This window comes from Ambystoma mexicanum, chromosome 4q, assembly GCF_040938575.1.
Source record: "Ambystoma mexicanum isolate Mex_15411 chromosome 4q, UKY_AmexF1_1, whole genome shotgun sequence".
Classification (NCBI taxonomy): Eukaryota; Metazoa; Chordata; class Amphibia; order Caudata; family Ambystomatidae; genus Ambystoma; species Ambystoma mexicanum.
The window spans coordinates 906,957,868-907,029,956 of NC_090928.1; positions in this window are offsets into that span (position 1 = coordinate 906,957,868).

Sequence of the window (72,089 nt, forward strand, 5' to 3'; positions counted from 1 at the left end):
TTAGGGGTTCTTCCAAAGCCCCTAGCATGCCCTTGAGAGTTTTATTAAATCTCTCAACCAGACCATTGGTCTGGGGGTGGTAAGAGGTGGAGAACTTGTAGGTTACCCCGCACTCTTTCCACATGGTTTTCATGTAACTAGACATGAAGTTGGATCCTCTGTCAGAGACAAAATCCTCGGGGAATCCAACACGGGTGAAAATGCCCAGGAGAGCCTTGGCAACCACCTTGGCAGTAACAGTCCGAAGGGGTATTGCCTCAGGGTACCTGGTGGCATGATCTACCAAGACCAGGATAAACCGATGTCCACCTGAAGTGGGAGGGTCAAGGGGACCGACGATGTCGATGCCCACCCTCTCAAATGGTCTGCCAACCACTGGCAATGGCTGCAGTGGGGCAATGACACTGCCTCCAGTCTTGCCAGACAACTGACAAGTTGGGCAGGTCCTGCAGTGGGACTCCACCTCTACTCCCATCCGTGGCCAGTAGAAATGGGCAGAGAGCCTCTGCTTAGTCTTCTTGGTCCCAAGATGACCAGCCAAGGGCACCTCATGTGCCAACTGCAGTAGGAAGGGCCTGTAAACCTGGGGTACCACCAACCTCTTGAGGGCAGCAGGTTCAGGCTTAGTGGGCTCACTAACAAGGAGCTCACCCTCCCAATAAATCCGGAATGTCCTAGGCACTTCTCCTTGTGCCTGGGACAGGGCCTGTTTCCTCAGTCCCTCGAGAGAGTGGCACTCTCTCTGTCCCTTACAGAAGTCTGCCCGGAGGGTCCCCCTTCAGCTAACAAGCATTGAAGGTCAGGATGATCCTCCGGGTTGAGAACCTCTCCCACAGGAGAGTCTTCTGTCTCTTCTCCCACAGGAGTTGAGTTTGGGTTTTCCACTGGACCCAGCCCGTCCGGAGCATGGATCCCAATGGGTGCTGTCGGAACAGCAGGAAGAGAAGGTGTTCCCTCCACAGAGGTGGCCTTCTTGGTCTTCCTTCTTCTTGCCTTAGGCCTCGCCTTTGGCTCGGGTACCTGGCTCACAGCCAGACCCGGTGTCACCTGTGACCTAGTGACTGCAGCAGCAGTCATGGGAAGACCATCCGAGATCAACCCCAACTCTACTAGATCATTTCCTAACAGAATGTTAGCCGGGACATTGTCCTGAACCAGGAAAGGAAGCTTTGCTGTCTTGTCTCCAATCATGAGTGTGACTAAGGCTACAGGGGATACTTTGGGAGGCCCACCAGCTAACCTGGTGGTTCTCAGAGGAGCACCTACATAGTCCTCTGGCTTGAGCAGGGTCCTGTCCACCACTGTCATGCTTGCCCCAGTGTCTCTCAAACCAGTAGAAGGCTGGCCATTCAAGAGGGCACTTCTCAAAAACCTACGGGTGTTCTGTGGGATAGTCGCCAGTACTTCTGCATACTGGTCCCAGGCCCCAAGGGACACTAAGGAAATCTCTACCGGAGCACCAAATGTGATCCCGGTAGAGGAGGGGAGGACAGTGGCCTCCACCTCAGACACGGGGTAAGGGTAGGTCAGGCTGACAGCCTGTACTCCAGGTGCCTTACCTTTACACTTGGAGTCACCCCTTCTGTGATCCAGAGCCCCACAGTCCCAACAAGCGCCAGGAGTGCGGGGTACGGTACTGGAACCACTGGGAGCCTGCTTTGCAGCAGGTGGACCACTACTCTTATTCCCACCCACAGATGACTTATCCCCACTAGATTTTTGGGTCTTGGGAGAGGAAGGTTTAGGTTTACCCGACTGTGACTGCTTGTGGGACTCCTCAGCTTTCTGAGAGGCCCCCTTTTCTTTGTCCTTGTCCTTCCCACTGGAGTCCTTAGGGGACACCCGGTGGGAGACCCACTTGTCAGCCAACCTAGCCAGCTTAAAGGGGTCCAAAATGTTCTGGTCAGCCACATACTAACGCAGCTCTGGTGAACAGGCTTCAGAAAAATGCTCAAAAAACAAGAGTTGGGACAATTCAACAAAAGTCTTAACCTTGTATCCATCGATCCACCCCATCATGTTCATGTGCGCAGCACTCACCCAGTCAACCCAAGATACATTCTCTCTTTTCTTAAAATCCCTGAACCTTCTAAGGTATTGAGTAGGTGTCATGCCAAACTTGGCAATCAAAGCAGACTTCATACACTCATACTGACCCCTTTCTTCCACACTCAGCTTCAGAATACAGTCATATCCAGTTTGAGGCACTCTGCTTAACAAACACTTAGCCCAATCTCTTTTATCAACATCATGAATCGCACAAGCCATTTCAAACGCTTAAATCCATTGGAGGATATCTGAACCCTCCACAAATACACCAACCAAATCTTTCATAAACTTGGTGGCTGGGGACCTGACACTCTCACTGGTTTTAGCTGAAGTCTCCACTCTAGCTTTCTCTAGCTGGATTCTCTGACATTCAGTGTCCTGGCTCTTGAGTTCAATGTCCTTATTTCTGAGTTCAAGACCCCTATTCTTGAGCTCCACTTGTTGAGCCAACTCCTCTTTCTTAAGTTCAGCATCTATTTCCAACTTGCGGTATTCAAAGGCCAATTTCATCCTTAATAACTCAAGCTCCAAGGAATTGCTGGGGTTTGGAACAGAGGCAGCAGGAATGGTGGCATTCCCAGAAACAGATTCAGCAGAAACCCCAGGGGCAGAGTCCTCATTGGTTGCATTCCCCCCCTCATCAAGAGTTTCACCATCAGTCTGGTAGTCCACCAGGGCAGCTATCAGCTCAGCCCTAGACTTATCCACAAAGTCTAACTCCCTGGCTTCACAAGCACTCTGGAGAGCCTCCAAGCTCATCCGAGTCAATTTGCCATTTGCAATAGACTCCATTGTTTGTAATGCAGTTATCTTGTACACAACTAAACCTTAATTTAATAAAGTGCAGATATTTTGTAAGTGGCACGGTTATACACTGATTCTTAAAACCATAAGCATCCCACCCCTGCCACCAGCTGTAAAGGACCGGTGGGGGGTGTCTGTACTTCTGCTCTCTATATGGTAGAAGAGAGGCACAGAAGACCCCAGCCAAGATTCTCTATTACGGTAGCAATGGACCAGCAATCAAGGCCTAGCTTCTCACGAGGTGATGCAGGCTGGTTCTTAAGTACAGTGTAGTCCCCAAGCCCCCACAAAGGAATGTCCACACACTGTATTGGTTAGAACACAGTCTTTATATAATCAATATTCAAGGTTATGTACACTTATCATAATAACTCACTTTGTACTAGGAACTCGGCGTTCGGTGTCGGGGAATCGACAGCCTTTCTTGAATGCCTTCCCTTTCAAGCGGGAGACACGGGGTGTCGAACGTCCGACAACAAACAGGGTAGAACGGCGTCGATGAGGCGGCAGCTTCGTCCGAGCGGTGCTCGTCGGCGTCGGAGCGTCGGCGTCCTGCAAGGCAGAGGCGTGCGGGGCACCTCAGTGACAATAGTTCTGGACCGCAAAGATTGTGGAGACGGAGGCCCAGCAAGGGCGTCGAGTCGTTCGAGTCTTTGTGGTCTTCGGGTGGCGGGAAACCCACCGGTAGGTTTCTCCTCGGCGCGTTGGTCGACCTCGACTTTCTCCGGCAGGATAAAGCGGTCGACGGTGCGGACGTAGGAGTCCTTCGATTCAAATGTTCTTAGGCAAGGAGCGGACGGCTCCGGTCGTCGGCGGCACGGCGTCAAGTGGTTCCCACGGCTGGGCAACACGACTTCGACGGGCCTCCAGAGGTTACACAAACCTCTGATCCCTGGTCGATGGCAATGGACTTCGACGGCGGCGATGTCCAGGTGCTTCACTTCGATCTCCTCGGCGGTCCCGTCTCGGGTCGGCAGCCTTTCGAGGGTCTGACTTCCAGGGCGCTTCGGCGAAGATGGAGCGGTGCTCGATGGTCCCTCGGAGCACGGGAAGAGGGCGCCTTACCAGGTCCTCCCTCGGGTCAGTCTTCGACGATTTCGGCAGCCTTCGGAGCGGCCGAAGCAAATGCAACAGCAAGTCTTCTTCTTCCAGCTGGACGTCGAGGATCAGCAGTTCCAGTTACTCTTAGAGTGGAGACTCAACTCCAGAACGCTTCTGAACGCTTCTGAACAATTACCAGTGGTGAGAGGTCCCCAGATATACTATTCTGTCTCTCATCCACACTGCTGGCACACACTCAGCAGCCAATCATACAGAAGGGCATTCATGCAGTCAGTCAGCCAATCAGGCACACAGTGCATTCAGGCCACACTCCTCCCTTTCAGACACTCACAACAAGGAATGTGGATTGGGACAAGTACCCAGCCATTCAACACTACACACTGCATTCAGGCCAGTTTTGGGCAGGGCTGCCTCAGTCTTTGTCTCTCATGCCAGAAACCAGACAACCACAACAAGGAGTGTATATTGGTCACACACTCCATTCACCCAGGTCCCACCCACAGGAGGTACCCACAACATACAGTCACTGGGAAGGCTCCAGTCAGTCTAGCTGGGCCTTCACAACAACACCATATATGGAACTTCCACCCAACAGCCAGTCAGGGGGAAGGGACAGAGTCAGGGCTTCCCAGGACTTTGGGAAAACAAGGTAACAGGCAATAGAAAGTAAGAGGCCACAGGGGCCATCTTGTTTCCTATCAGGAATCAACTGATCCCAATGGCAGGGCCTGGGTATCCCAAAATGGAGGACACCCAGAGCACCTGTCAAAATTCAGCATGGAGCTGCCACCAGCCCATACCCTGCTCTGTGGGCCACCCACAGGTGCCCAAAAACATACACTAGGGGTACAGGGTTGTACCCCTACCCATGGGTGCCATAAGGGTATCCCATGGGTCTGTTCACCAAACCAAAAGAGAGAGCTGCACTTCAAGGAGTCCCACATGGACTCCTGGGCAGAAAACACGACAGAACACACGATAAAAAGCAGTAAAGGACAAGGATTCAGAGGCCCTGTCCCTCTGATGCATTTCCAGCAGACAAATCGAACACAACAAAAGTATCTAGCACATAAATAAAATACAACATTGCACCTATCTCATACTCCCCACCCTCCCCAAACACTCTTACACACCAACACACTCCACTAAATACAATTTTTAATCCAAGTTTCACTGCGCTGTCCGCGGTCGTCCGCGAATGCAAAATGGCAGGCGCCACAGAAAATCTGACGCACTTCACACACCACGCCGTCCAATCAGCGAATACGTCGGGTGTCCCCGGACATCGCGCAAGCATCTCGGCCAATCAGGGCACTGTCCGCGGAGCGAACAGGGAAGTCCGTCCGCAAAGCGAATGGAGATATCACTAATTTTTTTGCCTTACATTTTGGTAATTTAAAAAAACACTACTGGACGGATTTACACCAAATTTGCAAAAGCATGCTTTCGGGACCAAGCCCCCGCTCCTGCCTCGAATTTGGTGTAAATCCGTCCAGCGGTTTGGGCTGTAGGCGTGCGCAAAGTTTTTTCCCATTATGTCTATGGGAAAAAACAAACATTTTGGGACCCCCTCTATAACTTTGCCCCCCCTGGACCAAACCTCTCCAAACTTTGCACAACAGTTCAGAGTGGGCCATATAATTATTTTACAAAGTTTGGTGAGGATTCGGCTAGAGGGAGAGAAGTTATAAGCCACCCAAAAAATGCTCTTCCTATGGAAACACCAACTTAACCATAACTACATGGACGCTACCGCGTCCTTCCATCTGTAGCAAAAGAAAACATAATTAGTTAAAGAACACATATACTTGAAGAAACACAATTTAATACACATGTGTTTATGACCCTCATATCTTGTATGCAGTTCATCACATGCACTATATAAGATACAATGTTTGAGCATACAACACTGTTGTTCTCTTTGCACATACATCATTGTTTCATTGGGAAAAAAATGCAACTTGGATTAAAAAAACATACAATAATATAAAAAAGTATAATAACGACCACTCCAATAAACAAACAGGGATATATAAACTGGGTCAGAATAAACAAAGTATCTTACACTGGGTGGTTGCAGGACAGGATAGGGAAGGTTAAGTAAACTTGGAGAAAAAAAGAGAATAGGTTGGGACAAGTAAACTTGGAGAACATGGGATAGAAAACAATCAAACAGGTAGAAACACGTGTACTTTTAAAAAGAAATTGTTTTTCATATTTTGTGGAAAAAAGAAATGGAGAAAGTCCAATGCACCTTGTGCGAAAAGATACTAAGACGTGGGCCTTCAAATGTTTCTAGATAGTCTGTCCGGTACTAGGCTGCAGCCTTTTTTGACTTAGAAGTGGTCTTCCCTCTTCACTGGAGCTGTGAGCAGTGGTTGTGCAGAATCAACCTCCACACATTAAATGTGCTACCACCAACAGCCATAGTCTTGAAACACTTGCAGCCCTGGAGCACTCCATTTGAAAATTTATCCAAAATGCTAGAGAGGTTCACAAAGGAGGCTTTTTGTGAACTGTCTAAAGATGTGCTGCTCCCACCTCCAGCAGTACCACTATGTTTTGAATATGGGTTGGCCTTCCACAGGAGTTAACTGTACAACATCTGGTGCACATCCATTGAGGTGATGAGAATGATGCAGCTACAAGAAAATTAAAAATAAATAAAACATGACTAAAATGAACTTGCAAAACACCATCAATTGTACTACTTCACAGAAAACTCAAAACAGCCAAGAGTACTGCATAGCTGAAAATGAATTACATTTACAACAAATACAATCAAATAAACCTTCAGCCTCACTACATGATTACAAAAACGAAATGCATGCATATAAATGCCATAGATTGACAAATCTAATTGTATAGGTCCATGTTAGTGAAAGTTAAACAATACATAAAAAAATACTTGCCATACAAGAAGACCAGATGAAAACAATGATAATGAACACCACCTGATAACAGTGGTTAATATAACTAACACACTCAACACTGCAGATAAACCTTCAAATATGTACATATTTATTAACACCTACTTTCACATCAGCCACACTCCTGCCATGTGCAAAGTGAGAGTTCTGGAACCAAAACCATAACACTGCAGAAAATTGTGGTTTTTAGACTTTCCAAAATGAATACCAACAAAAGAGGACTACATACTAATAAAACTACTAAAAATGATGACACATTTTCACAACCTATCACAAAGAACTACAAAAATAGAACAGTAACAACAACCAATAACAAACAATCAAACTCACAGGAATCTTTTTTTTCCCCACACAGCATCTTCCATAGCCGCGGCTACTTGACAGGGCTGTGAACCTTGCTTTGCAGCCGTGGCTACAGGTAAATTATTTTGTAAACTCAAAAACAAACTAAGCCAACCTTCAAAACTTCAAATAAAACAAGGGAACACCAACGCACATGGAATAACACACACAAATGAAATTATGTGCTGTATCATTCACATAACAATATGATTATTGCACATACAATGTAAGGTTTAATGGACTTGGCTATAACCATAGCCGCGCCTACAGGCAAAACTAAACACCTAATTAAATGATGAAAAGTGTCACACACACTTTAAGAAACACAATTGAATTCTCAACTTTTTATGACCCTATTTCTCCTAATATGCTATAACAGCCAATAAACCCCAAAACAATCCTAATAAGGAATACTTTGTAGAACATGTAGAAACACAATTAAATAAAACCATTAATTTTTTTAATTGACAAATTACATAACCGCAGCTGTAACCCTGGTTACACTGAAAGGACCCGACCATAGCCGCGGGTACAGGTAAATTTTTCCATACATTGAAAAACAGATATTGCAAATGTTTCAGATTTAAATCATACATGCCTTGAGGTGAGAACATCCAAACAGAAAGACATGTACAATTCTGTGTGAAAACATCCATAAAATAATTTGATCACTGCACTAAAATACAAACAGTTGTAACCGCGGGTAGAGCAGGCAGGCTCATACCTGCGCTACACCAGCCCGCCAAAATGAATGACATCCGATTGGAGCGCTGATAGCCGTGAGTCTGGACAACTGCTGGATGCGTCTACCAGTAACATTTTTATAGATTCAAAAGGACATTTTAACAGGGTGTAAAAATTCAAACAACACAACGGTACACATGTGGGCATAAAATAAGAAACACATTTAAAATTGTGTAGTGTAAAATTGATGAAATATCATGATCAATGCCCATGAATTGGTATCAAAATACCTGCGGCTAGAGGGATAGCTATAGCCGTGGCTGCACCTGCCCAAAAAATACTTGACATCCCATTGGCTTAGTGTTACACACGGCTATAACGCATCTGACATGGCACAACGTTTCAATGGCTGCTGTCGTAACCACAGCTATTTTAAAAAATGCATCAAAGGTATTTTCCTTTTCCCAATATACTTAACAGGTTCTCTGGGTGGTTCTTAAACGCGCCTTTGGGTTCATGAACCAATATATGTATATATATAACAATATATATAGGAAAACTCTTCATATAATCACACAATGTAGACTACAGTTTTATTGGCACATATAAACCTCACTCATAAAAAGTACATTCTGAGGTACTTGACATCCTATTGGCAGCTACCCACCACACAAACAATAAACAACCAATCAGAAAGTAAATATAAGAAATTCCACCTTTTCTCCTCGTGTAATATCTTCCTTCATTTCTAATTCTAGTATCTGAGATGACAGGCAGTATTTATTTCTATCACAGTACAATGGAAAACTACATGGAATGGCTGGAGGAAAACTGTCATACAAGAGGAAGAAATTAAAACAGAAGATGCTCAAGAAAGGAAACCAGAGGATAATACAGAACATTCAGTATTTTGTAAGTCCATTATTTATATTTATGTAAACTGAGACAAAAAATAACATATTATTGAACAAATTTCAGTCATCAAACATATATAGTTTATCTGATTACTTTTAAATATCTATGCAACCAACACAAATATGTTTTAAGTGTATTAGATCTTCAATTGTTTACAAATATTTAAAATATTTTCATACAGGTGAAGAAGTCATTCAAGTATCACTAAGAATTAAAAAGGGAGCACCACAAGAACTACCCACGAACATAATCATGGATTTGTTAACAGAATTAAAACAACTATTAAGTAATGTTCAAAAAGAAGTACAATCAATAAAAAAGGACATTCATGGACAGTAGGAATGCAGACAATTGGGCTAGAGAAGAAGATGCATCATGTCATCAAACTAAAAGAAAAAGAAAGCCCACAGCCACATCCCCCCTCCAAATAAACCTGTTTTAAAAACACTTGATTTGTAAATGTATTTACATTTTTAAATTATGTACACTTATATGTATTATTAATTAATAAAAAGTATTAACAATGTTACAATAACTGTTTAAAAATACTACACTGAATACATCATAAAAGATCTTTCCAAAATGACTACCTACACACGTGTATATTTCTTTTCAATAAACGTTTATGGCCGTGGCTACACAATGCACGATGCGCTGGCGGCAGCTTCCTGGTCGCAGCTGCACAGTATACACCCCAGTCGTTGCTGTTGCTAGGCTAGACGAAAGAGATATTCGTAATACAATAGAAGTTAAAAGATCAATATAGTAAAAGACTGCTAAGGTAGTTTTGCAAGGTAGATGAAGATAAAGAACGCACAGTATACATGAGAGTAAACTTGGTGGGGGATACAATTATTGGATACAATTGCACAAGATATAATAGCATGTTTTAGAATACACAAGCTAAAATACAGTGGATTGGGCATCAAAAACTAGAGTGGGTGGCTCCTTTTTGTAATGATGTTTTTAAACAATGTTCTTTTTTTCTCCACAGTCTCACATGTAAGAAAGTCTGAAAACACACTGTCAAAATAGCTAAGACTCCCAAATACCTAGCGTGTCACTGACCATGGCCTTAGGCCATGGCCAATGGTTTTTCACCCCAGACATCACTATACCTATAAAAATATATTTTAAAAAGAAATAAACAGAGACACCCCAAAATGTATAGCCGGGGCACAGAACCACTCTTACCCGTGGCTATCCGTAGTCGTTTGCAACCTTGAATATATTCACGAATATCGGAAAAATGGCCAGAAAATAAATGCTTTCCTGCCCACATAGACCCTCACCACTCTCTCTCTTCATTTCAGCTCCATGATGCCCTCGGGTGAACGAGCACTTTACCTTAACATAACATAACATAACATAACATAATATAACATAACACTAAGTGCCCCCATCATCTGTGCTAGCTCCCCCTACTCCCCAGATGGCCCCCTTGCCTCCCTTTCCCCAACACAAGCTGTTTCTGAGACGCTGTTTGATTTGAGATGTCAGCTATTGTGTTGCAAACCTCATTCCCTAGGCCCCCTTCAACTCCCATATTTCACTTTGTGCCCTCTAGTCACCCGCACCTCTAGCCTGATGGCATTTGCATATTTTTTAACCTGCAAATAGTTTTTTTCTGGTGTCTCAATTTCCCATATCCTCGGCTATAACCTTGAATATCTCTCACATCAAGAGAAAAACAAGATTGCGCCTTTTTCATTTCTGAAAACTATGATCCTGCAATACAGCATGGGAGATATAACTATCCATTTTTGAGAAGGGGCACCCCCCTCTCTGTCAAATATTGAAATAACTACTGCACAGAATAATCCCTAACCAAGCATGGATCGCAAGTCATTTGTGCCCAGTTGTTTCAGACCTGGTCTAAATCTGTCCAGTGGTTTGTGCTGTGTGCTTTGGCAGAGAAATTACCTGTTTGTCTATGGGAAAATGAATGAGAAGAAGGCCGCAACTTTGGGAAAACATTTATTTTTGTCTTCTTAATAACTTTCTTCTTTTTTAAAGTATCTTTACAAAGCTTTGCTGTCTGGGGGAGCTGTGGGGTGGGGCTAAGGTCCCTAATCACTTTCGAAATTTTTGTCAAATTTGTTACTCGAACCAATAGAATTTGGAGGGGTTCCTATGGGAGTCCGACTCACCTTCACTGGTGGCTATCGCTGCCCTATAAGATATATATTATATAAACATTTCATAGATAATAAGTACCACATAACACCATGGCACTATTCATAGTTGGAGACTTCAATGCAAACATTCCAACCATATTCTCTGTTACTGGGATAACAGAGAGAGAGAGATTCAATACTTAATATTCCTAACTTAAAACTCAAACAAAATATGAGCAATCTCAAAGGGCAACACTGGGGAGATTTCTTGAATAACTATTGAATGATAATGCTGAAGGTACTCTACTGAAGTAAGGGTGTGGAGGGTGGAGACTGACATGCAGGTGGCATGACTGTTATCAAAGACATCTAATAAATAAATGAGGTTTGGGGAAACACCTTGCTGGCCCTAATACTGAGAGGGTTTTTCCTGCCTCAAAAGAATATTCTAAGGAATCTTTCAGGATAGTGCAAAGAATTAAGTCCACCGTTGTGTCAAAGATCCTTATTTTCAGCCCTCACGCTAAGAACTCAAACTAATGTGAAAAGGGAATCTTTTTCAGTCACAAAGTTCGTTTCCAGCTTTCAAAACAATATTCCAAAATGGTGCAACAAATAAACTTCAAAAGGAAGGACAACCTTACTCCTTAGGTTGTCACACCCTCTGAATGTCCAATGAGGCTCTTCCTTCTTTCAGTGTTCCAAAAGTGTCTACAAAACAGCAAGCAGGCTTTGATTCCCTTCCGCTTGGTTTTCTCTCCTGCCTCATCCAAATGTTGAAGGAATATCTCCCTTTTCTTGCCGCATTACCGCTCTGCCCAATCCTGAGTTTGGGGGAAGGTCGGAACACTCACCACCAGCTTTGAGTTGGGGGTGAATGCGCCAGTTTCTGCCAATTTTCGGTGCATTTACTTTGGCCATAATGCGCCGATAATTCCCTATAGAGTCCTATAGACTCCGTAAGAAATGGGGATTAACAGCATTGCTGCAACTTGGGATCCGGCGCTAATAGCGCCGGACCAAGTTGCGGTAACGCTATTTGCAATGGGTGGTATCCCAGCAATTTTCCACCTGCATACTGCCCACCCATGATGAGGCCCTTTGTCTTGTATGTACAAATTACTAGAGAGGATGCTTCCCTTCCCCTAGTTTCTTCCCAGTCCAGTTTACAGTCAACCTGGATCTTGTTTCTTCCAGATATTGTGACTATGAAGTTTCCTCTTGTCTTCTCCTTGGTTACACAGCCAAACTGGTATACCGTCCTGCCAGGTACTGTGATTATGAAGAGTGCTTTGGCTCTCTCTTTATATGTGAGTGAGTACCATGCTTTTGCCTTTTCTGCACTTAATTGTGGCCTTCTTGCTTCTCTACTACTTCAATGGTCACCGCCAACCGGGTAGACTATCCTGCAAGGTACTCGGACTATGAAGATTGCTTTGGCTCCCTCTTCAGACTCTCTTCAGACTTGGCTTTTGTGTATTTTTAATTGTTCTTCTTCTAGCTTTATTACTACTATTTATTGGATATTTGTAAGGCGCCTATACAACAAATGGTGTTTCAAGTCTACCTCTACTTCGTTGGTCACAACCAGCCAGGTAGACTATCCTGCCAGGTACTGTGACTATGAAGATTGCATTTGGAGTTCTTGATCGGGTTAATGGGTGCAGGTCTCAGACACTGCTTTGTGATTTAACCTTCTTTTAGCCATCCCAGCAACCCTACCATTCACCCCGACCTCTTCGGAGAGCTTACAGGTCATCTTCAGTTGTTTTTGGGGTGCTTCGGGCATTCTCTGCGGCTTCCAGGTACTGCAGCGGCTTTGCGCTGACTCCCAGCCTCTGAGCTGTGCATCTCGGCTTCCTGTCTGGCTGGTGCCCTAGGCTTCTGCTCCTCTTGGATGTTCACACCTCTACCAGCGGGTAAGCATGCCGCTCCTAGTACTGTCAGCATTTCATCTCCTCTACTGTTGCCAGGATTCAAATCTCCTGCTTCCTCCTGGGAGGGATTCTCTCATCATCAAGTCCTTCTTCGATGTTTATGTTCCATTCTGATTTGCTTGACACAAATTGACTAGGGCATTTGGAGTGGTTCAGTGGTTTATTCTGCATTCTCTGCACTACTTCCTCATCACAGTACTCAATGTTCTTCTTCGTCTCAGTGTTTCTTGGGGAAGCAGCATTGTCTATTCTGCAGACATACATGGAAGTGTGTGTGGAAGTGTGTGGGGTGTTATGTCCTGTGCAGGGTAACAGGGTGAGGGAGGATGGGGTATAAGGGAATCATACTGCGTTTCTCCCAATCTGTCATCCCTCGTCCCATAGGCTGTTTCCCTCCCTGTGATGTGATACGATGTGACAGGTTATTTATAACACGCTTAATACCCAGGGGTTTCTAAGTGCGGACCCGGGGATCGAACCTGTGTTGCTCCATGTCAACTTGCTTCCAAGGCGAGCACGTTGCCTCCTGAGCTATCATCCTGAGACAAATGACACATGAGATCCAGCAGCTGAGTACCACGGCCAGGAGGAGTATCAGGTAGCAGCCTCGCCTCCCTGGCCTCATGGGAAAGGGCTTTCCCATGGAAGCAGTGATGACATCCTGGGATAAGTCACAGTACGGAATATAACGCCATTACAGAATTTGAAATTGGACCAAGTGTAGATAGGGATCATTACTCCTTGACGACAAACTGGGAGGTTTCTAGACACACCACCTTAGAGAAAGACAACGCTGGTAGACTTGAAATCGCAAAAGGGGCTTACAGAATATCTCAGAATGCACCCAATTTAGGCAAAGCTAATGCTCTGGTGAAGGAACTTAGTGATGATCTACCTAGTAACAGAGAGCAACTATATTATCAATCACACAGGTATAATGAGGAATATTCCTCAGATTCTGGCTACACCACCAAATATGCAGAATTGGTACAGCATGTTGGTACAGCATGTCAATTGAATTAAGAATAAGGAAATTAAAGGGAAATATTGGGATTCGAGAAGGGATTAGATCGCATAATTAGGCAATAGCTACTGCATAGAAAACCCTCAGCAAAGAAAAGAAAACAAGTGAAAAAAATGACTATATTACAGCAAATTGAGGAGATCAAGTATAGGAAAATCACATACAGAAAAAGGTTAAAAACCCATATGAAAATGAGATAAATACAAAAATAGCAAGAAATTATGGAAGCAATTAAAAATGAACAAACTAAAACATGTTGGGATATGGTTAATGGTCATGAAATAAAACCCAGTTCCAAAGTATGGGCCTCCAAAAAAGATTGGGAGGAATATACTGCTATCAGTATTGGTGCATTGTCCCTTAGTGTTGAGCACATGGATATATCAAGAGGAAAATGGCAATACTAAACCTTTCAGCCATCACCTCGTTTGTTTTGCTTTAATCACTCTGTGTTGAATGGTATGCCTAAATTGGGACTCCGTGCCTGCAGGTCTTAAAGACCCAAGCAACTCCTCACCGATGGCACCCAATGAGGCCGAACGATGTCTGAAATGCTTGTGATCTTGTGCAGAAAGGATGTGATCTAGCAATTTGTGTTGGGCTGCCCCTTTTGGGCTGGGACCCAGCCTAATTTTCCCTTCTCTGTAATGGCTTGGCAGGTGAAGAACAATGGCCAATGCCAAAGGGTAAGAATAATTCTAGACCTTCCAGGCATCACCTCTTTTGTTTTGCAATGCACTTGAAGTGACAGGGATATTCATAATATTATTTGCAGTATCAACTGCTCCAGAGTTCCTGGTCTTCATGGTATGTACAATGCTCTATTACGCTCTAAACCTCAGTTACGGGCAGACATTCTGCATGAACTGTTCCTCAATATCAATCATATAGGAAAATTGCCAGCCAGTATAATCGTACAAGTATATAAACATGGACCCATAGCTAACCCTAACTAAACCCTAACATTTACAGAATATTGGCTATGTTGTACACCGCCTCCAAGGAATTTGGAAAATAATTCTGCAAGAATTCCAAGACTGTATTGAGATGGCCAACATATTGCCCTATAATCAGATTGCGTTCTGCAAGGGCTCCTCTACATTAATTAACATATTGGTTATTGTTACAATTTTCAAACAAGCTTGCTGCACATACAACAAGAAAATATATGTTGCATTCCTAGATTTCAGTGCAGCTTTTGGTTCTGTCCTGGGGAACAGATTATGTAAAATGCTGACTGCCTGTGGAAACCCCTCTTGGCTAGTAAGTATGATTATGAAATTACACCAAAAACCACAAAATGAGAATAACTCTAGAGGGGAATTTGACTGATTACATGCTCCCTAATATTGGACTAAAACAAGGATGTGTCCTTGCTCAACACATTTTAATATTTATTTGGCAGACATAGGTAATGAACTGAAGTCAATAGCAGTGTACCATCCCAAAATTGTGGACACCAAGATTTATTGGCTTGGGTATGCTGATGATTTGGTTATATTGGACACCACCCTCCATTGTTTGCAGAGACAATTAATGTTAGCAAGCTATGCAAGATGAAAACAATCTTAAAATAAATACCAATAACACCAACATTATCGTGGTCAATAATAGCAAACACTGTAAATAGAGGAACACAAGCAAATGGAATATTGCCGAAAAGACTATTGAGGGGGTGCCCACCTACTAATATTATGGGTGGATATTGACCAGAGCTAATCTGGAACATGCAAATTAAAATATAGGAGAAAAGCACAGCCATCCATGGGGACACTCAGGAAATTGGCCCAGCATAATGCAGGATAAGGATACTCACTGCAGGCAGCGACTGATGTATATAAGATGAAAATGCGGTCTGAGGTGATCTATGGGGCAGAGATCTGGGGCATAAAAGAAATGAAGAGTGCCATTGCTTAAGACAACTGCTAGGCCTCCTTAGAAATCGGCCAGTGGATTATTTAAGGGCTGACCTTGGCATAACATCTGTGGAATGCTGCAATAATTACGCAGGTCAGAGGTTTAATTGTGCTCTGTCAACAGAACATAAATGAAGACTGTCAGGGACCACTGTTGAAACCATAAGACAATAAGGGAAAAAGTGGCTAAAAGATATGGCCATTGAATGTTAAATACACATGTTGCATCCCAGAAAATATTAATACAAAAATGTCTACTGGAGGTAGATAGAGAACAAAACAAAATGAACCTTACTAGCAAAGCACATAGCTATGAATATCTGTCGCAAAAGTCCATGAATGAGGGAAAACCACGTCACTTAAATTAATTTCAGAGTACCAGGTTAAAACATAGTTACATTTAACATAATACCCACAGCAGAAGTTATGGGAGCAACAGAGAACATAAAACGAGAACTTAGGATCTGCTGTTTCTGTGAAAATAAGATCATTGGAACTTCTAAGCATTTGAAGATATACTTCATTAGTGCCCGGCGAGGGCGCAATCAGAATGAAAGAGCCATTCTGATTGGCCCTTGCTGAGTCGTTACCAGGCCAGGAATCCCTCCGTCGGGATTCCACGGCCTTTGTCCCCGGCGAGGATGCTCGAAGCGGGGCCATCCCCGCTCCGAGCCTCCCCAAGGATGAGAGGCTACCTTTGGCCCCCGCTGGGGACAGAGGTAAGGCTTTTTTTTTTCTTCCCTTCCCTCCCTCCTCCCATCCCCCTGCCCTCCCCACCCCACTTACCTTCTATGCCTTGGTCCCCGCCGGGGACCCAGATACGTTTTTTTAATTTTATTTTTCCCTTTCCCCTCCCTTCTGCCCTCCCAACCCAAATTACCCTTTTTTTCGGGAGCGGACACGCTGGAAATGCTTCTGTTACCAGCACGTTTGCTCCCGTTGGCCGCCATGGAAAGGGAAAAACGGACTCCGTTTTCCCTTTCCATGGTGGCCGTTTTCTTGGACGTTTATTTTTTAAAATAAAGCTTTTAATGCCCCGGTCACGCAGTTTTTGCGGTCGGGGTACTAATAGCTATATGCCCCGCGCGGCGGGGGCATTACTGACTCTGGGCTTCGCTCGGGGCCTATAACTATGAGCCCCAGGGCATTAGGTTTGACAACTGGCACCATGTATATTTTAGCAGATATGGGGAAAATCACTGATTAGAGGTTGAATATAGCGTATTGTGCAATGCATATCTGCAAAGGAATGATATTAATGTAATCTATCATATGAGTTCTCTGCTCCATGATCGAAACGATAATAGAAATTACAATAATACATTTGGCATGCACATCTGGGGTGTAGTGTGCAAATGAGGAATCCCATCTGAAGAGAACAGGAAATGTGATAAATTACCATAGGATCTTATTTTGGTGTATGAACGAATTAGTAACAGAAGAGATGTAATCATTTTGAATTTCTTCATTTTTTAATTTTATATTTATTGATTAGTTCAATGTATTAAATAGTTACTCTTACTTATTAATAGAATTGGAACTGTGATAAAATAATCTTAACTTATGTTTATAAAGCCCTATAAAAGCTGTATTATTATAATTAATCAAATACATATATAATTATATATATGTATATTTTTGTGTTCATTCACTCGACGTTTTTATAACCTAGGGTCACTATTCATAATTAGTACCCAGCGAGGGGGGATGGTGGCCTCCAATCCAATGAGGAGGCTTGCAACAGGGTCCTTACCACACAGGGTAAGACTCTGCTCCAAGCATCCTTGGAGCTGGATGCCACCCTCTTCCCGTGTCAGGAATCAGCTAAGTGCACTCCCTGTGCCCCCTTCCCCGACTCCACCCCATATTTAGGGTCCCCCTCCCCATTTATCATCTGCAGCGTTGTCCTTCTCTGATGTTAGGAACAAACTGATCCTGGCGCATTTCCGGCATGCGATTAGACTCCATGGAAAGGGGAAGGGACTACATATAGTCCCTTCCCCTTTCATTGGCAGCCATTTTGTTTGTTACATTTTTTACATTGGCCACCATGGAAAGTGAGAAGGGATTGCACGAAGTCCCTTCTCTTCTTTCCATGACAGCCATATTTTTTGGTTATTTTTTTTATTACTTTCAATGTCCGCCATGGAAAGGGAGAAGGGACTACGTGTTGTCCCGTTAGCCCGAGCCCTGGCAGCCATTTAATTTGCTTTTTTTTGTGTTGAGAAATGGTTTCGATGCAGTTTCTCTAGTCGAGTAAAACATTCTATTAGTAGCCCCTTCGCTCAGGCTTGTAACTGATGCCCCAGGGCATTACCAGACCGGTAATGCCCCCCTCCTCGGGATCTATTGCTTAAATGGTGTTATGTTCTTACTTTGGACCTGTAGTCTAAACTAAACTGACACTGAGAGCTATACATTTCAATAATTTTACTACATGTACACTTCTGTCCAAACATCAAAAGTCCTGGGTGATAAAAGCTTTGATGCTTGCAAAACAGGGAATTTTGAAGTCTTGGAGATCCAATGCCAGTCTACAAGCTGAGAATTGGCCTACAGACACTGTTTACCAGGCGACCAATTGTAGTCGATCCTTCAAAAACATCAAAAGCGAATTGTATGAGATCTTGAGTGACTTAATTTCCCTGTATGATGACTGACTTTATGCAATGCGGTATGACGTGCCATCTCTTGAACTCTCTTCCGTTATTTCTCTTTCTACCAAAATCCCCTGAACCCAAATTATATTACGCTTGCCCCTCTGTCTAATTTTTTCATTATTGATATATTTGTTGTGCTCTTGCAATGTTCTTTGATGATATTATGTTGCTGCTCTACGACTCAACGTTAATGCAATTCTGAACTATCAGGCACGATTAAAATTATGATTTTTTTAAACATACACAGCCAATTGTCTCGTTATCTATATGAGTTTGATTAGATTTGATAAAGATAATTGCACTTTATCCCACTCTTCCCCACCTCCCACACTTCCCCTCCTGACTTTTTCTCTTTTAAAACCATTTTACGAATATGAGTTGCAATATTTTTTGGTGCCGATACTAATTGTTGCATTTTGATGTTCTCCTTTTTTTTATTTACTACAGCAACAGTTTATAGGGCATTTATGTTTTAAATGTAGAACTTGTTTTGGTTTGTGACTTTTTCTGTGCTTTTTTGATATGGAATAAAAGAAAATAAAACAGAAAAATAATAACCTGTTGGGGAAAGGATTACAACAACAAAAACAAGTAGTAAGAGGATAGGAGAAAGAGAATAGAAGACAACCTGCCAAAATAAGTCCCATTTTGGTGGCCTTAGTGAAAAAGGTGTTTTAAGAAAATAAGTTATGCCATTTTACCTTGACAGTTTCTTGTTTTTACACACCCAGATGTTCAGAAGTCAAATCCCATCAAATACTTGAAAGTGCTTTTTTTAACTCCGTTTTTTGCGTAATACTGTTTACAGAGACTTTCATCAATGATAAACATGGGCTGTGGAATAAGGCGCAGGTCTGGGTATGAATTCTAGTTTCTAAAGAGAACTGGGGTAGACGTTGAATCCCATGAAACACAAAGAACGCGTGTGGTTTATCTTCCAAGGTGGCATCAGTACCAGCGTTATATATTCCACTTAAACAAAGCAGCATCTTTGACCTTTTCCAGACAGTGGTGGAAAGGGAAAGAAATTGGTGGGATCCCACAAGGGCCGGGGTGGGGGCAGAGTTTGGGGGGGGCGGTGCCCGAGGAGGCGGGGTTTAGGGCAGCGGAGCTGGCAGTTGACCTCCGGTCAAAGGAAATGTAAAAAATAATAGTTTAAAACAGCACTATTTCTTTCATGCGGCTCTTTTCCAAACTATGCATCAATTCTGCGTTAAACCACTTCCATGGCACTGGTGATGAGTTACTTCACTATGCGGATAATAGTTTTGACCAGTGTTTCTGAGTAAATATTCTTTAAAATGCACAATTTGCATTCCATTTTTATTTTATTTTTAAACTCTCCCTTGGGTACTATTCAAACAGGGTCTGTTCGCCCTAAGCAACGTTTTCTTTTACTTGAACCCCACCCGGCACAGCTCCCCTCTGAAAGCAGTTGGGTGACTGCATTGTGTGGGATGTTAATAGGGCTATTTATTTATCATGCAATGTTTGTCGGATACCTGCATATGTATTTATTTGTGCAATGTTTGTCGGATATCCGACAAACATTGCATAAATAAATAAATAATCCGGGTCCATGTATCCGACAAACATTGCATAAATAAATAAATAAACCGGGTCGTGATTGAGGACTGTAACTTCATCTGGTGACCCCTTGGATGGGGTCACCAGAGGAAGTTACAGTTTGCTGGGGGGGGGGCTTTCTTTTTTTGTTTTTTTCTTCCCAGCGCTGACTCTGGCCGGATCCCGCGATCTGGTTGCACATCTGGTGCCGGCTCTCAGAACCGGCGAGAGCTGGCGCAGTCGTCAGCGCTGTTTCCAGCTGAATAACAATCCCCCCAGTGAAGAGCAATTTGAAAGCCCCCAACAAATGGCATCTGCAGAAACTCACGACATTTTCTTCAGGTCGAATATATTTGCAAAATACCTTTTCAAAGTTCTCTTTTCAAATGTTACTCTTGTCAAAATTAAACATGTCTTTGTTGTTTCATGGCATCCTCATACTCGGAAAAATGATTTATTCCATTCTTGGGACGCTCGGTCAAGCATGGTTTTAGCTTTGCATTCTGGGAATTGTAGTCACTTATCATTATAAAGATAGAATACAAGTCCCAGAATGCAAAGTTAAAAACAGGAACGGACAATGCTGGCATATCTGCATCTTTGATACATGTGGAGATTGTAAAGAACGGATTATGAGGCAAATTTAGTAACGTGTGCACGCATTTCGAGAACAGGGTGGCCTTCATCGAGTTTCAGTCAGAAAAGCGTGATTGATGTTTCCTGCAAATATGCCAATGTGTGTTCATTCAATATCGTGAGGTATCAAGCCTTAATGGAAGACCATGTCAAATTACAAAATCAATCAAATATCCGATATTCAGTCCACATACCTCACCAAGCATGCAGTTACAAACAATAAATCTAAAACAATTGGGTAAACGGTTACACAGTTCACTGTTAAAACGTGAATTCAAAAGTCAAAGTCATAAACCTAAAGAAAACAATTGCGTGAAACATGGAAACCGAAATCGCCCGCGTACGTATCTTGGTTAATTAGAGCAAGTATAGAAGCAGTACCCAGCAGAAACGGCTCTGTTTAACGCTTTCCATGTGAATTGCGAGCCCACTAGGCCTGTCTTTTATATTGTAGACATCGACGTGTGGTCCTTAGGGCTGTAGCTTCTGTCTCTCGCCTAGTCTTTTCGAAATAGAACGTGCGTGATATACAGCAGCCATTTTATGTTTCAGACTTAGGTGCGTAATGATGGCGCAGGCCGCTAACGACCCAGGCCTCCGTTTGCTTGACGGACAAACGACTGATCCTCAATAAGGTGTTACGTGAAATCAAGGTCCCAAGAGGCCTGGCAGACGGGATGTGTTTGGCAGATAGCGCTCATATGGTGTCAGTAAAAACTAATGAGGTGTAAAACTACAAGGACTGCGCCAAAATCTTTCTCTGTAAAACAAAAGGCAGGGTTCGTGGCAGGGGGTAAGAAGCGGTGACAGGATGCAGGCGGGTCCTACAGACTGCAGATGATGGATGAACTCTGCAAGATGAAAACAAACAGCGGGTCAACGAAAGGACAGAGGCAAAAGATACTGCACGTCTGATTCATCGGTATCACACGGTCTTCCAAGCAAAGCAAGAGATTGACATTGTTTGACTGGTTTTTATTCCAGTTTGCAGCACTGTGCCTTTTGCGTTGAGCAATGACTTAGTGTAGGGAGCTCGTTAACACGCCTCGGACCTGCTACTTTGCTCCACTGACCAAGGTTCTCTATATATTTCGTATTGTAAAAACTAAAGGCTTATTTTAAGTGAAATGCAAAAGTCACTACTATTTACTCGGTCCATAGTTGTGCATTATTATGACTGCCCTTTGAAGTGGGAGGAAACTGGTCTGGAGCAGGAGGCACCTGGGAGGTATCTGGCATGACGTGCTACTCACAAATCTCAAGTTATTAGTCAATCCCCTAAAAGCGCCCTGTTATTTGGAAGGCATAATCCTTCAACAGAGTTAGGTCGTGGCCTGCAGACGATCCACAGTGCAGAGAAGCTAGACCTATTTCAAGGAGATATTTAAGATGATTTAGATGGAAAAGCACACAGATAATGTAACCAATGTCTCTCAGAATATAGTAGCAATCTTGCAATGACAGGTTTTGCAACACATGAGCCGCTAGGTCGGTCCCCATTTCTTCATTGCATTCACTTAAAGGTCACTTATTTGGATGCTTTGTTTAGGTTTTGTTCTGCTTTGTCTTGTATGTAACACATTAATAAGCCCTTAATGTATCAATAATACCCACAGTTATAGGCTGGAGCGGCCTGTAACGGCCCAGGTCCCAAGTTACAGGCCTGAGCAAAGTGAGGGTTTGAACTCCAAGCTCCAGAGTTGTTACCGGATGATCCAGCCCACCAATGAAGGTATTATTACTATTAGCACCCCGGGGACGGATTCTGAGGGGTTAATAGGGTTTTCTTTTAAAAAAAAAGACATACTCCCTGTTTGTGTGCAGGTCAAAGGGGAAATGGTCACAGAAATGGTAAACAAACTCAAGTCAGAGCCTGTCTTCCATTTCTGTGAAGCAAGTGGCAAGACTTGCAAATCAGGAGCAGAGGCAGTGGAACGGTTAATTGTGTGATAGGTGATGAGTAAGTGGAAGGGGATCTTGTGGGAGTCAGAGCAGGAGGTGGCAGGTGGTGGGGAAGGGTGCTGGGCAGGCAGAACATGGCGGATTTAGGGAAAGGTGTTGCCGTCTTAGGATGGAACGTAAGCTTACAGCATTAGATTCAGTCTGCATTTCTGACACCTCATTGACTAGCTCCTTCTTACTGGGTGGTAATCAGGGATTTATTCTTTTATTTTGTATTGTTTAAAGCGTGTACCTGGCCATAGAGCAGCAGAGAACTGTATAGGGCGTTTTAAGACAGCATTTGGACGGTCATCTTTTAACAGTAGGCATTGCAGTGAGTTGCCGTCTATGCAACTTTCTGGGCGTCCCTGGTCTGATGTTATTGAAAAAGGCATGTTTTGAGACATCTGTGAAATTGGAAAATTGTGTGGGCATTCTGCGCTGATACCATGATCAAGTTCCACAGAATGGGTGCGTGACATGAGAAGCATTGTTTGCGGATCCTCTCTTGGCCGACGAGTTGTGATTTTAGCCAGTTGGTTGATTTGTTGCACAGGGTGCATGTTCCAACAGATATGTGGAGCTTAGCCACGGTATGCTTCTTATGACAGCCTTGTAAATGATGCATGGTGTCTATAACAGGATGCTGGCCTGGAGAGGAAGCCAGTGTAATTTGCGTGGGATGGAGGTGATTCAGTCAAACCTCCATGCATCCGCAAAAGATGTTTAGCTGCCTGGTGCACTGCTTTTAGGGGATCCAAGTGAGTGGCTGGTATTCCATTAGGAGGGCATTTCCCCCATCAAAGTGCAAGATCACAAGGGCATGTACTATGGTCCGGATATCCTGGGGCGGGATCAAGGGTTTGTTTTTGAGCAGGGTAGATCCAGGCCATTTGGGATTTCTTGGCTATGTTTTTTGGAAGGGTGATGAAGCTTACGAATTTTGCAGAATATGAAAGGTCTGGATCAAATAGATAAACATTTGCATTTTCATTTCAGTGCATTTGTAAAGGTAAACAGACATCTTTTAAGCAGGAGGTACCTGTCTTCTCCTTAGTCCCTTCCCCTTGGCCACCATCATAGTGTGATGACAGACGAAGAGCAATGGTGGGGAACCCATGCCTGAATCCTTTCAAAATTCCTGCACCACGTTGAGTGTATGAGAGATTATATGCACTCAGACATCCCTTCAGAGTGCATCCGCAAGCTGACCTAGTGGAGGAAAGTTGCCAAGAGGTGTTGAAATGCAGCCATGAACAGGATTGATGAGCATTAAACTAATGTCTGATGACACCAAAAGAATGTCATAAAGAAGATATAAGAGCCTTTGCTGAAACAATATGAAAACACAAAAGAATGATGATGTAACTGAAGCACTAAGAGAAACATGTACTCCATGATACAGTAATAATGAACACAGAAGAATTAAGTGACTCACTGGTCAATAAGTGTGAATACGCTGAAACGCAAGGTAGAAAGAATACATAGAAGTTTAGGATGATCATTAGAAGAAAATGGATGATGGCTGATGCCAATCAACACAGCTACCTAAAAATATGAGCCCAGGGTCTTAAATTGAAAAGATGATGAAGAAGTTGTTTTGCATTGCAAAATAGATGAGTACATTGGCTTGGAACCAAATATTCTATTTTGAGAGATGGAGGAAAAGTACAAAGGGAGTCTAATGAGCAGACCATGTGCGAGGACATATTTCCGAAAGATTAGGAGGAACAAGAACATTTATGCATGCCAAATATTGGACAATTAAAAGTACACAAAGTTTATATGGGATAGATTGAGCAAATCTCCAAAGGCAAAGAGGAGCAACTGCACCCAGCATTTTGAATCAAATGATATTTAATACACTGCCGAAATGGACAAATTCATGGTGTTGAAACATGTGATGGAGAGCTCACAAACAAGGGCTATTCATTAAGTATGCAAATAAGATAACGGTCTACCTACATTCCCTCAAATGTCCCGAGATTGTGCAGAATGGCAAGGTCAGCCTTTAAACAGAAGACACTGACATAAGGCCTACCAATGAGAGAGGGTAGACTAAGTGGGAAAACAAGGGGCGAGCTGACGTATCTCCAAGCACCTAGGTTTTGTTTCTATGTGTGTGCTGCTAGCAAGCTGAATGTCCAAGGTTGAATTTGGGTTTCCAACCAATCAGAAAAGCTTTCCATGCACTTATACGTACAATGTTACAAAGTATTATATCAGCTGCTACATTCTCTGCTATGACAAGTATTTTATACCATGTTTACAGAAGTAGCTCAGGGCGTGTCCTCAGATAAGGGGTCGCCAATGAGAAACTAATATTCATGCATTCTCCATGTAGACATGTTTCCCTAATCCAATCCCACCCCTCGACAGGTTTTACGGTTTGCCACATAGGATGACGTCATAGATGACACATCTAGCATTATATAAACTGAGAAAATCAAAAAGACAGTGTGATCCTGCATAAATCAATTTGATGAGTGTTTATTTCTTTCAGATTAAAGCAGTATTTTGCCATCTCCCTGGAGTCTGTCTGGTCATTTGGTCTGAGATATTTTACTGGTAATTCCATCCAGCACACAGACGCATCACAGTGCTAGAGCACATTTGGTAGCAGTGCGGATGGTCCAGGTCTAACCTAGAACCCAGACCCAGAACCTAGACCTAGATTCCCAGACGTTCAACGTCTCCCACCACAAGCCAGGCGAGCACAGTTTCCTGCACAAGAGATTCACATGATCAACATATGATGGACAGGTCCCCCTTTGACAAAATTCATGTTCGGTCCACTCTGGTGCCCTGCAAACCAAAAGTGAACTAGTCGATTGTGAGAGTGTCGATCCCGGGGCACTCAACCTGAGTACCAGATGTAAGTAGACCATCGTAGCTGGTAAAAACATAAGGTGGGCGGGATTGTAATTATGATATGTTATAAATGAAAGAGCCATAAAGAGTTACTGGATTTTTGGGGATTATAAAAGGAAGAAAGATAAGGATACCTCGAAATCACTGGCTCAAGAGAGACGGAAAGGGCACATGCTATAGTTCCATATCATAGCATTAAGGATTCCTAAGGGCAGAGCCTATTAGAAGAGCGTGTGTCAAACTCCCAGAGGGGGAATAAAAAGAGAGGATAATACATTCACTCTTTGGCAGAGGAGAAAGATGTACGAAAAAGGTAATATATATATATATATATATATGCGCACACACATTGGAAGTGCACATATGTAAAGGATATAATATGATTGTATGAAAGATAACGTTTTTAAAACGAACAATAAAAACAAAGGAAGAATAGCATAAATAAAGAAATACATTTTTTTCCCTTACACTTCTTTGACAAAGGATCAACGTCGATCAAAAAGATCGAATTAGACAAAGCTAAAATAGAAGTAAAAAAGATAGTTCAAAGACACTAAAAAACCAAGAACGATTTTGTTTAAAAAAAAATAATAAATGAAGGTAGGGAAAATATTCTGATCTCCTGGAATACGAGTGGCGATTGATGGTGCCTAGTAAAATATATTGAAATAATATATTTAATACATTTGGAACTAAGAGAAATAATCGAATTAGCATTGACAGTCTGAATTGACTTGTCGCATTGTTGGAAGAAACACCTCTCACACACCTATGCAGAACATTACCAAGATATACAGCCAAGATTATGAAGCACCATTCTGAATGGCTTAAGGGCACTACCAATAAGACATTTATGCCCTGGCCTGGATGAGGCTTTTTGTCAAATACGGTATTACGTAACCTGTCGACATATTTACATGCCACACACAAGGGAAAGAAGCTAGAGAAAAGATTGGCAATACTAGAACTTTGGAAAATGTACCAGAATGAGAAAGAAGACCCAGTCTATAGGGAGTGGATGTTTAGTCAGCATAAAGGAGAAGATATAACACCTTCAGCTCCTTTTTGCCTGACCGAGAAACAAGAAACAAGACATAGAAGACAAAGAGAAGGGATTTTACCATCTAAAGGAACTAAAAGCAGTAGCGGGGTGTATTAATCCACCATACAACCACCCTGCCTATATCAGTGAAGAGACATAGGAAGAGAGTAAAAGTAGAGAACACAAATATATACTGACATGCAATGAAAGTAAACAGCATGATGAGAAAAAAGATTGACAGAACAAACAGTTAGAGATAGAGGAAGAGGCAGAGAAACAAAGAAAAATAACAAATATAGCTAACAGTACAACAATAATATAGAACAAATGGATGGGAGTACAAATATTGCTCAAAGTAAATGTGAAATGTATTGGTGGAGTTCAGGAAAGAGAGGAAAGTGAAGAGCAAGATAAGAAAGCGAAAGAGAAGGAAGGAAGGAGGCTACACAAATAAGAAAGAGACAAGGAATGTAAGCGAAGGGACGAGCAAAGAAAGTATGAAGCAAAAAGAGAGAAGAAGAGGCTGGAAGAAGATAAACAAGAAGAAATAGAATCCCAAAGATTGAAAGCATGTAGGTTACAAAGAAGGCAAGAAGAAGAGGAATTGAGGGGAATAAGGAGAAGGGTGGAAGACATGAACAAAAGTAGGGGATTTAAAGATGATTAGATTGAATACGTATGCCACACAAATGCAAACTGAAGAGGAGAGAGGGTCCCAGCTGTCCCGTCGAAGGATACAGAGACTATAGGAACAAGGATGGGGAAACTATATAGACAAATGAGGGATAAGGAAGGGTATCGAATTCAAGAGGGTGAACAGGTAGTCTTATTTAGAGGAACAGGAGGAAGCTTGGATGACGTCAGGCTAGTCGATCATAGAACTATATCCTTAAGTGGGTTAGATCTTGAGGACTCAGAAGAGGACAATATTCACACGAGTTGGGGCATGATAATGTCAGACGAAGAAAGGAAACAAAATAAGAAGATGCAAGAAGAAGGCATGTACGACAATCAAGTATAGATAAAGGGGTAACATGGTTAGATCTAGACGACCCTATAAAAAGAACACCAGAACCAATACCATATACAGAACAACCACACGTACAATCACACAGTATAGGGGATGCATCCCAGCCCTATGTGAGCAGACAAAGGGCATTGCCAGCGAGAAAACAAGCAGGTGATGATAATGCTGCCTGGAAGACAAGGAGTGTGGGTAGGTATCATAAAGGATCAGGGTTTTCACAGTTCCCACTATTAGAGAAAAGTGGGGATCAACCACAATATATACCATGGCCCCAGATGGATAAGGATAATTTAAAAACCAGTATGCTGAATTTGACTACCGGTGCAGGAAAATTGATTAAGGAGTTAGAGAAAAGGACGCCAGGAATTACATTAGCTATAGGCGATTTAAAAGGCCTTTTATTAGCTACCCTAGGGGAGGGATCTGATAACATTCGGAAGAGAGCAGGGTATCCAAAAGTAACTGCCCAAAACATAATGCACAATGGAGTTCAATTCAATAACTGTAAAGCAAACATATGGCAAGCGCTTAGAGTATAATATCCAGATACATCAGATATTGGGGCAATAATGACTAGGAAAATGTGGGAGGATGAAGACCCTATTGATTTCATTCAGGCTATTCAAGATAGATGGAGGTTGGAGATGCACGAACCATGGAATAGAAGGGTAGCATTATTCTACCACATATTATGTTGGGGACTGCCAGAACCAGTACAGTGGAAGTTAAAAAAGCAGATGGCAATGGAAGCAAAACCATGGCCAGAGATACAATTGGCAATCACACATTATTGCAGAACGCTAAAAGAGAAAGAGAAGAAGAAAGCTGGGGGTAGAAAGAAAGAAGCGGCGAAGTTGGTGCAGAAAAAATTATCATAGTTCACCATAGAGGGAACAGTGTCGACAAGTAATGTGGGAAGCACGACGCATGTGATGCAGATCACCACAGCAAAATAATATAGCCAATGCTCAAGATCAGAGTGGGTGTAATAATATGCCAAGAGGCAGAGGGAATGTACCTCGAGGAGGACAAGGAGGATTTCAAAACCCTCAAGGAAGGGGAGGATCTAATGTTGGACAACCCTTGATATGTTGGAATTGTGATACAATATGACATGTGGCTAGAGTATGCAGAAGTACAGGAGGCATGCAACAACAGAATTGGTAACTCCAATAGGGGGGACAGGATATGCTCCACAATATAATACAGATTCACAAGAATATTATGCCCAAGATCACACGCAAAATCAGGCATATGTGACACAACTACAGCAGTTTCAGCAAGTGTCAATGCAGATACAATTGCCACAGCAATTCCAACAAGCACCAATGCAGACACAGTCATTACAGGGGCAACAACAGCAAACACCTATGCAAATGCAACAGGCACTCACTCAACAAATACAGTACATCCCAATGCAACAGACATGTGCATCACAATGGCAAACGGACACAGGAGCTACGCAAGTAGCCAAACGAAAATTGGGGAGTGTGACTGTGGTGGGAGAGAATCCTTTCACTGGCACAGGGATGAAGTTATACCCAAAAAAGGATAGCCCACATGACGACCTGATGTCTTCAATACTGTTTGTAACACCAGAACCCCAAGCGGAACGAAGGGTCAAGGTGACGATGGGACGCAAGACATTCTCATCTCTTGTACACACTGGAGCAACTCGTTTGTGTGAGTGATAATATCAAATGTCAAGCATTGCCATTCATGCCAAGGATCTTCTGGGGTGACAAGTGTAGTTCCATTTACAGATGAATTACCCATTTATATAGGGGAACACGACATGTCTATGTCATTGCTATACTCTAAACAGACACCAGTGAATATACTAGGATTTGATTTAATGACAAAACTTTACATGACAATATCCTTTACTAATGAAGATATAGTGTGTTCAACCCCAGGGATACATTATATACATGTGAGGGAATTCATATTAGCCCTTGCAGGAAAAAAAGCCTTAAGGGGACTCCCTCTATATGAGGAAGTGTTTTTGAATAGAGTGGCCGTTCTATTATCTTGGCTACTTAAATTGTCAGGTAAAATAATAAGGATGCCTGATAAATTTTTGTTCAAGCCAGAAATTACTATGGATGATGAGGAAGGACAAGTTATTCCTATGGAATTAGAACAAGCAGTGCTAAGAGAAGAAAGGGGGATGCTTCTTGGGACAGATGATGAGGGAAGGGGATGGAGAACAGTGATAGCCCTCAATGAAGGATATAGACTGACAGACTTGACAAATGAAATATTTGGGGATGACTATTCATCTGATGAATTGGTATTCTTTATACGTCTCACTTATTGGATTAAAGTTGAGAACATAGAGGTACCACAGAGAATGGCGTTGGTAGAAATGAAGCCATCATTTTTTCAGGAAGTGTGAGAAACCTCAAGGTTTCTCACTTACTAACCCACGGGGATCTGTCATCCAGGTGGCTAGGACAAGGCCATCGCTATGGGATCCAGTTCCTGAGGGTGGACTAGCATGGGAGGATTGCCTGGATGAGGGTTTTTTGGGGAGTGGAAGTGGGGCACTGAGGTTTGAGAAGCGGTACCCCCTTCATTGTAACACCTTTTCCCAATCCTACCCTGTAGGATATTTAGAAGCTCTACCCCCTTTTCTGACACAAACACTTTCTTACACTGTAACAGACAACAGAACAACTCCAGAGCCATTTACCTGACATTTCCGAACACACGGGTCAGGCAGAGTCAGGCAATTGACAATAACCACGCACACATGATGGCCGTTTACCTTCACCACAGGGATAAAAGGTGGAGCACAAGAGCACACTATGAGGAAGGCCGAATGCACAAGGAAACAGCTCCACCGAACTGGCAGTTCAACCAGAGAAGAAAGGCGGCGAGACCTGGAGGGACGACGAGGGGGGATCCCTTTTCAACTCAGACCCACAAAGCCTCCGAAAGGGAAATCATAAGACCGGGAGTTACAGCTGGTGTGTGGAGGAACAGATGTCAACGGTGCACAGGGGCCTCCCGCATTGATAGCACAGGCAGGGAGGCATGCTGGCTTCCGTGGTACCGTCCTTGACTCCAGAAGCAAGACAAGACAATAGGTTCAACACAGTCGCTGAGTCAGAGGAAGCTGCTAGCAAACCGAACTGTGTTGAGCCCAAGGTTGCAAGTAGCAACATCATATGAATGCAAAGAACTTGTATGTGTGTTTGAACTTTTGGGAAACCCAGACAAGGGCCAGCTGCAGAGTGGTCAGGCACCACAGAAGTGCTCATTCAAAGGACTCTCACTGGCCCCTTTGGTTTTGTGCTGACTGCAAGTAGCAGAAGGAAAGGGTGGCGTAAGGTGTCCGAGTAGTCCTCCAACGGCCACGTCAAATCCCTTGTACAATCAAAAGTCTGTGACCCATTGCAAGGAGAAAGATAGGTTAAGGGAACCCCACTTTCTGATAAGATTTTGAACTGTGGAATAAGGCAAGTGTGAACCCGACAGAGGGATGCCGAAAGAAAGCTAGGAGAAGGGAACCCATGCTTTCTGAGGAAAATGAGGAAATCATGAACTGTGTAAAAGAAGGCCATAGTAGGAGGATCTGAGCCCGGCGGAGGGAGATCCTAGAAGCAAAGAACAATTGCCCAAAGCAAAGTGAACTATGTAATTGGAAAACGTGAACCCGGCAGAGGGATGCCTGCTAGTTGGGGTGAAGAGTAATACATCCATGAACATTGTGTTGACCACAGTGAACCCGTCTGAGAGTTGTCCACAGTGAGAAGTTGTTCAAAAAGACAGTAAAACTCTTGAATATTGCAAGCTGCATTTGAAAGGCCGTAGTGAACCCAACAGAGGGAGGCCCAAGTTGCAAGAAGGATCCAAGCCCAGTGGAGGGAGATCCAAGGGGCGAAGAGGCAATCGCCCAAGGTGCAAGATTACAGAAGTAACTTTTGTTTGATTGTTGTTTTGATCCATCAGGCCTTCGAAGGCGAGAGACTTTGTAGAAAAGAGACTTAGCCCCTGAAGGTTCTGGTATAATTGAACTGGGATTTTGAGCCTTGTGCTGGGGAGGCCCAGGAGTGTGCTGTGCTCAGGAGTTCTGCCTTGCCCGTGCTTAAAACGTGGGTAAGGGAGACCCAGCCATACCTTTCTGACTTATCATTTTGTGAACACTTCTTTCTTTTCTGGTGAACATTATCCCACACTCTTTTTGTAACTAGTGGTAAGGATTGGCAATATGTTTTTTATTATAGGCCCTTTTTATTTGACAAGATGCTACTAGGACTGCCTTATTATTATTTGATGGTCGTAGCTTTCTCCCATCTTAGCTTTAGGTTTAGATTAGGTGTTCTTCTCACCCATACATACAATTAAATAAACACCCTGGAACTGTGATCACATGTGTCTGTCTTTACTGTTGCCACCATGAGTTCCCTACAAAAGACATGGAAAAAATGCAAAGTATTTTATGAACCACAAGTCCATATGACGTGGGCCTACTGAAAGGAGTAGGAGCAGTGAAAATTAAGTTTAAACCAGGAGCTATTTTGCCACGTGCAAAACAGTATCCAATGTCCAGAGAAGCAGATGAGGGGCTATTCGAAACTATATCTGCCCTAATGAAACTAGGCCTTCTAGTACCATCAGGTTCGCCATGCAACACATCTGTGTACCCTGTAAAAAATATTGAGGGGAGGGCATGCAGAGACGCAGATGAGGGGCTATTTGAAACTATACCTGCCCTAATGAAACTAGGCCTTCTAGTACCATCAGGTTCTCCATACAACACATCTGTGTACCCTGTCAAAAAATCGAGGGGGGGGGCGTGCAGTGAGACAGAAGAAAAATGTACAGAAGACTGTCAAATGTATGACGATACTTGCAGAAAAAGGGTACAAAGTAGTCAAAGCAAAATTATAGTATTAGCATGAAGAAGTATTATACATGGGACAGTTAATCTCGCATGAAGGGAGAAAAGTGACAACTGAAAGACCAGAAGCCCTTATGAGAACCGTACAGCCAAAAACAGTGAGACAAATGCAGCAATTTCTAGACCTATGCAATTTTTTCAGGGCCTGGGTCTTTGACTACATTACTTATATCCAATCACTTACTTTTAAAAGTGATTAAAGAAGCACAGGTTGTTAAAATTAAATTAGTGTGGACAGAAGACATGCTTGAAGGGTTTAATTAATTAAAACATGTGATTAGTAGAGCTCTTGTATCAGGGATTCCAAATTACAGTGACGAGTTGTATTTATTTTCCCATTCAAATGGGGAAGTAATGACAGTAGTCCTTACTTATAAAACGACATTAGGATATGGTCATAAACCATTGGCTTGTTACAGTGAGATTTTAGATCCAGTTATGAAAGAACACTATCCTTGCAAACATGTTTTGGCAGCTGCTGCATTTGCTATGGAAAAGGCTTCAAGTATAACTATGGGCTGTTCCATAACTCTATTTGTAGCACATACATTATTTGCATTATTTGCTATGGAAAAGGCTTCAAGTATAACTATAGGGTGTTCCGTAACTCTATTTGTAGCGCATACATTATTTGCAATTCTAGAGAAACCCAAAAATACGTTCTTTACCCAAAGAGCAATGTTCATAGCTGAACAAGTGGGAGAAGCTGATGATGTGCATGACTGTGTTACATATACCGAATGTTATAATGATATTCTCCATGTTAGAGAGAATGCTCTAGGAAGAGGGGAAGTAGTTTACATTGATGGTTCATCTAAAATCGATCAAAAGACGGGGGTGAGACATATGGGTTCAGCAGTAGTAAAAGTGACCCGAGATGGCACATTCGAAGTATTAATGAGCAGAAGATTGCCCTCCAGCTATTCAGCACAAGCTGCAGAATTAGCCACGCTCATTGATGTCCTATGAAGTTTTTAGGATGAGGAAGTGATGGTGTACTCTGACTGCACCTACGTCACGTCAACTGTATACACAGGCCTGGCACATTGAAAGAGGAGGGGCTTCCTCCGCACAGACGGCACTCCAGTGCAACATGCAGGGCTATGAGACAGACCAATTGAAGCCTTAAGCTTTCCAGCAACTATAGTCATCGTAAAATGTGCAGCACAGTCAAAAAGAACTGGCTTAATCTCTCACAGGAACAAAGCTGCAGACATAGAGGCCATATTACTCAACTATGCATGAAGATGAGTTAAAAGATTTGAAGAAAGCAAAATGGCGATGCATGTTGGCTAAAGAAGGATTTAATATGATGTCCATTGTACAGTTTTTGAGATACAAGGTATAGGATCTCAATAAGAAAAGGAGTTATGGAAAAAGCGGGAGTGTTCTTTATTCCCCACTGAGGCAATTTGGAGGCAGGATAGAACAGGAAATCCAATTATGCCTCTAGCTTTATTGAGAGTTGCATTGGAGCAGCTCCACTATCCCACGTATGTGACTTCAGAGAGAGTCTTGCAGCTACTATAGCAGAAGACTGGTTCATACCGAACTTTAATGAGCATGTGGCACGGTTAATTGTAAATTGTATTGTGTGCCAAAAATGTACAGCAGGTCACACCCTGCAAACAGTGAGAGCAGTAATGCCCCCAACCTAATGGCCTCTTCCAACATTTGAACATAGACTATGTGGATATGTTGCAAATGTGTAATGGCTATCGACACATGACAATTGTGGTTTTTCACTTTTATAGATGGATTGAGGCAGGACCATGCACACATCCTGATGCTGCATGTGGCGCAAGGCTTCTGACTTGTGAGGTTTTCCAAGATGGGGTGTGTGCACAATTTTGTGATCTGACAATGGACCACATTTTGTGAATGAACTTTTTGAAAATATAGCCTCACTATTGGGCATTAAACATACGTTTGCTTTGGCCCATCACCAACAAGCTAACAGGATATGTGAGCGATTATATCGACTTTTGAAGGAAAGGATTGCATCGCAAAGCTAAAGTTAACAATAAAGAAAGAATGGCTACTTTGCCTACTCTTGTATTATATGCATTAAGGAATCCACCTGGTTCAGATCACCATTTAATGCCTCACAAGTTGGTGACTGGACACTGGATGAGGACTCCTCTCACAGCCCCAACAGGGGCAAATACAGAGACCCACAGTGTAGCCAGGTCACTAGGTGATGAAATGCATGACTATTTAAAAATGATGACTCTAAGTATTTCCTTTATTTCTCAATCGATACAGCACCAACAGGAGGGGTCAAATGTAAACAAGGAGGACAATCAGCTTAACAATTTGGTAAATGCATTAAAGGCACTAATTGTATATATAGGGGACCAAGGGGGTCATTACAACCCAGGCGCTAATTGCGCCAACTTTACCACCATGGGGTAAACTACGTTTACACCATGGTGGATGGCGGATTTACCGCCCCATTCCAAGGTGAGTGGGGCGGTAAATCCCCATTTCCCATTTTCCCTTCCCCATTCCCATTTTTGCCCCATAGGGCATAATGGGAGTGGGGAAGGCGCTAATTACGCCACCGTAAATTACGGTGGCGTAATTAGCATCATGGCAGGTTAGCGCCATGGATTTTAACGGCTGCTAAAAGCAGCCGTTAAAATCAGAATAGGCGTTAAGGGTTAACGACGGCGTTAACCCTTAACGCCTGGGTCGTAATGAGGCCCCAAGTGTTAGTACGCACATTTGTATATACCTGGTGTACCCCCCAATTTAAAGGCCCATTTGAGGTGGAGGACATAAGCCCTACTGCAGCAAAGTTGAAAGGAAGGAGGGCTTGGATTCACCTTTACAATATCAAATTGTATAAAGGTAAAGAAACATTGACCTCTCCTGCACCCGTTTCCAGCGAAGCGAGTGCCCACAGTGAAACAAGCATTTCCAGTGAAGCAAGTCTTCACAGTGAAGCAATAGAAGGACAGCAAAGGATGGCCACAAGATCAATGACTCAAGATTTGGATAAAGAAAGCAAAGCATTTTTTAGATTAGATTTGACTTATGGACTAACTCAGCTACAATAACATTGAAATATCGTCTCTAGAACTTGAATAGAACAAACTATGGAACAATGAAAGTGGCGAACCAATATTAAGTTTGTATGTTGCCAATTGTCCATACATTATTACTTGCTGTTTTCTTTTATATAGTTCAGTCTTACCCAGCATTAATAAGAAAGAATACGAATATAGTGGCCTTTTTTGGGGATCTGAAAATTGGCGTCATTGTTTTAAGAATTGTTTGGGCAATCATTTTACAGTTCGTGTTATAAATGTATGACTTACAGTTAAAACGATAAAAAAAGAGATGCTGGAGAAAATCATGAAACTATTAATTCCTATCAAGATAAGTCAGTTCATTTGGGAAATAATGTATGGTATCAGCATATGAAAGAGGTGGGAAAGAGACGTCAGAAGAAAGTTTCTGTTTTTTCTTTAATACCGTATGACATGAATGCTGCACGGACATTTATTACAAGAGAAATGTTTTCACATGATACAAAATGTCTCAGTTATTTAGCAGTCCGCACTACAAGAGGCCAATTTGAAGGGAAGTGGGCAACTATAAGATGACGACCAAGACAAACATTTCCCTATGAAGATACATATGTAAAGACAAAGAGGATGGAGAGTGGATTAGGATGGACAAACAAAACATGCATGTATCGTATGAATTTGGAGAGAAGATACAAGTTGTTGATATGAAAAGAATGAATTGCTCTAATATGACAGAACAATTAGGAAAACCATAATGTTGGGAAAGGACACAGCTGTTTGTGTATGGGCATGTAGCAACCGGTACGGTATGGGAAGATGGTTTAATATCATGCCCTGTACAAGTATTGAAAGAAGCAGGAATTCACGAGGTGCAGAAGGTGAATGATGAATGCCTAGAATCATGGGCCAAGCATTCAAGAATATTAACTTGGGTTGAGAACGAAGCAGGACCAGTACATATATTACAAGTGAAGAATGCGACAACCTGTTTCAAGAATAATGGCACAGTCTATGTTAGGATAAATAAAGGTATGGAGACATTTTTGAATTACTAGGGATGAATGGAGGAACTACAGTTCTAATGGATCGAGGGCATGTGGAGTGTGTACCATTGTAAATGTACACACCCCTGGACCATTAATTCTCCAACGTGACCTCCATATTGAAGAGTTCCCAAAAATGAACGGCTATAATAGAAGGAAGAGATCACTTGATCTTTGTCGATAAAAAAGAGATAATTACTTCTCATCAAAGTCCCTAGGAGCTTACGACAACATTCCGGATGAATGCAAACTATTTAGCAAAACTGCTATGATAATGACATCTATATTCATACCAGGATTTCAAATAGCAGTAAATGCCAAGTGGGTCCAGATTACGAAATGGGAATTGTTGCAGATGATCAATGAAACAATAAAATGATTAAATGCAATAAAGGAAGAATTGAGAGCCATCGGGCTGATGACTCTCAAGAACAGGCATGTTCTGGATCTAATAACAGCAATGGAAGGAGGCATGTGTGCCAAGGTCAGACCTTCTTGCTGTACATTTTTTTTTACCTGCACATGATGGAGACAATTATGATGCTGACAATCTTGCATACAAAGATGGAAGATGAAACTAATAAAACAGTAGCAGATGATAGGTTTTCATCATTGATTGGATGGATTTCATCTTGGTTGGTAAATGCTTATAAACTACATCAAGCAATATTACTATTAGTAATGTTGGGATTCTGCATCATAAGGATCATCTTGGGACAATGTCAGAAAACAACCAAAAAAGCTATTGGAATGAACAAATATTGATTGACATTAACAAACATACTGGAAAACAGATGCAAACAGAAGAAGGTACCTGAGAAAATATAAAGAAGAGTTCTCTTGCACCTCTAGGAACAAAGTTCTATTATCCCCAGGATCAGAAAAATATGTGGTGCAATGGATACTTTGCGCACCAGCAGCAGATTGTCTACTGATGACCTGGAGTGTGGATGAACACATAAAGATTGCGGGTCACCTGAGGGCTGGGTGAGATGATTGAAGAAGATGAATCAGGAATTGCAGAAGAGGAGGCAAGGAGTCTGTTCAATCTGTTCAAGAATGCAACCAGAGGGGAGAATGTAGTGGAACAAGTGGACACATTCTCCCTAGTCAACAACCCCTCACCCAACCTTATTGGAATAATAGACAAAGAGCTATAATTGGGAACCCATGTAAAAGTTTATGTGACGTGTCCATACCACGTCGACTGTATGAGAAACAATATGCACTTAGGTAGCCATTCAGAAGATACCCTCACGTTGAAACAATGGAAGCAACTTACCAAGAGGGATGTTCCTTGCTGAGTTGTCAAAAAGCTGCCATGAATAAAATGATGCACAACATGAATGCAAGTTAAAACAATATCTCACGAGTGTCTGAAAGAAGATATATGATGCTATGTTGAAACAATATGAAAATACGTAAGAATAAACAATGTAACTGAAGCAGTAATGGAACCATATACTTCATGATGCAGTAGTTACAAATATAAAGAAGAATGAGTAGCACTCTGGTCAATAACTGTAAATATACTGCAACACAAGGTAGAAAGAATACATAGAAGCACTGTATATATGGACAAATTCTTGGTCTTACAACACATGATGAAGAGCACTCAAACAAGAGCTATTCATTAGACCTGAATTTAAGATAGCGGTGTACCTACACTCCCTCGAATGTCGCAAGACTGTGCAGACTGGAAAGGTTAACCTTCAAATAGAAGATACTGAACCTCATTACGAGGAAGGCGGTAGAGGGATAACGGTGCCGGTATAGTTACCGGCTCCGTTATCCCTCTACCGCCTCATTACGAAGTCTGCTCGCGTGTCCCGCAAAGGACGTCTGGTAAAACCAGGCATCCTAGCGGTGCCCACCTGCAGACCAAGATGTTAACAACGGGCCTGTCATTACCAGGCCCGTTGTTAGCATCCTCCCCATTCCCATTGAGCCCTATGGGGGCTTAAATAGAAATGGGGATGTACTGGGTCTCAGTTCATGGATAGGGAATTACGGGGCCCTCCAAGGTCGGAATGCCCGTTAAATTCCCTATTTCTGGAACCCAGACCCAGTACTTGGTATGGTGGTAGCCATGCAACTAAAAGCGGCATGGCTACCTCCATACCCGTAATGGGGCCCAGTCATGTTCTTGTAACATGTCATGGAGAGCTCGCAAACAAGGGCTATTATTTAAGTCTGGAGCTAAGATAATGATGTACCTACACTCCCTACAGTCTCTCCAATGTCCAGAGACAGTGTAGGCTGATAATGTCAACCTTCAAACAGAAGACACTGGCATAAGGTCTGAGAGAGGCTACACTATTTGGGAAAACAAGGAGTGAACTGACATATCTCCAAGCACCTGGGTTTTGTTTCTGTGTAATGCTGCTAGTGAGCCGAATGTCCATGGTTGGCTTTGCACTTTTACATACAATGTTGCAAAGTATTATTCTGCTGCCACATTTTCTGCTATGACAAATATATTATACCACGTGTCTAGAAGTAGCTCAGGGTGTGTCCTACAGATAGAGGCCACCAATTAGAAACTAATATTCATGCATGATATATGTAGACATGTTCCCATAATCCAATCCTACCCCTCGATAGGTTTCACGGTTTGCCCTGTAGAATGACATCATAGATGAGGCATCTAGCATTATATGAACTGTGTATAATTGAAAAAAAAATCGATTTGATGAATGTTAATTCTCTCTGCTTTACATCTTTGAGACAAAATCAGTATTTTAACATCCCCCCTGAGTGTGTCTGGTTATTAGGTCTGAGATATTTTACTGGTAATTCCATCTAGCGCACAGATGCTTCAAGGTGCTAGAGCACACATCCATCCATCCATGTTCAAAAACTCCTTTTAAGGAAATACTCATAGATTTTTACAGAGTGCAAAGTTTGGAGTGATTCTAGTTACTTGTGTGCCTTTGTTATCACCATTGCTCAGTGCTGGAACCAACAGGAAATCCTTGGAAGGGTGAATTGCAAATATGAATCACTGGACCGCCAATGGGTGAAGATCTTGTGCCACCCAGTTGTGCCTTTTCCCAGCCTTCAGCTGTCTTGTTCCAACCCAGTCTTATTGGATTTAAGAAGGGGGCTGACATGGACTCTAGATGCGTGGGCATAGGGAGCTGAATAAAACAAAGGCGGCCATGTCTTCAGCTCCTTCAAAACATATGCCGATGGGAATCACAAGCTACATGGGTTGGGGATCAGCCAGCAACACTCATTATTGACCTCTCTGCCCACACCCCTTTCACATATATCTGTCCACTTTCTCATTGCCAGCTGTGAGGATGGAGCAGAACTCAGGGGTATACATAAGCTTCCTTAACATTGCCGGACTAACAAAACATGCATAAACAAGGATTTTGTTTTTCAAAATGAGGCTCATCTGAAGAAGAGCCTAAGCTTGAAGAATTGTGCACAGGATGTTGGGGCAGCAATATTTTAATAATCGAAAAATATTTAAATCTATTCTACTGATGAATACATTAGTTTGATGAACTTGGTTTAGTATAAAACAAATGTGCATGCCAAGTCGTAATAACATATGATAACCTAGTTCTGCCAGAATATATGCCCTATTATGTTCTCTTTTCAGTACCACATCCTGGCTAGTCAGTCAGGCCAAGCCCAAGCACCAAAGTAATCCAGAGTGAGAGTGAGTACATTACAAGTAGCTCACCCAAGTGCAGTTGTGTGGTGTAGTCACCAGCACATGACTCAACCCTAAGCTAGTCCCATTTCTCGAAATATGGCCTCCAACCAACAATGTGTTCTAACAATTAAATGCCCCCATTTCCTGCGCTCAAGGTGCAGTGGCCCTGCTCATTAACAAAGATTTACTTAGGTATGCATCAGAGAAAAGTATATGAACTACTAATGTTATTTATGCTTGCTGATTAGGTGAGAATCGCTTGCAAATCCTACATGCTCCTGGTTGAAGACTTTTCACAATGACTAACTGATACACAAGGTTTAGTGATGTTTATTCTTTAGTGTTGGTTGTGTAGAGGAAGAGGTGGATCTGTTCTCCCTAACTCCTGCCCTCTCACCATAGTCATATTGTAACAGCAGGAGAAGAGCTGTATGTGGGACCCCCTGTGTTGTCTTTATACCGCATCGAGTGTATGAAAGACGACATGCACTCAGGAAACCATACCAAATATACCCTTGTACCGAAAGAGTGTAACAATGTCAGCATGCAACATTGAACATCATGGAATGCTGAGATCAATTTGATGAGGGCCGAGTGATGTCATTAAGAAGATATACAAGGACATACTAAAACGATATGAAAATATTTAAGAGTTACGATGTAACTGCAGTGACAAGAGAAACATGTACAAAATGATAAAGTAATCATATATACTTAGAAGATGAAGTAACTTACTTACCAATAATTGTAAATACGCAGTAATGCAAGGTAGATGAGACATATTGAAGCATGCTATAGAGGAAAATATAACCTCTTGTTAAGACTCAATCCAGCGACCTCAAAAACAGACCAGAGATGTAGAGTTAAGAGACGTGGGAGGAATAGCTTTGTGTGCAGAATAAATAGGAGTCTATGTTGGCCCGAGATAAAGGGTGCTATAATAAGGAGTAATTTCAAGGCACAAGGGGAGGCAGACGGATAAGCCATGTACTTAAGACATATTTCTCTTAGATTAAAGAAGAAAACAATTGGAAGAGCCAAGCATTGGACAGTTAACTGTGGATACGGTCTATACAAGATGGAGTGAGCAAGTCTCTAGAGGGAAAGAGGAGCAAGAACATACAGTATAAGTAAATCAAATAGCAGTAAATAAGAGACTGAAATGGACACATTTGCATTTCCTCACACATGATTCAGAAGTCAAAAACAAGGGCTATTCATTAAGCTTGGGATGAAGATAGTGATGTGCTTACAATCCCTCAAATGTCCCAGAACAGAGAGCAGGCTACATGGTCAACTACAGACGGGAAACTTTGGCTTATGGCCGGATTGATGAGAGATGATGGATTAACTGGGATAGTGGGGAATAATCTCACGTGACTCGAGCACCTGGGTTTCGTTTCCCTTACGTGCTGCTAACAAGCGGAAAGTCCAAGGTTGTGTGAGAATGCCAACCAATCAGAGGGTCTATGAGGCAATGTGCAATACAATGTTGCATAGACCAATACACTGACATTTTCTCTACTATAATAAGTATTATACATATTAAGAGGTAGTTTGAGGCATGCTGTACAGATAAGGGGCAGCCTGTGAAGTACTAACCTCTACGTATGCCATAGGTACATATGTTCCCTTAACCAACCCTTCCCTTCAATAGGTGTTACAGTTTGCCACGTAGGATAATGTCACAGATGAAGCATATTGTGTATTATAATCTCTGTATAATCAAGGTTGTGTGTGAGTGTGCGAGCATCAGTTTGGTGTTGCCAGTTTGCCCTGCTTTATTGAATTGAGAATAAAGTAGTATTTTGTCATATTTTCTGAGTCTGGCTGGGTATTTGGTCTGAAATCTGTATTGGTAATTCCATCCATCTAGCACAAGAGGTGCTTCAAGGTGCTAGAGCACAGTTGATTGGTGTTCTAGCAAATAATTGCCAACTATTGTCATGTTCAAGTTAGAGTAATATTACTTAAGGGAGTACCCCTACTGACGTTGGCTGGGGTAGGTGTCGACCAATAAACAACACGGAGGTGCCAACGGAAGAACTTAAAGTGTTGCTTGTTTTTTCACATTATCTTAAGGCCTGATATAGAGTGATATAATGTCAGTACTCGTACCCTTGCTGAGGGATACATCCAGAACAAAAGAGTGTTATTTTGTTATGTCAAGAGGAAATGAACACCGCAACAAAAGCTTTTTGCATGAAAACCATTTACTGAACATATTTATACTTTACAAAAAGGGCCTGAGTACTGCAATTATAGCACTCCATATGAGGCCATACGATAATGTGAAAAAACGAGCAAAGGTCAGCCATTGGCTGCTCCATTTTGTTTATATGTTCCAGATAGAGGCTGGCAGCAAATGACTGGAGTGAGTACTACAGTGCTTATAATTCATCATGCACAATAGTGAGGTGAAAGATTCACACAACACAGAAGGCCATATCTCTGAACTCACCCATATGTGGATTTAGTTTCCTTTAACAGCAAGTCCCATACCCCTCCATAGATTTCAGTGGGTTCTCACCTGCAGAAACAAAAAATACCTGCTTTCATCGCCTTAGTGACTCTTCAGTCTGGGAGTTATGGAATGCTGTGAAATGCAGTTTCCCTGAAGCAGATGGAGGCAGCACACAGCTTTACAATATATAAAATGGAGGGGGTTTGATGCACATGCAAGGGGATGTCTTCACGTTTCACCCCAGTCTCACAATACATGTCAATAATGTCTGTGTATGATGGCAAGAGGTGTCAAATTGTGACGGTCTGGTAAATGACTATACAACACACATACAAAACCCAAAACGATTTACTTTATCACTATTTGCTTTACTTTAGGGGAGGAACAATCGCAGGTAAGTTGATCATGGGCTGGTATCTTCTTCAACACAAGTTAAAGACAGGGAGGTCCCTGAATTCAAATGCTCTACTTATCACTGATGCATACAACCAGAGCTACTGATAGCAACTGTAGACGGCTTGAAGTCCCCTTCCTTTGCAGATTTGTGAGGCCTGGCCTCCATGCTTTTATGTGGGAGTGAAGTGTGAAAGGATTTCAGCAGTGTCTTGTGTTCTCTTGCTTAAAGTATGGCTTTCAGTATGGCTGGTCTCTCACAATATCAGATAACAAAATTATAGCTTTTTAATTACAATGCAACAGGTCTTGTTTCTGGTGTCCAAAGAATTGCACATTCCACTCGAATTCCTTTTAAGATCATGTGACTGACTGCTGTAGCCCAAATGTAGGTATTTCAAAACAGAAAAAGGGGATGGTTGTTTGGCAATAAGGAACAACTCGTATCACACATCTAGGAAAACATTTTAGAACAGCTGTACCTTTCACTTGGGACTCCATTGGGATTTTGGTGCAATTTCTGCTGTGCTTTGGCTGTAAGGTGGATAGCTTTTTGCTAGAGGTGTATCCTCTACCTTACCACAAAACACATAGCATGGTAGTGTGGTAATGCAGCAGTGACACATTGGTACCCAAATTACCTCTACATTACCAACATATTTATTGCACTTTTACTCCATTTTCCTTTCTCCTTTTACCCGGCAGTATATTCAGAAAAGCTGTTGGCACACTGTTTCTCATCAGGATCTGAGCCTCTTAATTTCCAATGACTGTGCGAACACTACTGACTGCACACTGCCAATCCTGCCCTGGTCACTTTACGTGGCGGCAAGATACTCTTGCCACTTTTAAGCGCTGTTTAGTGAAAAATCGCTGTTCGGAACCATGGTATTCAGCAGAACTTAAAAATCTTAAACTCCAGCATAGACAGGCTGAGAGGAAGTGGAGAACTGGCTATTTATTAGCCGACAAAGTTTTCTTTCGTTTGGCTACTGCAAGATACCATAGTGCTATTACAGTGGCCAAACAACAACTTTTTAGTGGAAAAATTGAGCAGGCTATCAACCAACCTAACGCTCTATTTGAGGCAGTTCAATCACTTACCGCTCAGCCTAAGTCTCAGCCCAGTTCCCCCCCACCCCCATGCAGGAGCTTTGTGACTCCTTGTTCAAGCTCTTTGATGATAAGATAGTTGCCTTTCATAGAGCGATTACAACTACTCTTCTACAATCCACCTTGCCCTATCAATCTGTGGACTGTGGAGCTTCAGAGGACTGGTCTACTTTCCCTACTTTTACGGGGCAGGACATTTTAGCCACTATTTAAGGGCTAAAATCGGCGTCACCCTCTGACCCTATCAAGCTTTCTATATTGAAAGATGTGTTTAGTGCAATCGTCCCATGGTTGGTCAAGGCAGTTACTGATTCGCTTTCATCAGGGATCATCTCTGATGATCTAAAGCATGCCCTTGTAATGCCCTTCTTAAAAAAAATCTTTGGATCTGCTGGTCCTTTCTAACTTTCGCCCTATTTCCCAGCTCCCATTTCTTGTGAAACTGCTCAAGTCTCTGGTTTCTCCTCTTCTAGGCTTTTTTATTGAACTTTTTATTGAACTTTTATCTCTCCTTCTTTGACCCCTTTCAACTGGGTTTTCGCCAGGGCTGAGGTACTGGATCTGTCTTGGTGTCAGTAGTTGATGATTTGATGTGGTTAGTGGACATGGGCAGGTTGGGTGCCCTTATTCTATTAAAGCTTTCGGCAGCGTTTGACACCGTGGACCACCCAACCTTGGTCTCCGTCTCTCTTCCGCTTGCCTATCTGGTCAGGTTTTGGCCTGGTTTGCTCACAGTCTGTTTCTCTGCCACCTTTTCAGTCCCAACATGTACCTCTGTCATGTGGCTCCTTGTTGTCTCCTTGTTGTCTCCCACTATGTTCAACATTTACATCCAGCCGCTTCTTGGCATCATCCACACACATGGCTTCCTGTGTTACTCCTATGAGGACGACACACAGATTATTCAGCGGCTCGATCTGTCTCAGCCTGAAACGACTGTTTGGCTGAGAAGTTGCCTGGAGGCCACGGGTGGATGGATGGCCAGGAACTGGCTTAAGTTGAACGGGAAGAAGACAGAGGTGCTGGTGGTTGGTACTGCTAATTCTTCTCTGTTCTGGACCCCAGAGTTTTGGTCTGCTAGTTTGGGCCCTTTTCCCACACCCGTTTCATCGGTCCAAGATCTAGGCATCAAGATTATGTTTTCTTTATCCATGGCGGATCCGGTGTCAACCACTTGTCAAAGGGTAATTTCAAGCTGCAGACACTATGCAACGTTTTGCCTTTTATTCCTAATAAATGTCATGCCCCTGTAGTCTCCTCTCAGGTAATCAATGGAATTGATTATTGTAATGCGCTTTATTTAGCTGCACCCCACTATTTGCTCTACTGTCTCCAGCTGCTGCAAAACATGGCTGCTAGAACGGTTCTTCGATCCACGCATGGTGCCCATATGACTCCCATTCTTTGGCAGCTCCACTGGCTCCCATTTGAACAATGTGTGAGGTTTAAGTCTCTGTGCTTGTTACACAGAACCTTTCACAAAAAAGGGTCAGAATATCTTCAAGTGAGGTTGTGCCCCTACTTTCCGATGAGAGCACTTCACTCCCAGTCTTCTTTAACTATCTCAGTTCCTAGGTGTAGGCTCTCTCGGGTTTGAGGCCGTGCTTTCTCGGTGGCTGCGGCACAGGCTTAGAGTTCCCTTCCTCTTCAAGTGCATGCTATTGAGGCCTATTTTTCTTTCCAGCTGGCCTGAAAACATTTCTTTTTTAGTTTCTTGTGGGTACTAAGCAAGTGCATACATTGATTAGGGTGTAGCAACATGATGCCTTTGGGCGAACGATGCACTTAACAAGTATCAATAACATAACATAACTGCCATACTTGTAATGAGGCCGGTATTTTCTTTGCCATCATACTGTCCTGATTCCCATATGGACCCTTTTTGAGGGACCTCTAAGAATCTAGAGTTTGGATGATTTGTTCCGCTGGAATGAATAAAGACGCTCATTGATTAATATACAGTACTAACACCATGATCATTCATCCCTATTGTGTCTCTATCACCCTGTTCCTCTCTGAATGGGCTGATTTCTGCTCCTCTCTCTTAACATCTTCCTCTAAACTCCTTCTGCTGGATGACTTCAACAGCGACCTTGACTCCTCAATCACGCCGTCCACTTTCTTCCGTGAACTCGCACCTTGCTCACCCTCTCCATTCTCCTCTCAAGTGCTACCCACTCAGCAGGACAACTCTTGATGCCTTTATCCACACAGATCTTTCGCTCTCTGCCCCACTCACCACTCTGCTCTCCTGGTCAGACCACTTCTTCCTCTCCTCCCACCTGGGCCCTCTCAACCCTTTGACCATACCTCCCCCAGCTCTTCCAACCTCGTTCCTAGACATCCACCGAATGAAACAAGTGCCAGCTGCTGCCTTTGCATCCACCTTCATCCCACCCTCTCTTCTCACTGCAGACTCAACTTTCAACTCTGCTCTCAACAACCTCGATCTTGCCATCCCAAACACTCTCGACATTCCTGCCCCAGTACTGAGTATCCACCTGAAACACACCACCAAGCGTAACACTTGGGGCCTCATTATGAGTTTGGAGGCAGCCATGGTGCTTTTAGAACCATGGCTGCCTCCAAACTGGGCTCCATTACTGGGTTCCTGCAATGGAGACTTACCGGGTCATTACGACATAGGAGGACCCGGTAAATCCTCCTTGCAGGAACCATTCCCCATTCTCATTTGAGCCCCCATAGGGCTCAATGGGAATGGGGAGGGAGGTAACAACGGGCTCATTACAAGTGTCCCGTTGTTACCTCCCTCTTCCCCTCATGGGTACTGATACGGGTCCCGCAAAGAGAACTTCGTAATCAGCCCTGACGGAATGAAGGGGGCAGGTCCCGTACTGGCCCCCTTCATTCCGTCAGCGCCAGGGTTGTATTGAGGCCCTTGGTCTGACTCCGATCTAGCAGACCTGAAGCGTAAATGCAGAGCTGCCAAATGGGAGTGGTAGACCAGAGGCTCATCCTCTGCCAAACTGGCCTGTTGCCTTCTCCAAAGGCAATATAGTCTCAACATTTTCTCTAAAACAAGGGCCCACATCCAGGCTCATGTCTCTGGAGCATCCAACAACATGGCTTAACTCTTTAGAATCTGCAAGGAACTAGCCAATCCTTCTGCGGTCTCCATGTCGCCTCTTCCCTCTCAAGCCCTCTGCACTTTACTGGCCACCCATTTCACTGCAAAAATGCAGGATATCCTGTGCACTCTTTCCTCCTCCCCTTCTTCCCCTGCTACCTCTGGCCCCCTAACCTCCCTCTGCCTTTCTCTCCTCCTTCTCTCCTATCCCATTGGATGAGGTCACTAGGGTTGTCCGCTCTATGAAGGTCTCCTCCAATCAGATCTCCCCCTGTTCTTCCATAACTATTAAGGACTACATGGGCTCCCTTGCCCCTGCACTTGCTGATTTCTGCAGCATGAGCAGCAGAGTCCAGATAGCTGCATAACACTTCATGATCCATAAGGTCAACTGCAGCCGAGAGGTCCAGGAGGAGAAGGAGGGCTGATTTTCCTTTTTCTCTGATTTCGTCTATCTGGGCTTTCAGATCTATTAAGGCTGTTTCGGTCCCATGTTTGGGCCGAAAGCCTGACTGGCGTGCTCCTAGTAAGAGGTTGGATTCCAAGTGTTTTTTTATTTGTAAGTAGGCCATCTTGTCTATAATTTTCAGAAGAAATGGAACTGTAGTAATCGGTCGGTAGTTGGTGGATTTAGCTGGGTCCAGGATCTGTTTTTTAAGTAGTGGTAGCACCCACGATTCTTTGAGATTGGAAGGGATGATGCCTGAAGAGAAAGAAGCATTAATGAGTTGTGTGATGAAGGGTGCCAGATCTCTGGCTGCATCCTTTATAATTTGGCCCGGGCATTGATCGCCCTGGCAGTTAGAAGTTTTGAGCGAGAGGATGATTTATTCTGTATCGAGTATGGTAACTTTTGAGAACTTAAAGCGCAGGGGGTCAGCAGTGTTATTGGAAGGTACAGGGGCAGATGTCGGTGGAGTGGAGCAGGTTAGGCACGCTTTTTTTATGGCAATTTTAGATTGTAGGGTCATGACTTTATTGGTAAGTGCTTGCTTTATGTTAGAGCACCAAAGTTTGTCTTTAACACAGTTGTCTGTCACTGGGATGGGAGCTTCTAACTCTTTCAAGATAACAAAGAGTTCTTTCATACTAGATTTGGCTTGTGATATTCTGCAATTATAGGTTTTGCATTTAGCTAGGAGTATTTCCTTTTTATAGAGAGCGGTTATGGTGCTAAGGTTAGTCTTATTTTCCTCAGATTGTGATAATCTCCAAGATACCTCACCTTGTCTTTTTTTAGTTCATAATGATTTCAAGTGGGGTGTATACCACGAGTTGAGGTGGGCTTTGGGCTTGCTTCTTCTCATTTTGAGTGGTGCTATTAAATCAAGAGATGAGGACATGACTTTATTATACTCTTTGACCAAAGCATCAGGTCCCATGTTTTCAGAAAGCGCATTAAGAGTGGGGAGGATAAGTGGGATTAAGTTATCACAGGTGATGTTCTTTCTGTTCCTTGTAGGTATGGGTGGAGCTAGCAAGTTAGGTGTGGAGATGGGTTTTTCAGTTGCTAAGGAGAAGGCCACAAGGTGATGGCCAGTCCAGATTTGATGTACTATGGATGAGATGGAGGCGTTGCAGTTATAATCTGCCACCCAGTCAAGTATTCTACCTTTGTTGTCAGTGGGGAGTAGTACTCTCTGGGGTAGGCCTAGTTCAGATAGGATCTTAGACACTCTGGATGCATGAGTATCTTTAGTGTCATTAAAACCTAGGTTCATATCCCCTAGTAAGAGGGCTTGGGAAGAGCTTTTTAGATTGTCGGATAAAATATTGGAGATGTCTTCCTCGGAAGTTCCAATGGGACCTGGGGGGTCTATATTTTAGATGCATAGTAAGTGTCTGGCAATTATTGATGTTGATGTTTTCACAAGATTTGATATCACGGGGTGGAACTCGTCTAATGGGTAGATTGGATTTAGCAATAAGGGCTATACCTCCTCCTCGTGCTTCATTTCTATCATATCTGAGGATAGTGCAACCATTTGGGATGGCTATTGAGTGGGCTGTACCTGCAGTGGCGTATAGCCTTGATTCAGTGATTGCTAGGAAATCTAGGTGTTGCACGTGCGACCAAAGATCTGGCATTTATGTAATGCACCCTTGAGAGTTAGGTTGGTAGATAAAGTAGTAAGTGGGGCTTCTGTACTTTGGGTTTTGAGGGTAGCGTGATTAAATGACACGTGGGTTAGCAACGGGTTATGTGGACATTTTCCTTTAATGTTAGGGTTTTCAATTTGTTTTGTAATCGTTCTCATGTTAGGACAGACAAGTGTTCTAGCTAATGGTTCAAATAACATGGTTAGTCTTGAACGGAGCCTATTATTTCTAGTAATGGTGTTACAAGGTTGGGAGTTATACATAGTCTGCTGAGGTATCATGTTGTTGAAGTTGGCCGGTTGTTGCGTGTGAGTTAGGCTAGTCCACTGGGGAGCGGACTGGTCCATGGTGGAGTTGGGGGCAATAGGAAGGTGGGGAGCTGCTGGTATGTTGTAAATGCAGGCTAAGGCTATAGGGGGCAAAGCTCATGTGCAACAGCACACAGCACACGGCAGCAGCACAAACACAATAAACGTAGTGTAGATAAATACAGGAATAAGTATGCTAGTTTAAAACACACATGCAGCAATACCGACAGCAAAGTCCACGAGCAACATCACACAGCACAGTGGAGCCGTGTAGATAGAAATGCAGGATTAAGTAAGATAGTTCAAACACACGTGCAATAATACTGGCAGCAGAGCCCTTGGGCAACAGCACACAGCACAGTGGAGCCGTGTAGATTGAAATGCAGGAGTAAGTAAGATAGTTCAAACACACATGCAATAATGCTGGCAGCAGAGCCCACGGGCAACAACACGCAGCAGTGGAGCAATGTAGATTGAACTGCTGGAATAGTGTAGGCTAGTTAAAGCATGCGTGCCGCAATACCAGCGGCTGAGCCCATGTGCAACAGCACACAGCGTTAAAATATAGGGGTAAGTAGTACAAGGTAATATAAGTTTGCGTGATCAATATAGGCAGGTTTTGGCTCCATAAAATGGGCAAGGATCAGGTTTTTGCTGGCTGACTCTTTTGTATTCGTGATCGCGAGTGAGGTAGTTTGTTTAGGAAAGGTCAACAAAGGCACACAGCTGTATTAACTTAGTGCAATACTTCCGGGAGTGATATGCGTGGCTGAATTATAAATCGCAGAGGGCAGCTAGGATGACTTAACAAAAGTACAAAAGTCTAACCTAATATTTGCGTGCGGGCCGCTGTTTGTATTAGTTTCCAACGTACATACTGTGACTGAATATGCGGCAATATAATACGCTATACATGATATCATGGAGCCGATAATAGGTATGCAAAAAGGCACATCGACAGTAACGTATTATGTATGTATAGACAAAGTCTAGATTCCGGTGCATGTTCTCAGCGCATGTAGGTGAAACTGGAAGCCATTATTTCTGCAGACAGCCCCGAAAAATTCCTCTGGTTCAACAAGTGACACATGCAACACATAGAGCTAGCAGATGTACCTCATAAATGCCGGATTGTCGGACTGGCGTAGTGGACCTGGTTCTCAGATGGGCGAAGTAATGGGTCGGCGATAATCTTCATGGATCGTGTGTACACAGTTGTAAAGCGGATTGCTGCCTACTGATTTTAAAGGAGTAGTACTAGGCAAACAGCAGTGCATCAGAGCGCTAACAGGAGCTAACAGAGCCTTATGCTGGCCTTAGCTGGAGCCGGCTTCCGCCTGCCGGTGGATGTTTCCCCAAGATATATCTACAACTTGCTCTCACCAAATACTTTCCTTCCAGATCTTTGCTCTCTTTGGGCTCCAACTCTCTGCGTGTCAGGTGCTTTTCTAAGGTGCTTTTCTAAGCCGCGAACAGGTACCAGATCTCTCTACTCTGCTGGCTCCCTCCTCTCGAACAGACTCCCCCTTCCTCTCTGTCTTGAGCCGGATCTCCCCAAATTCTGGAAGCTCCTCAAGATTCTCCTCTTCTCCTCCTCCTTCCCCCTCTCTCTCCCATGAAAATACCCCACAGTCACTGAGTCCTGGAAGCGTATGTATCCTTCGGGGTCCCAAGCTTCCTCCCAATCACCCTCAGCCTCCCACCCCATCCTAGCACTTGCCTTTGGGCACCCAGCGGCTTGTGTTTTCCCAGGCCTGCACTTATTATTGGCAGGTGATCACGCTGTACTAAGCGATCACTGCCAGGCACTTACTTTGCACACAACTGACTCCTTGGCACTTCCTTCTGTGGAACTCCCAGAATTTACCCCCGTCCCTGTCCCTTCTCTCACTCCCTGCACTTGCATGTTCTGAATGCTCAAAAAGTCTAGCAGGATTGTCTCTTTCTTGTTTCACTAGTTTATTCTATTGCCTTTGTTCTCATGTCCCCTCCCCTTACCCTGTGGGTGCTTTGAAACACAGTTTGTTGATGTATTAGTGCCTTACAAATGCACAATAAATCAAATGAAATATCAAAACACAATTATGTTCACTTACTATTATCAGGTTTATAAATTAGAGAAGATTTACTTTGCAGAAGTGCCCTAATAATTTTAATCACAGGCAATTCCCCAGCACGTTTACCTATTAAGAACTAATTTTTAATATAATAACTTTCTGAGTAAGTGTCAGTAGATCTACCACTGCTCTTTATTGAATATTAAATCACACCATATTCGTTCACTAAAGATTTTTGACGTTTTAGTCTTTGAATAAGAATATGTACAAGTGTATGATAGGAATGCATGTATTACAATTTATGAACCAATCATTTATAACGGGTTCATCAATGTCTGTATAGATTATTAAGGTTCATGTATAGTTGTATTATACATTAAAAAATCCCATCCTCCATACTTATTTGTTGTTTACTTTCTTTATATTTTTCTCACCTCTTATGTCTTCTAGCGGCTATACAATACGCATTAATAGTACTGGAGAGAGGTGAGGCAATTGTGCCTCTGATGGTAGAACCATGAATATTGGCACACTTCTAGACCACACCCTACTAAACATTTTTGGCTATTAGGCCATCTCAGATTTTTGCTTAACATGTTTGTCGCTGCTAGTACAGTCTAATAGCAAAAGTACAAATCTCTCCAATGGCTTTCAGCATTTCGTCTACTGCCTGCTGACTGGGCCGGTCAGCCAATCCACAAAAAACTGAGGTGACATCTATGCATGCATTCCAGGTGTCCTATGCTTTCCTGTTGGCTCTTTCTCCAAAAAAGGACACAGTATCACACGCAGTTATTGCATGAACCATTGGTAAGGCAGTACAACCATCAGGACCCGGAGCTCTTGCTAACTCATGAGCGGCAAAGAACCAGAAGTTCTTCCCAACTCCAAATGCAACCCACAGTTCCTCAATGTTCAAACGTTGTACAGATGTGATGGTGGGAACTACAACATCGGTGTCCACAGTGCGTATTTCGGCTTTATTATATCCTTGCTGCACAGCATCACATAACAGGTGCAGGGTGCACGCGCCTGCTTCTTTGTGTGAGCAGGGAGCCAGTCCCAAGGTATCTTGACGATGTACAGAAAGAACATTGGTACTATTTGTGGTAATTACCTGTTTGTACTTGTCAATAGTTGTTAAGCGATGTCAGTTGTAACTATTTACTTGATGTTTTAAGAACTGGAGGACAGCTGAGGTGGAGGATATTCTGCTGAATAGGATCTGTGATAAGTTTAGTTTGACTAATAGTGGTCAATTATTAACAATGTGTCTGCAACTGCTGGATGCACTATATTGTGCTGCCAAGTTCCATTAGATAATAGCTGGTTTCACTAAATGGGTTTCCCATATTCTGTATTGGATGAGTAAGAGACTTGATATATTTTGCAAAAGCCATCTGTGAATGCTTGTTAGCCTTATGGTGACACTCATCTTTTTTCCCATTTCTTTATCTTTGTAGAATTAAATTCTTCAACTAAGTGGGCCATCTCAAGATCACGAACCATCCAAGGATGCAGAGCTGTTGGATTTTCTGTTAGGCCTACAGCCCCTCCATCACCCTTTACTCATGCGTTATGTTGTTTATGGGCCAGATCAATGGCAATTGCAGAGGACTTGACTGCTATCCTCTATGTCTTGACTGTAGTCATTGTAGGCCTGCTGCAGAAGTAAATAGAGACTGCTGGCTGTGATTTGATGAGCCCTACGAGTACGAGTCACATGGTAACCTTAATAAACAAATCCTTTTTTCCAGATGTGGTAATATCAGCCCAAATAAGTGCTCCAGTCCACCCACTTTCATCCAAGAGATTTCCAAGATTCTTGAGAACTGCCAACTCAATATGCAGCCCACCAAATATTACAATGGGCCTCATTACGAGTTTGAAGGTAGCCAAGGCGTTTTTAGCGGCATGGCTACCCCCAAACCAGGTACCGGGTTTGGATCCCGTAAAAGGGGATTTACTGGGCCATTTCAACTTTGGAGGGCTCTGTAATTCCATTTCACGGGACCCGGACCCAGTACATCCCCATTCCCATTGAGCCCCCATGGGGGAATGGGGAAGATGCTAACAATGTGCCCGTTAATGACAGGCCCGTTGTTTGCACGTCTGGTTTGGCCAGGAGTCCAGAGCAGGACCCACTGCAGACCTCGTAATGTGGCGGCCTGGAATGAATGGTGCTGGTCCCTTACTGGCACCATTCATTCTGTGGCCGCCTACGTTGTAATGAGGCCCAATGAGTTGATCTTCGCCATGAGTTGTTGTCCAGTTCCACTGGATTTGCTTTGTCAATGCGTAGAGTGGATGGTCAAACGTAATTATTGGATTTTTAGTCTTAGTCCAATCAGTCCCTGTAATACTAACATCTAGATGTTGAAATATTGGTATTCCTGTACCATGCAAAGACTCATGAGCTGTGGTAGAGCTTGGATTGTGGTCTATATTGTTGACCACACTAGTCATGAAGAGCCCCCTTTTTAACTGAAGAGGAATGACAGTATTTTCTGTGTGATAGTGATGACATACTTCATTTCCAAGTTCTGATGAGATGTGTAGCACACGGTCGTATGATATGCTTAAACTGAGCTTGTGCAGGGTTTAAACAAGTTCACCTTTTCTAGTTTGTGTATGGATTAACATACCTAAGTAGATAGGCAAAGGAGTTTCCCATTCTCATTGTGCCTGAAGGCTCTTTCAGACTCAAACTCCTGATGTCTCACTAAGCAGTTGTTACTAACGGTGAAACAGGGAGTATTGGATGTGACATTGTTGAAGAACATGACTGTGCTTTCATGTTAAGGCTGTTCATAAACATAGCAATCAGTGTTAACAGAGATGCTGGCACAGAATCTTCCTGACACTTGTTTCTAAAACATCAGTTGAAGTGATTGTTCATTTTAAAGATATATCTTCTCACTATATTTGTTGCTTTAGCAAGATGATAAGCATCACTATCTGCATGAGTAAAAGTAATAACATGGTCAATTTTGTCCATCTCAGTTTCTTGTTTTTTGTCTCTTGCTCTACTATATAATAATACCAGGCAATGAATAAGGTACATAACATCTTGTGCAATAAGAAAGCCTGCATTAGTTTAGCAAGCAGGGGTTTGCCTTCTAGTTTAAGGGCACAGCGATGAACGCAGGGCCAAATGTAGATGCTGTACACAATGATCTTCCAGCTGGGATCAGGCATTATTAATGGAACGTTTTTCTTGAACTCTCTGGCGGGTGAATTTTATAGAACTATCAGGATTATCCACTGTTGATATCTTCCTTTTCTCTGTTCTTTGCAGTTTTGTTTTATTGAACTGCTCTCTACATGATTCGTGAAACCAAGCTTTACGTCATACCAGTGTTGACTGCATAACACCACCTTTATCCAGGCACGATAGATTAATTGTCCTTGGTAAACACCCAACACTACTAAACCCCACAGGCAGATCGGATATTGTCTTATACCAGCCCCCTCTGTGTCATGCTTATTCTCCGCTGGGCAACAAAGCACATCCGAAATGTCTTCTTAGCAGATGACACACTTGTTCCAATCCGTTTCTATGATATGTCTAGAAGTATCAGGCTTGACCAGATTCATTAGCTTGTGTACTTTCTCCATGTTTGTATCTTCTTTTTTTTCTTAAATTGTCATACAAACTTCTTAATCTGTGAACAAAAAAATATGAAAATATTACACTATTCTTTTTTTGCACCCTTATTTTGTGTATGCATTTCTATGAACTACTGGATGTTTTGCACACATATTTATAACATACATTCATGGAAAATCACATTTAATAAGGAAGTAATAGCATCAAATAACATGTGAAAGAACACTGTTTACCTGCATTTCCTTCAGAGGTCTAATCGAGGAGACAGGAAATGGTGGCCAAAGCTTCTTTGATCATCTCCTGAGATCAACAATGATACCTCTGCACATCTCTTTTATACTGTAAAGTAAACACAATTTGGACACAAGACTGACCCAACCCAGTTGTCAATGACTTAGAGAAAATACTTGATCATCAAATCAGCTGCCACAACAACATCCATAACTAGAATGTCTAGGACACTGAACCAATGCATTTCTAAATTGCACCATGTTAAGGTGGATTTCTAAACTCTGACCTGGTGCGCAGAAGTTTAGGAGGCCATCCTAGTTTAGTGAAACAGGGGAACCTTCTGGACAAGCCAGACCAATCATGGTAGCTTGGCAGGCGGTCAAGACTAAGACTCAGGAGTGGTGAGAGTGATCGGAAGCCGACAATGAGCACATACAATAAAACTCCACAGACTACTCTTAGATAAGTCTATATCAAAAATACATATACATTTTTTATAAGCCTTATAATTAAACACGAATAAGCCACAGTGATATACAACAGTTACGCCTTTTACTATTTAACATATATACAGTTACATTTCGCCAAATGCGGTAAACGGGAAAACACAGCAACAACCTGGAACAGGAGGGTGGGTTAACACAAATAAAGCATTAGCCAGTTCTGCAGAAATGATCCCTAACTTGAGCAGTCCAGCCCTATGAAGTGGGGAGCCTTGTGCTCAAAAGTACAGCACTGCGTTAAAAATGTGCGGTTGTGGGTAGAGAGCGAAAGCGGGTCCTCTTCAGGGAGCTGTGGCAGTTCAGGAAGGGGCTTGAGGTGATGAAGAATCGTGTCCCACTATTCGAGGAGTGTCTACCCTTGCAGGCAGAGCGACTTTCACATTTCAGGAATAGCTAGGGAGCGCAGGCTAGCCCAGCTAAGCTGAGTATCTTTTTAGGGATTCTCTTGCATAAAGAACAATGGCTGTGCCAGGGGCCACCGGTAATGATAATGATGTGTTATTTATATAGCCCCTTTATCCAAAGTGCTTTACAGAACACATATTTACATACAATATCAGTGATGCAGGAACTCACAGACCCTCAACACAGACCTGGCCTAACTTTGCCAGTCTAGTCCAGGTCACTTGTAGGTTCACCCCCTGCAGGTGCATGTCGCTCTGGCTCTCAGTGGCTGCGGGATGGGATGAACGTCCAAGATGGCACAGTAGCCTTTTCTCAGCTCATGATGAAGAAAAGAGGACAGTTCCAGTGCAGCACATCTCGGGGCACAGGGAGGCAGGCAGGTAAGGCTCCTACAATGACTGTCACCACAGCAGGGCGACGCAGTGGCCACAAATGCTTGCGGCCTGGTACACTTTCCTTAATCATGACCCAGAGGAGCTAGGACTGCAACATTTGATGGGACCAGGACCACAAACTAGTGATTCCCTAAGTCTTGAGTGTGAACTCTGGATGGTGGCGCTCCTATGCGATACCCCAGGTTCGAGCTGGTCAGTTTGCTGGATGGCCCAGGAACACTTCCGATGAGGCTCTTTTGGAGGATAATCAGGTGATGCTGAGAATAGTTGTTCCCACTACTCCAAACTCCAAACTTCTGTGATCGATACAAAAGCAGGGGTCCGACAGGACAACAGCAGGCTCAGCGTGCCAAACCTTCCAGCATGTCTCTGGCGGTTCCACAGGTCTGCTTTAGCGTTTCAGGATACTTGGCTCCGTCTCTAGTTCCGAGAGATCTTCAGTTGATCAACCTTGAATGGATGCAAACCACCTTACTGTATCCAAGATTCATTTTGCCCTGAAGTCTGAGATAACCAATGGAAGATCTGCTCTCTTACATGCACTCCAGGCGTGGGCCAATCACAGCCCACAGTGGTTCCAGTCATTCAAGCATAACAGACATACTGGCACTAGTAGTGTGGATTGGGATCAGACAGTCCAAATCCTCTTCCTTGGACACTAGCACACGTGACATGCGAAAGTTGTGGTTTTCATTAGAGGCTGCATACCCAAATAAGGAAAGCCCAGGTCTGCTCGACCTGGGGGAAGGCAAATGGACAAAAGGGCCAAAGGACAGAACAAAATACTTTTTGGCACGGCCCTTTTTGGCACTAGCCACAGTCTTGACCCAAACACGTTAAAGGCGATATGGTTCATTAAAAAAGAAGTAAAAACCCTATAAAAGTAAACTGCTGCCACCAGTTAATCCTAGGAACACTTGTACAATCACCAAAAATCCTTAGAAGGTTTACACTATGCGCAGTACTGTAAGGTACTTGGCATAGATGAAAAGTTACCAAGAAATGGCAACATAGTCAAAAACGAAGGGAAACAAAGGACGTGTCAGTTTCCCCATAACAGATGAGTAAAAGCCCAGAGGATCGCAGCTGAAGACTGTGCTCCACTGGAAAAAGTCAGATTAGGTTAGCCAAACAAAAGCAAAAAGTTTGAGAATCCGTAAATGGAGGGAAAATTACACTCACTAGAAATCTTTCTGAACAAATACTGAGACACATTCTAGGAAAATGCAATTCATATGTAAGTCTTAACTCTTGCTACTTAGCACAGTCTGGCAGCCACAAGTGCCAAAGAAGGTTGAAAAGGTGGGAGGTGAAACAGAAGTTAAAAACGTGTTCATGCTAGAATAGAAAGATTAGAGTAGACAAGTGGTGATGAGGGAGATTGAGAAACAGGGTTTTGTGTTGGGACATATATATATTTTGAGGCTCTTTTTGAATGGTGATGGAGGGTGCAGTGCAGATGTAAATAGGTAGGGGGTTTCATGCCCTGGGCGCCCAGTGGAACATTCTTGTTTTTGTGTGCATGCAAGTTTGCAAAGTGGAATGTGTAGACGATGTTGGCTTGCTTGTCTGGTGTCTGTGTGAGTGATGGCTTTGAGTTTGTTGTGAAAGTAAGATGGAGTTTTAAGGTGGATGGATTTGAAAACAATGCTATGTCCTTTATTCGGTGTACAGGGAGCCAGTGGAGCTGGCCAAGAGCTGGGGTGATGTGTGAATGTTTTGGTAGGTGTAGGAAGAGTCTGGCTGCTCTGTTTTCTTTGCATGAGGGCCAGGGTGCTGCCATCTTAGAGAGAACTGGGCTGAGAAGCAGAAGTAATCAGGAGGAAGGAACTGTCTGATCTTCTGTAGGGGATGTAGCTGTAGGTTGCATGTTTTGGTGGTCACAGCTATGTGGTGTGTGAAGGAAATGTGGGATTTGGCAGTGAAGCCAAAGAATTTGACAGGTGTAGCGAGGGATATATGTAGGTTCCCCTCCTTGGCAAGTTCTTTGATCCAGGGGTGAGCTTGGATTTGTGTCTGGAGGGAGGAGGTGGGGTAGATGAGGAGGTATTCTGTTTTGGATGGCTTGAGCTTGAAGAAGTGGGTTTCCATCCAGGTGATGATGGTGGACAAACAGCTTTTGGTTATGTGGAGTTGTGAGGTGAGGAGATTTGGAACTATAGTTGTGTGTCGTCTGTGTATTCATGGAAATTGATGTTTTGTTTCCTTAGAGTCTGTACATGGAATTCAACATATAGGATGAAGAGGATTGGCGATGGGAAGGGGCCTTTCTGGACCACGTACTTGACTGGGATTGGTCAGATGAAAAGGGGGACTGGAGACACAGTTTGTGCTGTCAGTAAGGAAGGAGGTGAACTAGTTGAGGATGGTGACTGAGAGTTTCATCCTGTGGAATAGGATGTTGAGTGGTCAATGGTGTTGAAAGCTGCAGAGAGGTTGAGTAATGGGAGTAGTGCGTTTAGTCCTTTGTGATGTTGTGGAGGTCATTGAGGATGTCAAGTGTTGCAGTCTCTGTGCTGTGTCCAGGCCAAAGGATTTGAAAGGGGTTGCGTAGGTTGCTTGTGATCCTTTGTTGTAGTAATGACAAAGCATTACATGATTGTGGCAAGGTATGGCAGCATAGTGATGGGGTGGTAATTTTCTGGGTGTATGGAATTGAGAGATAATTATTTGAGAACTGGTGAGAATTGTCCACTATTTAGTACAGAGGGGATAGTACCATGCGAGAGATAGGATTTCATGATGTTCAGCCCGTGACAAGCAAGGATGGTGATGCAATTGGATGCGGCTTGAGGTGGTGTTCCTAGCTGTGTGTGGGGTAGTGCATGAGTTGTGTGAGGTAATAGGGATTGAGTGGGGTGAGGATACTCTTTAGTATGGAGTTGCTCTGTGAATTGGAACTACCAGGGTTGAAGTCACAAAGGTAGATATTGATGCAGGTGGAGCTGTGGTTGTTAGTTGTGAAATTAGTCCAGTTGGTGTGGAAGTTCCAGTTGCGTGTTTATTGGGGTGGTAAATGAGTTGGAGAAGGTGCGGTGAGGGTGTGATCGATGGGAGCAAGTGAGAGAGAGTGCATCAAAGGATGCGTATGGGGCACCTTGTTTGTGTGGATGGCCTTTGGGGTTTATGAGATAGTGCGGGGGAAGTATGTCCGGCATAATAGGTGTGTCAAGGGGTTTGAACCATGCTTCAGTGAGGAAGAGTATATCTTGGGTGTGTGTGCTCATGAGCCTATTGATTTTATGTATGTGAGCAGGTGCAGAATGGCAGTTTAGAAACATGCAGATTAGTTGTTTTAGTGGAGTGCTGTGGTGGAGGTTGATTTGAATGCTGGGTGTGTCATTTGTATGAGGCATGTTTTGTGGAAACCAGTGGCAAACTGGAGCCAACAGAGAACAAACAATGAAAAAGGGAAAAGATAAATGCAAGAGCGCTTATTTCTGTTCAACCCTTTGCTGTGCACGACTGGAGGAGTGGGTGCTCAAAGTTAATTTCTTAAATTCCCAAAGTAACTCAGAAATAATTCAGCAGGCAAGAGATATGAACAGGAAACAGAAAGTCATCCACTTTTTTATAGTTAAAGCAGCAGCTGCAGGATCCCAGGATGCTGATAAGGAGATAGACGACAGACTGCAAGGGGAGATTCAGTTTTAAAAATGGCGCCGCTTGGCAGGGTGGCGGGGGAAGAATCTACCCTACCATCTGTCCAGTGATTTTCTTGTTAAGGCTTGTCCAGGAGCTTAGTGTTCCTCTCAGCACAGTTGTAGCCTCTTTCAAAGGTGCAGTGTTTGGTGTCCGGGGTCACATGACTAGCTCATAGATTTAACCAGTTCGGTTCTTGTAGGCAGCCTCAGGCAACTGAAATGAATGCCTCTGGGGGTGTGCTGAGCTCTCAGTCACCTTTCTTTATGATCATGTGTGTGTTGTAAATGCAGGTCTCCACAGTACATGCGATGCCCCACACTGTACACACTTTTCTTCCCAAAATTCTCCAGGTGTTGGACAAATGAAGTTGACGGGAAAGAAGTGCAGTAACAAATGTCTCTTTCTTGTAGCCCTTTATATATTTGCAGTTTTCTGAGCAAGAGTGGCCAGCTCTCAGAGGAAAAAAGAACTCCTTACAACATAGCTGTATTGTAATACTAACAACAAAGGCATATCAAACATTTGTGTTAATATAATTACTACAGACCTAAACAATTTAGATTTCTCTCTTTCTTCATTTAAATTTCCTTTTTGCCATCCTATTTCGCGGATGCTTGGCGTTATTTTGAAAGAGTGATATGATTGGTAATCTTGCACTTTACCATTCTATGTCAGAGGGAATTGCCCTGTTTTCAATGTGTGCTAAAGTTACACTTCTCATCCTTCTCCCTATTTTGAAGGTAAAATTTAATAATATTTCAATAATTCTTCTTTCTCTTTACTGCAAACGAGAAAATTGACCCACTACTGTATTTCCTCTGCTTTTGTCACTCTGCAATAAACCAACTCATAATGCATTTATACTTTAACATCACTAATAAAGTATCATCTCACATTATTTCAGTAAAACAATGGCGCCAAAACATTTTCTTTATGCTGTAGCTTTCTTTTTTCCATTTCCCACCTTTTGGTAGTAGCTTGGTTCTTGGTCCTCCAATGCATAGAAACTGCCCATGAACCCATGCATGACTTGTGTGTAATCTCTAAAAAAACAGGAAAGGGAAGTGAACTAAGGAACAAGGAAGGAACATGCACAGTTAAGTAAAGATGAATTATTCAAGATAACCTTACAGTCTCTCTAAAATGTGGCATCATCTCAAAGCTGCACACTCAGTTGATTATGCTGAGAGGCAAAATATTGATACTGGGATGTAGCTTTCTCACCAGCTGATCGTGTCCGCTCATCCCATCCCACCATAACAGGAAGGAATGCTGAGACCTTGACACACCATCCTTATGATGTTTGTAGACACATCATCCTAATTGCCACATGATATGATGATATGCGATAAGGTCTTCCAGGTCTTTCAGTTCCTTAGTGGACAAGAACCTTTGCTTTCTGGTAGAGCGGCTTCTTGACACAAACCGTTGCCTACTTGTTATGTTCATGTGTTGGGAAGCATGAATAGAACATCTTCCACAGTCTCCTGAAATGACACTGCACACGTAGCTCAATTCAACTTACTTGCTTTGCCCCCCCCTTGCTGAACCGGCTTCATGTCTGCACTTGGGTGCACTCAGAGATCCGTTCAATCAAAGATTGCTTCTGTTCCTCATTGGCTGATGCTACTAATAGATCTGACCAATCAATTATGAGGGGTCTGGGACCCACATTCTCTGAATCTTTCAAGCACACACCAGAGCAGAGGCTGAGATAGACACGAGCTCATGAGCAATGCAGCACCCAAAGCTGAGGTTTCCCCAACCTGGTCAGCACCACCACTGACCATCCATGACCTGGGCCTCATCTGACCCAGACCCAGATTTCATCTCTTGCTGCTGCTTCAGCCATCAGTTGCCAGCTTTAATCTTCGATCATGGTGAATAATCATACACCAGTCTGACTAGTCCATGATGGCACAGGTCACCTGCTGTACGAGGGAGGACATCCGTGAAGATCTGCTCTCTAACCTTGACTCTAACGTTTCCTCTGTCCTCATCTTCCTTAATCTCTCTTTTGCCTTCGACATGGTCAACCATACCATACTGCTCAACCGTCTCCGTGAAAACCTGGGTATCACTGATCAGGCTATCTTCCTCCCTACCTGTGGTGTTCCCCAGGGGTCCAACCCCCCACCATGGCTTTTCAACCAATACCTGGCAACTCTCGCCCACTGCATTGCCATTTTATGCTCAAATTTCTAGTGCTACACTGATGACAATCAACTCATTTTCAGGCGGCCCTCGGCCACCTCCTCTCCCTCTCTCATCTCTGATTGCCTAACTGCCATTCAAGATTGGTGTGCTGCCAATGATGTTTGTCTGAATGCCAGAAAGACGGAGATCCTCCTCATCGGCACACCTTCACCATCCTTTCCCCTCACTCTCTGCCCGGCTTCCCTTGGCCCTCCTCCTACCCATATCTGCGAGGCTAAGAACCTCTGGGTCATCTTTGACTCCACCCTTTCCTTCTACGCACACATCTCTAAGATCTCTAAAAAGTAAAACTTCCTACTGCATCTCCTCAGAGGTACTCTGCCTTTCCTCTCCTTCCCAAAGAAGCTCAAGGTATCCTAAGCTCTGGTTCTCTCTAGTTTGGACTATTGTAACAGCCTCTTTCTAAATCTACCTGCCTCTACTCTCCGCCCTCTGCAACTAATCTAGAAAAGGACTGCAAGACTTGTCCTTGGCCTCAAGCCCTGGGATCATATCTCTCCAGCTCTGAAATCTCTCCATTAGCTCTCAGTGGTAGCAAGGATTACATTCAAAACCCTCTGCATTGTCCACAAGGCTTTCTGGGGCCTGGGTCCAAAATACCTTCAGCTAGCCCTCCGCAAATACCTCCCCTCTCAAGTTCTTCTACCTCTAACTCCCTCACTGTCAGTCGTTTTTCAAAGAAGCGAGCTGGGGGTAGATCTCTGTATTCAGCTGGGGCCTCCCTCTGGAACAGCCTCCCTGCCACTCTAAAACATGAGGAGAACCATCTCCGGTTCCGGAAGCACCTCAAGACCTCCCTTTATACTTTTGCCTTCGCTCCCCCTCTCCCCGGCTGATCTGTTCTCTCTTGGCACTGTGCACCTGGCCACTCTCTGCCCTCCGGGCCTAGGTACCTGCTCACCCTGCCACACTCCCGCACTGCCTCCGGGCCACCCCTTGCATTGGGGTCTGTATCTGTACCCATACAGCCCCCCTTTTTCTTCCTGCACTTATCAGACCTACCCTGTCTGCTGCCTTAAACCTAGCACTTACACATTGCTGGCTACACTACCACTGTTTGTTTTTTTTATTATTTATTTATTATTATTTATCTGTTTCTCCTCTGCTTCGCACTTTCCACTTCTTCCCCTTCCATGCACTTTTCCCCTCCACCTCTCCCATGCACTTGCACGTTCTCAATGTCACTGGGCCTAGGAAGATCGCTGTTTTGTTCTCCCCTGTTCCCCTCCCTTGCCTGTAGCGCTCTGAAACACTTGTGTACGAGCACGATTGAAATAAAATATCAATATCAATATCAATCTATTCACTATTAAGCTTAAGGCTAGCTTTCAAGATTACTTTGCCTGCTTGCATTTCTTTTGCATCTGTACATGTGCAAAATGACTCAATGTCTTCATCTGTTTCTGTGGCATAACTTCTTCACCTTGATCACAAGATGTCACTTATCATTGATGCTTTCTTGATGCCTTATAGAATATCTGCATTCTCTGGTCTCTGCATCTCTTCTAGGTACGTCATCTCAGTTCTGCATGACGTTTACTGGCAATGGTTGGTGATGTTACCATTCTTCTTTACCATTTATTTTCTCTGCTTCTTCCGAGATCTCATTGAAATGGCCATCATATTTTCTTGTATGCAGGTATGGTTTTCTCAATGGAAACCTTGCCTCCAGGAGCCTCTTTGCTGTCTGCATTTTCACTGTTACCGCATAGAGTCCGTACTATGCTTTTTGTTGGTTCAATTGTTCTCTGTATGTCACATACTCTGGTTTCCAACATACAGGTAAAAGGGCGGAATGGTTGAGGTGGGGGTACTTGGCTCCTCCTCTACAAAGATATATTAAAATGTGTGCATTATTAATACATTTGCATATTTTGATAACTATGTTATGCCTGCAGCTACAGAAACATGAAGGAAACTTTTGAATTGAGGATCTCCATGCAATTCTGAATGCATATGATTTAGTACTGACACAGTTACATACACTAGTGTACAAGGGAAGGACATATTTAGGTCGAATTTGATCCTAATTTTCAACGGTGGGCTGACTCACAGCTAAATACAACCTTTTATGATCAGGAAAATGAATTGGGCTATCACACCGACTAACAGGGCAATAAGAGAATTTACAATCCAAGGTCAAGAGCGATTGTCCTATATGGTGCAGCCACTTGGGAACACAAGACCTCTGTTGAGATCCAAATAATCAAGAAAAATGTCCTCAAGATATTACTTTGTTCACCAAATGCAGCAGGCAATTGTGCAGTACAGAACAAACTGGGTCAAGTCTATCTTACGATAATGCAAAAAATTAGATCGTTTCATTTTGGGATTTATTTGGTCTACAGAGAATTTGTGTAAATATTCTTGGCTCAGGCATGCATACCATGTTTTTTCACTGATTGAGTGTTCCTTGCTCTTTTTCACCCAGTGTTCATTGAAGGCAGCCATAATAAAAAGGTTTGTGTGTGCCCGAAGGGAAAATCTGAGGGCATAAAAGAAGATTTTTAAATGAAAAAGAAAACAAATTGTTTGCATGTTATCAATACTTCTCATGCTCAGGTACAAGCCAATTGGCATGGTTGACAGAGGCTGACACAATATGCTGACTTACTCGGTTTAGATTTGTCTCTTTTCTTTTGGCAGACCAGTGGGGAGAAACGAGAGATCTAATTCCCATTTGCCCATTCTGTCTGGTCTGGGAAGAAACAGAAATATACTTTTTTCTCAAATGTCCCCCGTACGCACAAATTAGGGCTGTGATGCTCCTTCCTTTCCAGAGGGCACGGGGCAGTAGACTGTGTCTCTTAGTGCTGATATACTTAAAGAAATCACAGGCCTTATTGTGGCAACAGATCTTTAACAACTCTCAGGATCAGAGCAAAAGAGATGGGATAAACATGTTTTTTCTTATTTGTAAAATCAAATGTTTTCATTTGTTTTTTTGCATGTTATTTATCAAAATATGCTGATGTGGTGAGTTTTTTAAACATGCAAACGTTCTTGGATTTCAATATTTTAGTGGGAGTATCAGTTCTCTATTGTTTTATTGCTGTTTATACTATTTGTACCCCAATTCACACATTTAATTCATACATACATTTCACCAATTGAAGCAAAGAGTTGGATTATTGTGGGTGTGAATAAGGGGAGAGAACCTATCACAGGCTCTTTCCAATCTAAAACTGCTGCATCAAATGATGTTGCATGGGTGGAGTTTTCTGGGTATTTAAAGTTCAACACAGGGGGAGTGGGAGAGAGTTACTGGGAAAGCATCAAAGGAAGAGATTCTGAACAACAGGAGAAACACGGAATGGGGTTCCACCTCGAAGTAGCTAATGGAAATCTCCTTATTATTGCCTGAGGGAAATGAATGCAGAAGCCTTTATCAAGACAGAACCAGATATCCTAACAGGGATTTGAGGGCTAATGGACAGACAGAAATGATGGAGTTGCCTTGTGCTGTTGATGTCCCTATGTGTCCTGAGCCTTTGAGAGACAAGCCCAAAGTGAGTACAATAAACTCATGGCACTTAGAAAAATGTCCCAAGAATGAATTAAATTCCAGATACCAATGGACAGTTTTTTGGGATTACCCTGTTTACAATATTTACCATTAAAGGGGGACTCCACCTGTAAGTGAAACTTTGTGGAAGAATATTTCAAATAGTGTCCTAGAATCCAAAATGGTCTAGGGCACAGTTGTCCCTGACAGTAACAAATTATTAATGAATCCTTTAGAAAATTAACAGGCCGATTCATGGAATAAATGTGCGCCGAAAATTCCGACGCAGAGGGGCCTATACGTGCGCTGCGCCGAAAAATAGCGAAAAGCGCAGGGAAACCAGCGCACGTCGATTCATGGAAGTCCGTGCGCAAGAAAAGCATAGGACGTGCGCTGAAAAAGTGCGCGGCGCACGCCGGCGCACAGGTCAACCAACGGCGTGCGCCACGGCCACTGCGCTATCACTCCGAGCGCAGCGCACAGCTCTAAAGTAGGCGGAACACAGGGCGGGACACTCGGAATGGGGAATAAAATGGGGCACAACACTCGGAATGGGGAAGAATGTGGGCGGCACGGGGAAGTACAGGAGGCAAGTGCGCGGAACGCCCACACGCTCTCCGGCAACACGTATTCATGGATTCGAACAGGGCAAAGCAGCGCTCGATCAAACCAGCGCACAGGCCCAAAAACGTACGCCACAAGTAAGCAGGCGGTAGCATCCCAACGCACTTAACGAAAGTGCGCCAAAACCTGCGCCAACAAATACCACCCACATACAGCAATGGGCCATACCGTGACCCCAAAGGACAAATGAGGTGCAAAGGTGTACGCCATTAACACGGACACCCACTGTTCAAAAATTTGCGCGTGTGTGTACAACAGGTTGCGCGAGAAGTCACTCGCGCGATTGCCCTGGGTACGTGTATCCCGGGGTGCGGGGAAGTCCCACACGCGATTGCCCTGGCCACGTCGATTTCAGGGGTGCGTGTGAAGTTCCACACGCGAAAAGCCAGGGTACGTCAATTACAGGGGTGCGCGGGAAGTCTCACACGCGAAAAGCTAGGCTACGGGAATTCCAGGGGTGCGCGTGAAATCCTACACGCGAAAAACTAGGGTACGTCATTTACAGGGGTGCGCGGGAAGTTTCACACGCGGCTCTGCTGGGTGGGTCCTCACAGGTGTTCCATTCACACCCTCCACGTCCCCTGCATGCAACCCACACCACAGGGGACTACCCTGCACACCTGCTCATGCCTCCCACCACCCCCACTCCCCCAGCAGTCAGGGGCACCTGCCAGCAGGCCCCCACCCATGTCTACCACCACCCCCACCCCCCAGCAGTCAGGGGCACCTGCCAGAAGGCCCCCACCCATGTCTACCACCACCCCCACCCCCCCAGCAGTCAGGGGCACCTGCCAGAAGGCCCCCACCCATGTCTACCACCACCCCCACCCCCCACCAGTCAGGGGCACCTGCAAGAAGGCCCCCACCCATGCCTCCCACCACCCCCACCCCCCAGCACTGTGGGGCACCTGCCAGCAGGCCCCCACTCATGTCCCACTCATGCCTCCCACCACCCCCACCCCCCAGCACTGTGGGGCACCTGCCAGCAGGCCCCCACTCATGTCCCACTCATGCCTCCCACCACCCCCACCCCCCAGCACTGTGGGGCACCTGCCAGCAGGCCCCCACTCATGTCCCACTCATGCCTCCCACCACCCCCAACCCCCAGCACTGTGGGGCACCTGCCAGCAGGCCCCCACTCATGTCCCACTCATGCCTCCCACCACCCCCACCCCACAGCACTGTGGGGCACCTGCCAGCAGGCCCCCACTCATGTCCCACTCATGCCTCCCACCACCCCCACCCCCCAGCACTGTGGGGCACCTGCCAGCAGGCCCCCACTTATGTCCAACTCATGTTCCCCACCACCCCCACCCCCCAGCACTGTGGGGCACCTGCCAGCAGGCCCCCACTCATGTCCCACTCATGCCTCCCACCACCCCCACCCCCCAGCACTGTGGGGCACCTGCCAGCAGGCCCCCACTCATGTCCCACTCATGCCTCCCACCACCCCCACCCCCCAGCACTGTGGGGCACCTGCCAGCAGGCCCCCACTCATGTCCCACTCATGCCTCCCACCACCCCCACCCCCCAGCACTGTGGGGCACCTGCCAGCAGGCCCCCACTCATGTCCCACTCATGCCTCCCACCACCCCCACCCCCCAGCACTGTGGGGCACCTGCCAGCAGGCCCCCACTCATGTCCCACTCATGCCTCCCACCACCCCCACCCCCCAGAACTGTGGGGCACCTGCCAGCAGGCCCCCACTCATGTCCCACTCATGCCTCCCACCACCCCCACCCCCCAGAACTGTGGGGCACCTGCCAGCAGGCCCCCACTCATGTCCCACTCATGCCTCCCACCACCCCCACCCCCCAGCACTGTGGGGCACCTGCCAGCAGGCCCCCACTCATGTCCCACTCATGCCTCCCACCACCCCCACCCCCCAGCACTGTGGGGCACCTGCCAGCAGGCCCCCACTTATGTCCCACTCATGCCTCCCACCACCCCCACCCCCCAGCACTGTGGGGCACCTGCCAGCAGGCCCCCACTCATGTCCCACTCATGCCTCCCACCACCCCCACCCCCAGCACTGTGGGGCACCTGCCAGCAGGCCCCCACTCATGTCCCACTCATGCCTCCCACCACCCCCACCCCCCAGCACTGTGGGGCACCTGCCAGCAGGCCCCCACTCATGTCCCACTCATGCCTCCCACCACCCCCACCCCCCAGCACTGTGGGGCACCTGCCAGCAGGCCCCCACTCATGTCCAACTCATGCCTCCCACCACCCCCACCCCCCAGCACTGTGGGGCACCTGCCAGCAGGCCCCCACTCATGTCCCACTCATGCCTCCCACCACCCCCACCCCCCAGCACTGTGGGGCACCTGCCAGCAGGCCCCCACTCATGTCCCACTCATGCCTCCCACCACCCCCACCCCCCAGCACTGTGGGGCACCTGCCAGCAGGCCCCCACTTATGTCCAACTCATGTTCCCCACCACCCCCACCCCCCAGCACTGTGGGGCACCTGCCAGCAGGCCCCCACTCATGTCCCACTCATGCCTCCCACCACCCCCACCCCCCAGCACTGTGGGGCACCTGCCAGCAGGCCCCCACTCATGTCCCACTCATGCCTCCCACCACCCCACCCCCCAGCACTGTGGGGCACCTGCCAGCAGGCCCCCACTTATGTCCCACTCATGCCTCCCACCACCCCCACCCCCCAGCACTGTGGGGCACCTGCCAGCAGGCCCCCACTCATGTCCCACTCATGCCTCCCACCACCCCCACCCCCCAGCACTGTGGGGCACCTGCCAGCAGGCCCCCACTCATGTCCCACTCATGCCTCCCACTACCCCCACCCCCCAGCACTGTGGGGCACCTGCCAGCAGGCCCCCACTCATGTCCCACTCATGCCTCCCACCACCCCCACCCCCCAGCACTGTGGGGCACCTGCCAGCAGGCCCCCACTTATGTCCCACTCATGCCTCCCACCACCCCCACCCCCCAGCAGTCAGGGGCACCTGCCAGAAGGCCCCCACCCATGTCTACCACCACCCCCACCCCCCCAGCAGTCAGGGGCACCTGCCAGAAGGCCCCCACCCATGTCTACCACCACCCCCACCCCCCACCAGTCAGGGGCACCTGCAAGAAGGCCCCCACCCATGCCTCCCACCACCCCCACCCCCCAGCACTGTGGGGCACCTGCCAGCAGGCCCCCACTCATGTCCCACTCATGCCTCCCACCACCCCCACCCCCCAGCACTGTGGGGCACCTGCCAGCAGGCCCCCACTCATGTCCCACTCATGCCTCCCACCACCCCCACCCCCAGCACTGTGGGGCACCTGCCAGCAGGCCCCCACTCATGTCCCACTCATGCCTCCCACCACCCCCACCCCCCAGCACTGTGGGGCACCTGCCAGCAGGCCCCCACTCATGTCCCACTCATGCCTCCCACCACCCCCACCCCCCAGCACTGTGGGGCACCTGCCAGCAGGCCCCCACTCATGTCCCACTCATGCCTCCCACCACCCCCACCCCCCAGCACTGTGGGGCACCTGCCAGCAGGCCCCCACTTATGTCCAACTCATGTTCCCCACCACCCCCACCCCCCAGCACTGTGGGGCACCTGCCAGCAGGCCCCCACTCATGTCCCACTCATGCCTCCCACCACCCCCACCCCCCAGCACTGTGGGGCACCTGCCAGCAGGCCCCCACTCATGTCCCACTCATGCCTCCCACCACCCCCACCCCCCAGCACTGTGGGGCACCTGCCAGCAGGCCCCCACTCATGTCCCACTCATGCCTCCCACCACCCCCACCCCCCAGCACTGTGGGGCACCTGCCAGCAGGCCCCCACTCATGTCCCACTCATGCCTCCCACCACCCCCACCCCCCAGCACTGTGGGGCACCTGCCAGCAGGCCCCCACTTATGTCCCACTCATGCCTCCCACCACCCCCACCCCCCAGCACTGTGGGGCACCTGCCAGCAGGCCCCCACTCATGTCCCACTCATGCCTCCCACCACCCCCACTCCCCAGCACTGTGGGGCACCTGCCAGCAGGCCCCCACTCATGTCCCACTCATGCCTCCCACCACCCCCACCCCCCAGCACTGTGGGGCACCTGCCAGCAGGCCCCCACTCATGTCCCACTCATGCCTCCCACCACCCCCACCCCCCAGCACTGTGGGGCACCTGCCAGCAGACCCCCACTTATGTCCCACTCATGCCTCCCACCACCCCCACCCCCCAGCACTGTGGGGCACCTGCCAGCAGGCCCCCACTTATGTCCCACTCATGCCTCCCACCACCCCCACCCCCCAGCACTGTGGGGCACCTGCCAGCAGGCCCCCACTCATGTCCCACTCATGCCTCCCACCACCCCCACCCCCCAGCACTGTGGGGCAGCTGCCAGCAGGCCCCCACTCATGTCCCACTCATGCCTCCCACCACCCCCACCCCCCAGCACTGTGGGGCACCTGCCAGCAGGCCCCCACTCATGTCCCACTCATGCCTCCCACCACCCCCACCCCCCAGCACTGTGGGGCACCTGCCAGCAGGCCCCCACTTATGTCCCACTCATGCCCCCCCCCCAGCAGTCATGGGGCACCCTCCACCAGGCCCACACAGATGTTCCCCTGCCAATAGGAAATCACAATACAGATCCCAGGATCCCATGGGCAACCACATCCCACCCCATGTCACCCCAGTCCATACACACATCCAAGGTACACATCCATTCAAAAATCAAATACCCATTACATGATACATAACCAATGAGCAGTATGCGCATGAGTCCAAGTCCATCAGACTCACACAATGGCAACACATGACTGTGAAAACCCAGATTGTGACAGTCAACAAACCAATGAGAGAAGTCCACACAATAGAATCAAAAGAACAATGTATTAAAATGTAAGAAGGAAAATAAAATAAACACCAAAATGAATACACAAAGTAACAGGTAATAAACAAAAAAAATCAAATGAAAGGTGAAATCCAAAAGAACGGGTGCAAAGACAATCAAAATGGAAATCAAAATCAAACACATTGCCCCATGGTCCAAATAATAAAATCTAAAATTTCCACAAACTATGTACAAAGATGATTGTCCGGGTCCAATATCCCTAAAAACCATAAAATGAAACCTACCCAAAACCTAACTAATGCTAACTATATACAAAAAACGTGGGCCATTGTCCAATCAACCCAAATAATAAATAAAAATAAAGGAAACCTACTATCTACATAACTATATACAAAGGCGGCGGGCCAGTCCTGCGGCTCACTGAGAGATGTTATGGGCC